The sequence below is a fragment of the Malania oleifera genome, chromosome 10 (genome assembly GCF_029873635.1).
Source record: "Malania oleifera isolate guangnan ecotype guangnan chromosome 10, ASM2987363v1, whole genome shotgun sequence".
In the NCBI taxonomy this organism is placed as follows: domain Eukaryota; kingdom Viridiplantae; phylum Streptophyta; class Magnoliopsida; order Santalales; family Ximeniaceae; genus Malania; species Malania oleifera.
Window position 1 is genome coordinate 45,186,408 of NC_080426.1, and position 72,089 is coordinate 45,258,496.

The window sequence follows — 72,089 nt, forward strand, 5'->3', positions numbered from 1 at the left end:
TTGAAATGAACCTCATAAGATGTCATGCAATGCATCAATAAATTCAACACATGATTCAATAAGAGTTTTAACACAAAATATAACACAAGAATCATGACATGAATTATCTAATAAAGTAGAAGGAGAAAAGATATACCTTTTCACTTTACTCCTTAATCATTTAAGTTCGGAGTGACGTTCTCCTCTCTCTCGGTTTCTATATTCCTCTTATGGTTCCCAAAATCCTTAGCACTTAAAAATGATAAACTTTGTAAAATCATTAGGGACTAAGCCATAAAATAGAATATGCATGGTACTCAAATGATATGCATTAAGAAATCTGTCATGCTTATTCAAAACATTTTCAGGTTTGGGAAACTTTGCATTTCAAAATCATTTTCAAAGGGATATGGTTTCCTTTAGAAAACACTTTCCAAATCCTCCAAACAATTTGATTTTACAAACACATTTTCAATTTTCAAATAGTAAAATCTACATAATAAAAACAAAGGAGGATTTATAAAGGTTTGACCCTCAAAATAGGGAAACACCGAAAAGGAGTCGTTGCAATCTTTATGCAAATGCGGTTAAACTTATTGCAATCGAACTCTAATACCAATTGAGAGTTATGGTGTGATCCCAATAGGAGGGTTGAATTGGGTTTTAAAAACATTTTGCTAATTTAAACATTTGCTGATTCACCATAGATCATATCCCATTTATAATATAAGTGCGTATGTAAAATGAATAAGCAATGAATGCGAACATACACGTGTGCAGCATATATCATTTAAATTAAATATGTGTTTGCAAATAATTATAACAATAAATAAACAAGCATACACATATGGAAATTAAAGTGCAGAAAATAAATGAGAGAGAGAGAGAGAGAGACACACACACACAATTTTTTATCGAGCTTCAATAAAACCAGCCTACATTCTCGCCTTGGGCAAACCCCGGAAGGATTTCACTAACCCTACTCACTTAATGGGTGGAGCAGGAACCGTTTACACTTCTCCTTACGGGGCGAAGACTCTCTAACTCAATTATAGGGCTGAGCCACAACCAGTTCTCCTTACGAGGCAGAGTCACCTTAGCTCAATTACTAGGTTGAGCCAAATTGGATCCTCCTTATGGGGCAGAGTCTCCCCAGATCAATTACAGGGCTGAACCACAACCAGTTCATGCAAAGAAATTGCTTCTAAAAAAGAAGCAGAGATGTACACGATGAAGTACTAAATGCACTCTCATATGATATGAAGTATGCTCAGTAGAGTAAGGATATTTTCCTCAAAAATAATATTTGCAATCATTAAAAAAATGATGTAAATGATAAAATGTTTCAAAGATTTAAACCCAAATATATTATTCTCCAAAAAAATATTTTTCAATAAAAAATAGGAGAACCTAGGGTTTTTCTTTTAAGGCCTTTTTGCAAACAATGACAATGATAATCTTTGGATAAAAAATATATGAATAAGTGCTCAAAGATTTAGATAAAATAAATGATTTCTCCCACAAATATTTTAGAAATAAATGATGTAAGGAGAAATTTTATATTTTTGCTCACAAGAATGTTTGCAACATGAAGAGCTTTTGAATCTTGCAATGGAGGTGCTCAAAGATTCAAAAGCCACAAGAGGTTTCTCTAAAAATATTTATCAAGAAAAATAAGTGGAGAAACCATTTACTCTCTAAAAAATGATTTTTCAAAATAAAGATTTGAGTGAGAGTAAAAACTATGAATGATAAAAATAAAGGCTTAAAAAATAAATGCTCTCTTCCAAAAAGATTTTTCAAATGAATAAAAGGAAAGAGAGTAGGAGAGAGTAAAAAAAAAATTGCCCTAACAAAAGATTTTTGCAATAAAATGAGTTTGGGGGAACTTTGATTAAAATAATTGCCCAAAATATTTGAAAGGAATTTTTGGCTAATCAAAGTTGCTAATCAAGCTTATGAGAGGGGTATTTATAGATTTTCTAAAAAAAATGACCATTGGGGACACAGTTGGTATTTTAAATTTTTTTAATTAAAAATTAAATGTATTTAAGCGCTGAAAATTTAACTTTCTCGAGAGGTTTGATCGACTGACGACTTCGCTGGTCGGCTGTCCTTACTTAAGAATTTGAAATTTTCAAAGGGCTCGATTGACCCATGAAAGCGTCGGTTAGCTAGCTGAAGGCGATTCCAAACCTTCGTAGGTTCGGTCGATCGAGGCTCAAGACCAGTCTACTATGTGAACAGTGTTGGTTGGCTGAGCCTTCTTTGAACTAGTTGGCCGGTCGATTGAGCCTTTGACTTTGGTTAATTTTCTTAGGTTGGTCGGTTGGGGCTTCCCTATTTAAAAGATGGTCGGTCGGCTAGTGGTCGGTTGACTAAGGCATTTTAAACCTGAGAAGGCCGGTCGATCGAGGTTTTTATAAAACCTAAGTTTGACCCTGTTTTTGACCATAAATGATTAAAACCTTTTTGTACGATTTTAACATTTTTTGAAAGAGGTTTTTCTTGAAAGGTTAGGTCCCTTAAGGTCAGTCTACGGTCATTTGAGCTTATGCATCATATCATGCAGATCATGCATTATTACAAGCCAAATATAAAAACTAAATGCAATTACAATTAAAAATATATGTCTTCTTTTTCTTCTTTACTCTTCAATCTTCCATGGAGTACTCTGAACAATATTGGTATTTAAGTCCTTCAGGCTTCCATTTCTCCTGCACCTTATGTGTGTGATGAATCGTAAACCTGTTCACCTACTAAATGCACACATAAGATACTGGTACTTTGTCAGCATCAAAACAGAAGTCAGACTCAAAAATTTAACATGTATTTGATATTTTCTCAATCAAGGAGCATTTTAATTGTAATCATCTTCTTCTTGTAAGGTTCTTTGTGATCCATTGTGAAAGTTCTTGGTGAATCGCTTAGTGAAGGCTCCTGGTGAGCATGGTAGAGATTTGTTCCCGAGTTATAAGTCTTGCTCTGCTGGTGAAGGAGTATTTTAGTGGATTGTGGAATCTTTAGCTTGGTGCTAAGGTGTGGACATAGGCTTGGTGCCGAATCATGTAAAAATACCGGTGTTGATTTTCTCTCCCTATACTCTTTATTATTCATGATTTAAATTTCATATATTGTGATATATATAATTGCTTGCATCTTGTCAAGACTTTTGTTTTGTAGAGAAAATCGTTTATACTCGAAAAGAGCTCATTCACCCCCCCTCTGACTCTATATACTCTCGGGCTAGGACGTTTAACAGTGACAATTTCAAAACGTCACTAATACCTCAAAAACATCGCTAATATTTTTTCAGGATAGTTTGAGTGGGAAAACTGGTTTTTAGTGACGAAAATATTAGTGACGATTTGAATTTCATTACTAAAAGTGTCGTATTAGTCACTGTTGTCAAAACCGTCACTAATAATTATACTATTAATGATGGTTTGTACAAACCGTCACAAATACAACACTTTTAGTAATGAAACTCAAACCATCACTAAACATTCGTCACTAAAAACTAGTTTTTTTTTTGTAATGATCACGTGACAAAATATTCCAATTGGCATTGCAAAAACCTTCAAGTGTTACTAGATACTCAAGAACATTCCAATGTTCTCTACTTGGCTTACTAGAAAGTCTACCTAGTAATCCCGCTACATAGGTAATGTCAGGTCTAGTTAAATTAATTAGTTGCATATTTAAGGCTACCAATAATAATGCTATTATATTCCTTTTGATTAATCACTTCATTTTCATTCTCAATTCTAAATAAGTGATTACTTGAATCAAAAGGAGTATAAACAAGCTTACATTTATCATAGCCAAAATTATTCAAATTTTTCTCAATGTAATGTGACTGATCAAGAAATATACCATCACATAATCTTGTGATTTCATGTCTAAAATAACATTAGCTTCACTTAAATATTTCATTTCAAAAGGTTTTTTAAACATTTTTTTTGTTTTATTTATGACATGCAAATTTGAACAAAAAATTAGCAAGTCATCCACATAAAGACTAATGATATCATGTAAGTCTTCCCAAGATATATAATAGATACATTTGTTAGACTCATTTGTTTTATATTCATTCTTAATTATATAGGGATCAAACTTTTCATACCACTGTTTTGGAGTTTGTTTTAAGTTATAAAGTGACTTATTTAACTTTTACACTTTATTTACTTAGCCAAATTCTATAAAGCCTTCGGGTTAGTCCATATAAATTTCTTCATTTAGGTCACCATATAAAAAAGCAGATTTTACATCCATATAAATTATTTCATCTAGTTCACATGTAAAAAAATAGTTTTTACATCCATTTGATGAATTTGTAGAATATAAATTGCAACAATCGCAATTAGTAGTCTAATGGATGTACTCCTAGATATCAGAGAAATGTATCAAAGACATCAAGGTCTTCTTTTTATTTAAAGCCTTTGGCCACAAGACATGCTTTATACTTGTCTATTGACCCATCTGATTTGAGTTTCCTTTTAAGGACCCATTTGTACCCTATGATTTTACAACTCGATGATAAATCAACCAATTTCCATATTTTATTGGAAACCAGAGATTTCATCTCATCATCCATAGTCTTTTTTTTCGAAAAATTGCATTAGGTGATATTAATGCATGTTATAAGGTAATATGACTTTCCTTTAAAACATAAACAAAATAGTTAGGATCAAAATATTTTTCAACTCTAATCCTTTTGCTCCTTCTAGATTTGATTTCAAAATCTCTTTTATTTTTTAAATCAGAAGTAGATGAGTTAGGTTCTAAAGCAACATTATCACTAATGTTTTGACCCCTACAATTTTTTAATTTTAGAAGGAAATTTCTCTTCATGAAAATTGCATAAAAAATAATATTATTTTCAATATCCAAAAATTTATAGGATGAACTATTAATAGCATATTCAAGAAAAACACGAGTAGACCCTCAACACCTAATTTAGGTATTTTAGGGTCTATAAGCCTTACAAAGGCAAAACGACCCCAAAATCTAAGATAACTTAAATTAGACTTATGCCCTCTCCAAAGTTCAAAAGGTGTAACTTTGTTTGTTTGTTTGTTTTTTTTTTTTAAATTGTGTGACACTCTATTTAAAACATGACAGGCAATTAAAATAACTTTCCCTCAAAGATTAGGAGGTGCACCTGATTTTATAAGCATAACATTAGTCAAATTTATCAAAGTTCGATTCTTCCTTTCATTTATATCATTAGAAGCAGGAGAAGAAGGTGAAAGTAACTCCATGGATTATTCCCAAAGATTGTGTAAAAGATCTAATTCTAAAGATTCATACTCACTAGCTCTATCACTTCTAAATCTCTTATATTTTTTTACCAAATTGATTTTCAACTTCGAGGAAAATTTTAAACTTTTCAAAAGCATTACTTTTATTTTTCAATAAATAAACATGCATATATTTTGAAAAATCATCAATAGAAGTGATAAAATATCTATTTTCTCCACTATTTAAAATTCCTTCAAATTCACACAAATTTATATAAATTAAATCTAACAATTCAATATTTCTCTCAGCACTTTTTGTGAAGCCTTTTTATTATTTCATCTTTACTGCATAACTCACATTTTTCAAAATCCTTTTCAACATTTGAGATTAAGCTCAAATGACTCATGATTCCTACATATCTACCATTAACATGACATAAATGAATCTGCTAAAAATTTAAAGCAGAAAGCAAGTAAACATAACTTGAGAATGCTTTCTGTCATTTTCAATACTTAATTTAAACATCTCATCACAAACATAGCCTTTGTTTACATATATCCTATTTTTAGTAATTATATATTGGTCAGATTCTATGATTTGTTTAAACGTAATCTTATTAAGAAGAAAATCCGACACCAAATTTTTTCTGGTTAAAGGAGCACTATAATACACATCTTTTAATACTAATACCCTTTAAGATGTAAAATTTAATTCAAACTCATCACTACGAAGCACTTGGGTGGTATGAGAATCACCAAACGTAATGGTTTTAGGTTCCTCAAAAAGAGTGTACACCTTGAACCAAATTTTATTATAGTAAAATGTCTATTAGCACCTGAGTCTGTCAACCACCCTTCAATGCTATAGACCATAGTTTTTTCTGTAATCATTGCTACAAACAGTTCTTCAACTATATTGGCTTGAGGATCATGTCCACGTTTTCAAAATTTACAAATTTGAGCAATATGTCACTTTTGCCACAAACGAAACAAACATTATTGGTTGCCTATTTTAATTACAAAAAGGGGGGGGGGGGTGTCCTTGGTTCTGATTCTTTTGATTAAGGTTGCGCCTATTAATTTTGTGAGATCTACCATTATTTTTCATATTTTTCTTCTTAGGCTTTAATGGCAGGTTTTTAGGAAAGTGACCATTAGGCAAAGTAGTATGTACGGTAACAATTAAATTGACCTTTGTAGCATTATCATTATTAATATTACTATTGCTTTCCTGCATAAGCACATCTTGCCCTTTTGCCTCCTCCTTTACACGAATTCGAGTTATCAAAGTCTCAAAAAACATATCCTTCTATTTGTGGTGCATACTCTTTTGGAATTCTCTCCAAGATGGGAATAATTTGTCATTGATTCTAACTACAATAAGATTGTCTCCAATCTTGATGCCTTCGGATCAATGTAAATTCTGCCACTATCATCTAGAAATCTTGTACTTGCTTTACAACTGATTTTCCATCCACCATTTGATAACGAATTAGCCAGCTATATATTTTTTTGCCCCTACCTCCTCGATATCATACTCATTTTGTAAAGCCTTTCATATTTTCTTTACAGAGGAATAAGCAATATCATAATAATTATAAAAATGATTAGCACTTCAGACAATTTAAAATATAAAATTGAAATTTATAGTTACCTTTTCGTATTGTTCCATAACTTTTCATGGTAGTCGACTAACTCATGTTCATTCATGTTATCGGTATTGACTTTGTTAGGACGCTTCTCAGTAAGAACATAGGCAACCTTAAGGAGATTGAGGTAGAAGAGCACCTTACCTTTCCATATCTTGAAGTGAACCCCTTTAAATTGAAAGAGCTCGTTGCGATCACCAACATTTTCATTGAGTTTTTCAACTATAGGTTCCATATTTTTGAATCTCCTTAAAATTGTTACGAATATAATACAAATATAATTAAAAAAACTTAAATAAAAATCAAATACAAACATTATTCACAATCAGACTAAGACATAAATGTTTCACTTTCTTTAAGGAGATTCAAGTCCTTTGTGACTTTTTCGGTTTAGCCCACAAGCTAGTACAGTAGAGTTACACTTTGACTTGTCTCCCTCAAGATACAACACTCCAAATTGACTCGTATGAATTTCTCCAATTTTGCACAAATGTAAGAAATCAAAGTTCCACGCAGATTATATTTCTTAAGTTGTCAAACTCTATATACTTTGATGATAGAATAATATGAGTGACATGACGAGAATTGTGTGCAGAGACTATATTTTAGAGCTAATGCTTTACGATATTTATAGGCACAGAAGACCTAAAACTAGGTACACTTAATATATTGAATTTAAGAAATATAAAAAATCAAAACCTCAATAAATAGATATCTAACTCTAATATATATGTTCTTTTCAAAAACTCAATTAAATAAAATTCTAACCTCAAGGTACATAACCTTTCTAAAGTTCAAATAAACAAAAATCTAATGTCGAGATACATGCCCTTTCCCAGATTCAGATAAATAAAAATTTAACTCCAAGATACACGCTCTTTCTAAGATGATTAATCAACTTGATAATATAATATTGAAAGAAAATAACACTTATATTTAATGAAAGAAAATTTCAAGTATATATCTGCTATTATAAATTACAGAAATTGTACAATTACTTTTTAAATATCACACTTTTATTTATTCATTACTTTGTGAGCATCGTGTATTATTTAAGTAGAAGAATAAGAAAAAATATAATATTAACACTACTATATAAATTATAATTTTATTATAATTTGTGTTTAGATTAACACTGTTCAGTAGATCCCGTGCAACGTGTCGCAACAAGAATGTTCCACGCACTACCTTAAACCAACGGTATTATACTTTCCACGCACTACCGTAACCAACGGTCGTAAGCAAATATAAAAAAAATAATAATAAATTGGAAGAAACCAAAATTAGGGAAAAAATATATTATCCCTTTTCCGGTGACCGCTGAATGCAACTCGTGCGATGGAGAGAGCGCCTGTACACAGGTCCGCACTCTATTCCCGATTTGCCCATACTCCTCCGCTCTATCTACGTATTAATCCCACTCAGTATCCCGTAATTTCGACCCTTGTGCAAGGGCAATTCTCAGTCCTTGTCGTTTTCCTGGGGCGAGCTGGGATGAAGTTTCACGTGTCGCCCTTTCATCCGTCCTCCGCTCTCTGTAGGAACTCCAAAATTAAACAAAATTGTTAGTAGAAATTCGTATGAAGAAAGAAGCAGGTCCAGTAGAACTAGAGAGAGAGAGAGAGAGAGAGAGAGAGAGAGAGAGATGAGGTGGTCTCACTGCTCTGAAATGTCGTGAGAGCTTTGAGCTCTATCAGTTCTCCCAGAGCAATGGCAATTGGAGGTGTAATTTCGAATCGAAATTTTGGTTCTTTTATCGGTTCAGGTACACTCCCGTAAGTTTATCCGCAAGTTTTACTAATTACTAAGCTTAAAATCGCTGTTTTGATGGTGCATTTTTTGCATTTCTTGATTCATCCGTTGATTCACTGTGTGCTTGTTTGTATTGCGAGTCGTCCCTGCGGCTAGTTGGTGTTTGTAGTTGAAATTTTGATTTTACTGGTTTATGTTTTTGTTCTTTTCTTAATTTTTGAATTGTTTTTTTTTTGTTTTTTAGTGATTGCAATTTGCTTTGTAGCGGAAGTGGTGTGAATTGTCTGCTGTGCTGTTTCCGAGCTCTAAAATTTAGTTGCATCATGCATGCAATTTTTATGTTGGTTCTTTTTGCGGAATTTTCTACAAAGAAAAGGGGGTCAGTGCTGAATTTATGAGAGGGAATTTGATTTATTGAAGCTCATATGAGGTTTAGGGTAAGGCTTCATACGCTTTTTCTATTATGATTGCCGTCTGGTGGCTCTGTTCTACCAGAATCGGTCAACCAATTTATTTGAATAGGCTGACTGATCCTACCGAATTATTTTCCATGTTTGTTTAGGTCGACACATGGCTTAGAAGCAGTCGATGGATCCTTGGGAAAAACTACTCTGAACTTCCTATTCTAATTTTATCACATACAATTTGTAAGGGAATTTCTCAGGGAAATTACGAAACTTCTTTCTGAAATTTAGGATTGTTTTTGGTTGTGACAAAACCTTTTGCTGAGTTCCTTTTATGAATTACGGGTGTAATTGGGACAACTGGACCAAAGAGTGTTTTGTAATTTGATCTCCTTTATACTCCCCATTCGTAGTGGATTGTTACATGGTGTGCCACTTGTGGCTGTAGGCTCTATAGCTGAGCCATGAAAATTTTTGTGCTCTCTCTCCCTTACTTTTCTTATTTCTCTACTTCGTTATATTCTTATTTTAACTAGTTAGTTTGTGTCAATTCTTCTGTATCAGAGAACTGGTAATGCAAAACATTTTTTTTTAATCTCTATTGAGTGTAAAAGTGCTCAGAACATTCGCAAATGGAGAAGTTTTATCATCCCATAATTTTCAGTTTATTGCAAGTCAAGACGAAATAACTCTTGCCTGAGCAAGACTTGGTGAAAGATTTGGTTGGAAAGGAGAAACATTACTCAAGATGAAAATGACGAATTAGATAAAGTAGTTCTCACTTCAATTCAGTTGTGTTAGTCAAAAGAAGTCCTATGAGGGATGATGATTCATGAAGATTTGATTGTTAGTTTGTTATAATTGCAGTCTCTCTGATGAGCAAACTCCAGTTCAAGTGGTATTTGTTCATGCTAAGCATTGCTGAAGGCACTCCCATTAAGTCCCTTGATGAATTTAATTCAATAGTTTTGGTTGGAGAAATTGAAATTAAAATAGGAGATGAAGATCAGGCCCTTCTATTGTTAGGTTCATTATCACCATCTTATAAGATTTTTCATGACACTCGTGTATGGGGAGATTCTATTCACATGGAGATTCTTAAATCATCTTTATTTTCGAAGTACTTAATACATAGGGATTGGACAAGGAGGACATCCAACATTCCAACAACAGTCAAGCTGAACAGTTAGCAGCTAGAGTTAGGATAATGGGGAGTCTTTCAAGTCTGTGCAAGAGCAAATCAAAATCTAAATCAATATCTAGAGAAAGGAACTTAATCTACATCAAGTCCAGAGAAAGGAAATAGGCTTGTAATTATTGCAGGAAGATACAGTGCATTAAAACAGAATGCTATAAGCTGAAGAGCAAGCAGAAAGGTGATGAATTAAGAATAAATAACCTGCAGAGACTAGTGCAGCGGAAGGAAATTCTTTAGGAAACAATGCCCTCATAGTCATTCATTGTGGTAGATTGAAGGGTGAATGGATACTTGATTCAGCTTGTTCCTACCATGTGTCCCAATGAGGACTACTACTCCACTTATGAGTCAATTCAAGGTGGAGCTTTGTTGATAGGCAGTATTGCTTCATGCAGCACCACTGGAAAAAAGGAACTGTTTGAATTCAGAAGCATGATGATATGGGAAAGACTGAAAAATGCTAAGACTGGTTCAAGATTTAAAGAAGAATCTTTCTCTTGAGGCACTCTTGGTCCAATAGGACGCAAGTATACACCTCAAGCTGGGTGTTCTTGGAGTGATAAAGGCTAACAGGCACGGAACCTTTAGGTTTTTTAAGGTTCTGTAGTTAGATGTGCTGCAGTTTCTACATTGTTTATTTTTTTTATTTGTACATCACCAAATTTTGGCACGTGGTTGGGACACTTAAGAGTGTTTAGTAAACCGAAAAGACTAATCTCAGCAATAGGTCCCCCTCTCTATTTATAATCTGTCATGTACATCACAATAACCATCATACCCTTGCTAACTCATGCACACTAACTAATAACAGTAGTACTAAATAACTGACACTAAATTAGCAGTAATGGTAACACTCTCCCAGAGCTTGAGCATAAATATCATGTGCTCCTGCTCGTTATAAATGAAATTAAGTTAAGCACCCTCTAAAGATTTAGTGAACAAATCTGAAAGTTGGTATTTGGACTTCACAAGAGTGGTTGAAATGAGCTTCTGCACAACCTTCTCTTGAACAAAATAACAATCAACTTCAAAATGTTTCGTCTACTCATGGAAGATTGGATTGGAGGGAATAAGAACAGTTACTTGATTATGACAAATAAACTCCATAGGCTGAGAATGTGGAAAACAAAGTTCTTCCAACTTGTTTTTGAGCCAAACCAGTTCACATTTAGCATGGTGTTGGGCCACACATATGGTTGCAATGAATGAGAAGATTGTATCTTCCAAGTAAATGCTACACATGCTCAATGAATGAGAAGATTGTATTTTCCAAGTAAATGCTATGCATGCTCAATGAATGAGAAGATTGTATCTTTTAAGTAAATGCTACACATGTTCAATGAATGAGAAGATTGTATCTTCCAAGTGAATGCTACGCATGCTCAATGAATGAGAAGATAGTATCGTCCAAGTAAATGCTACACATGCTCTTGGCTCAAGTAAATGCTACGCATGTTACGCTATCTCCATGGCTCCTCTGCCCCCCCTATAAAATAGGTTGTGTATTGTAGAGAAAGATGTACAAGTGTAATCAGTGGTGTAAACAAGTGAGATGTGCGTTGTAAACTGTGATTGAGAGGCAGAGAGGTTGAGCTGAGAGTTGAGTTTGAGTGTGTTACTCATCCTCCACTGTATTTCCTATTGAGATAGTGCAACTCCCTCTCTCCCGTGGAAGTAGGCCGGGTTTGGATGAACCATGTAACTCCGGTGTTCCTTGTGATTGCTTATCAAATGAAGTTAAATATTTTGTGTTAGATGAATCATCACCTGTTGAGCTATGGAAGAAACTAGAACAAAGTGAATAAAGATACATGTAAAAATCATTGACAAACAAGCTATTTCTGAAGAAAAAACTCTATCAACTAAGAATGGGGGAAGGGGTCAATATTTTTTATCACATAAATAACTTCAACAAGATCTTGACCCAGTTAATGAGTCTTGGTGTAAAAGTTGAAGAAGAAGATAAAGCGCTTCTTCTCCTAGCATCTCTACCACCTTCTTATGATAGTCTTGTCACGGCGTTGCTTGTTGGGAAGGAAATCTTGAAATTAGAAGAAATGATGACTTCACTACAAGATACTAACACCCTGGGAAAGCCAATCATTAACTCCTAAGGGTGCGCCTTGGTCACACAAGGTGAGAAACTGACTAGGGGTAGAAATTAGAAATTTTCTTCACAACCGTGGAAGATCGAGAAGCAGACGGTCCAAATCAAGAGCTCTAGGAAATTACAACAACTCTCAGAGCAAAAGGCAAATTGAGTGTTGGAATTGTGGCAAGATTGGACACTACAAAAATCAATGCCGATCCCAGAAGAAGGAGCTTGAAAATAAGACTAAAGCAAATGTTGCCTCTTTTTTAGGAGAAAAAAATGTATTGCTATGCTCTTTGGAAAGGAAGGGAGAGTCTTGGACTGATGTCAGATATATCCTAGATCTCAAGAAAAATTTAATCTCTATTGGACAACTTGCAAGTGAAGGTTACACTACAACCTTTTGTGGTGACAGTTGGAAAATTTCCAAAGGCGCAATGACATACTTGCGCGGTAAGAAAACAGTTACTCTTTATATGACCACAGATGCTTGTATGTCAATTCCAATTACGGCAGGGAAAGAAGTTTCAAACCTATGGCACCAGAGACTCGGTCACATGAGTGAAAAAGGCTTGAAAATCATGAACTCAAAGGGAAAGATATCAGGTCTCTCGTCAGTTAACACCGATCAATGCAAGAACTGCATCCTCGGCAAACCTAAAAGAGTCAGCTTTTAGATGAGCAGCAGAACCCCAAAGAAAGAAAAATTGGAGTTGGTGCACACCAACGTTTGGGGACCGAGCCCAATCTCATCCATTGGTGGGAAATCCTATTTTTTCACCTTCATTGATGACCATTCCAGGAACGTATAAGTTTATTTCGTGAGACATAAATCTGAAGTGTATGGTATTTTCAAGAAAAGGAAGGCCATGGTGGAAAATGAAACAGGCTTTGAAAATCAAAAAGTTGAGATCAGACAATGGTGGTGAATATGAAGACAAAGAATTCAAGAAGTTTTGCTACGAGCATGGGATCGGACTTGAAAGAACCGTGCCAGGTACACCCCACCACAATGGCATAGCAGAACGAATGAACAGAACTTTGATTGAGAGAGCTAGAAACATGCGATTACAAGCAGGTTTACCAAAGTAGTTTTGGGCAAAAGCGGTCAGCACAGTTGCTTATCTAATTAACTGAACTCCGTCAGTACCATTGCAATTCCAGTTACCAAAGGAGGTAAGGGGCGAAAAAGAGGTAAAACTTCTACATTTAAATGTTTTCGATTGTGTTGCTTATGTGCATATTAGTGATCAGGCTAGGGGCAAGCTTGATCCAATATTTCAAAAATGCACACGCATTGGATATGGTGAAGATGAGTTTGGTTACCGCATTTGGGATGACCAAAACAAGAAAATAATTGGAAGTCGAGATGTTGTATTCAATGAAAAGGTTATGTACAAAGATGCAACATCATCAAGTATTCCCGCACAAAATGATCCTAATACTGTAGAGTTGGATGATAGCACTAAGAGCAACATGGCATAACAGACAATTGATAATTCCCAGACAGAGGAATCTATCATAGAGGGGTGCACTGAAGCACCACAGACTCCAACTCCAACCTCAAATCCAGTACTAAGGAGGTCTTCCCAATCTCATATGCCGAATAGGAGATATTTGGATTACTTGTTACTAATTGATGCAGGTGAACAAGAGTGCAATGATGAAGCATGTCAAGCGGAAGAGGCTAGCAAGTGGGAACTTGTCATGAAAGATGAGATGAAACTCTCACCGAAAACAAGACTTGGGAGCTAGTTAGGTTACCCAAGGGAAAAGAAGCTCTTCAGAACAAATGGGTATACCGCATAAAAGAAGAGCATGATGGTTCGAGAAGATACAAAGCAAGACTCATGGTCAAAGGTTTCCAACAGATAGGAGGCATTGACTACTCATAAATCTTCTCACCGGTTATGAAACACACGACCATTCGATTGATTTTGAGCATTGTTGCAGCAGAGAATCTACACCTCGAGCAGTTAGATGTAAAAACTGCTTTCCACCATAGTGATCTAGAGGAGGAGATATACATGCAACAACCTGAAGGTTTTGCAGAGAAAGACAAAGAAAAACTTGTTGGCAAGTTAAATAAGAGTCTGTATGGTTTGAAACAGGCTCCAAGGTAGTGGTATAAGAAATTTGACGGCTTCATGCAAAAGAATGACTACCGCAAGTGCAATGCTGATCATTGTTGCTATTTGAAGAAGTATAAATCAAGTTACATAATTCTTTTGCTTTATGTTGATGACATGCTAGTTGCAGGACCAGATATGGACGAGATCATAAAATTGAAAAAAGCAGTTGTCCACTGAATTTGAAATGAAAGACTTGGGTTCAGCAAAGTAGATGCTTGGGATGAGAATCACTAGAGATAGAAAGGAGGGAACCATGCAGTTGTCTCAAGTCAAGTACATTAGGCGGATTCTCAGAAGGTTCAACATGAGTGATGCTAAGGCAGTTAGCACACCATTAGCCGGCCATTTCAAATTATCAATGACTCAGTATTCAGAGTTAGAGGAAGAGAAGAAAAAAATGGACAATATCCCATATGCTTTAGCTGTAGGAAGTTTGATGTACGCCATTGTTTGCACGAGACTAGATCTCAGTCATGCTGTGGGAACCGTCAGCAAATTCATGTTGAATCCAAGAAAAATCCATTGGGTAGCGATCAAATGGATATTAAGATATCTCCGAGGTACAATTAACAAATGTTTATACTTTGGCAAAAGTGATCTGACATTGCAAGGATATGTAGATGCAAACTTTGCCGGCGAGATAGATTACCGAAGAAGCACTACTGTGTCTTCACAATAGGTGCTATTGCAGTTATTTGGGTATCAAAAATACAGAAGATCGTTGCATTATCTACTGCAGAGGCATAGTATGTAGCCATGACAGAAGCCAACAAAGATATGATTTGGCTATAGAGTTTGTTGACCGAGTTGGGTTTCAAGCAGGCGAAGAGTTTTTTTGCATAGTGACAATTAGAGCGCCATACACTTGGCGAGGAATTCAGCATTCCACTCAAAGACCAAGCACATCGGACTCTGCTATCACTTCATCAAAACTTCTCTAGATGAAGGGGTGTCAGTAGTTGAGAATATCCTTGGCAGCAAAAATCTGGCAGACATGTTGACAAAGACAGTGACTACAAAGAAACTGGAGCAATGCTCAGATTCAGTGGATCTAGACTAGAAGATATCACTGCACGAGTACCCCAGCAAGGGGGTGCGGTTGCCCAGAGACTAGGGCGAGGACATAGTGTTGCAGCACTAGAGCAGCTGACACTTGGTTGCCCCCACATGTTTGGAGGGGGTGATTTGTTGGGCCACACGTGGTTGCAATGAATGAGAAGATTGTATCTTCCAAGTAAATGCTACGCATGCTTAATGAATGAGAGGATTGCATCTTTCAAGTAAATGCTACACATGCTCAATGAATGCGAAGATTGTATCTTCCAAGTAAATGCTATGCATGCTCGATGAATGAGAAGATTGTATCTTCCAAGTAAATGCTACACATGCTCTTGGCTCAAGTAAATGCTATGCATGTTACGCTATCTCCATGGCTCCTCTCTCCCCTTATAAAATGGGTTATGTGTTGTAGAGGAATTTGTACAAGTGTAATCGGTGGTGTAAGCAAGTGAGCTGTGTGTTGTAAACGGTGATTGAGAGGTAGAGAGGTTGAGTTAAGAGTTGAGTTTGAGTGTGTTACTCCCCTTCCACTGTATTTCCTATTGAGATAGTGAAACTCCCTCTCTCTTGTGGACGTAGGTCGAGTTTGGCTGAACCACGTAACTCCAGTGTTCCTTGTGAGGTGTTTATTGTGATTGCTTGCTTGTGTTTGTGTTCCGGACCATCCCCAATCCCTAATAAGTGGCATAAGAGCCGACGGTTCGTAACTCTGGGTGAGCAACACTATAAAAAGAAAAAAAAAATCGAGATGTGAAGCTAATTCTCCTGAACTGCTAATAGTTGGAGGACCAAGTGTGTGATTGAGGCCAATAAGGATCATCTAGGTTTGGAAGATGGATCTGAATAAAGTCAAGACGTGGGAGGTTGGATTGTTTTGGAGGCACGTGGAATGCAATCCGAGACATGTAAGGCGCAGTGGTAATGCCCACTTGAGCAACTGTTGGAGAATTGGGCTTACTCCCATAAGGGAGGTGGTTTCCGTTCAAGGAGGAGCAGTTGGAATTCACAAGTGAGGGGGAAATTGTTGAGAATTCCACTTGTGGGTTTGTCCCACATTGGAAAATTTGAGTGGATGATGAGTGCTTATATACATGGTTGGGCCTAAGACCCAATAGACTTAAGCTTTTGGGTCAAGTTGTTGCTCACCTATGTGTGTCAAGACTACCCATGGATTCCTCTAGCGTTACCACATGGGTTGGCTTTGTATTCCAATTTAGCATTCAATTTGGCCACCATAGGTTGTTTCTTACTCTTATAGGACTAGGTCACCGCCAAGAAACACAAGTACCTGGCTTACCACTTACATGTTGTAATCTTTTTGTCATATTTTTCTTTTCTTTTCTTTGCTCTTTCTTCCACTTTTGACCTCTCTTTACTACAAGCAAGGCATTCAATTTCTTTCCTTGAATGAGACTTGCTTCTTGATTTATCACAGTTTCCAATGCCAGTGCTTTTGCTTCTTCCCCATATTTTTCGTGACAAGAGATTCTGGCAGAGTGGATGAATAAGCTTCTTTTTACCAAACCCTTTGCTCATAGACACAAGAGACCAAGTTTGTCATGGAAACTCTATCTAATAAATAATTGAGAAGCCATAAAGAACCGAAGAAGAGCTTGCAGTTTTTCTCCTTGTATCTTCATTCAATAAGCTGCTTTTACCAAACTCATTGGCACAAGAGGCTGAGTTTGTGATGGAAACTCTAAATGTTTCTCAACTGTCTAGTAAAGAACCGAGAAGCTTCTTTATCATGTACAATTTATTTCATAGAGGCCAATTGTTCATTCAAATTATGTAATAAGAGTTCTATCCATGTATTTCAAATTTATAAGCTTATCATGTACAATTTCTTTCCCCTATGTTTCTAGCATAAAGCGCAACCAACTTTGTCCAAAGTGAGGTGCATCAAATTCATAGTTATGGACATTATCATCAACCCATTGCCTAATATCACCACACTTGTCTCTTTAAAAATTTTTAATCTTCCTTAGTTTTATCCTTTGGCTGACTTGCAAAAATAGGAGCATGATCTTTTTTGCAATGAAGAAGGTCTTCCATTTTTGCTTTTCGAATGTGATAATTATTCATTCAAACTAATTTTTCTACTAGTGCTCACCTCCACAGCTACACTCTAACCAAGCTCTGAGACCATTGTTAGGGAAGAAAGTATGGAGGTAATGGCCAAAAGAAGATAGACCAAGATAATCCTTCCCCTAGTTCTAATTAACACTAAGTAGAATAATCAATTACTGAAAAACTAGAAGTAGACAGCAGTCAACAGCACAAATCAGGCCCACGCATACAAAGAGGACACCGAGATTTACATGGAAAACCCCTCGATGTGAAGTAAAAATCCACAAGACCAAACTTGATTTCCAGCCATCCACTATATAAAAATAGTAGGTTACAATAAGTTTTCTCTAGTTCAACTAGGGTATTATCTTGGACTATTGTTTTTTGGCTAATACCTCCATACCTCCTTTCCCTAACAAAAGCGCCCAAAGGAGAAGAAGATTGTAGGCTGTAAATGAGTCTTTAGAAGAAAGGATGGAATCCCAGGTACAGAGGATGCTCAATAGGGCTGCAAACGAGTTGAGTTGAGCCAAGCTATGGCGAGCTCGAGCTCAAGTTTGGCTCGTTTATTTATAAGCGAGCTTGAGCCGAGCTCAAGCTCGACTCGAGCTTAAAGTTTTCTATTCGAGCTCAGTTCATTTAGCATATATATAACTTGAGATCAACTCAAGCTCGACCTGATCTCAACTCAACTAAAGCTTAAATGAGCCAAGCTCGAGCTTAAGCTTGAGCTTAATTAAAGCTCGTTTTGAACTAATAAATGAACCAAGCCACTAAGCTAATTAAATATATAATTTGAGAAAAATATGCTTTACAGTAAAAAATTTAAAATCAAATATTTAATGAGATTAATATCGAGTTAGTTCACAAGTTACCAACGAACTAGTAAACGTGCTGATAAAGGAGCCAGCTCACGAGCTAATAAATGAGCTGGCTTGCGAGCCTAACATGCCGAGCATGAACCAGCTTGATCTCAACTCATTTAGTTGACGAGCTCAAAATTTGAGCTCAAGCTCGTCTCATTTAACTTAATTAACGAGTTCAAGCGAGCCATTATCGAGTCGAGCATCGAGTAGCTCACGAGCGGTTCAGCTCATTTGCAACCCTAATGCTTAATAAGTGGACAATGGCAACAATCAAAGTTGAAGGTACATAGACTTGAATGCTGTTCTATTTGTTGCTACAAAGAATTTGGAGTTGGAGAATTAGAGGAGCAGATTCATATGCAACAATCTGAGGCTTTTGTAGAAAATGGTAAGGAACACCATATTTGTTTTCTAAAGAAATGATTGTAATTGTTTAAATAGTCTCCTCAATAGAAGTACAATCAATTCGACTCCTTTGTGGTTAGTCACGAAACTCATGACTACTCTAGAAATTTGCATGATAGCTGTGATGGTTTATTCATCTTTCTTTTGTTATACGTGGTTGATATTTGATTGCAACCAAGAATATGTTTAAGATCTATTGGTTAAAAGTTGAGTTTAATGGTGGGTTTGAGGTTAAAGATTTGGGTGCAATAAAGAAAATTCTTGATATGGAGATCCATAGAGACTGAAGAGTTGTATTTGACATAAATGAAGCAAATTGAGAATGTCTTAGAAGGCTTTGGCATGAAAAATGTTAAGTGCATAGGTACTTCAGTTTTAGCACACTTCAGACTGAGCAATTGAGTTTCAATCACTTATTGTTTGTGTTGAAGCTTGATATACATTGTAGACCCACAACCTAGTAGCTTAAGCTTTTAGGTAAAGTGGTAATATAACATGGTATCAGAGCAGGCTACCAGAAGGCCTTGGGTTCTAGTTTTTGTTGCCCGTATTTATTGTGTGATGTTTAAAATTTTATTATATTCCCTATAATGGGTGTTATCTATTGTGTGTGTATCTCTCGCCATGTTGTTGCACATGTGGGGGAGTGTTAAAGCTTGATATACATTGTTGGACCACAACCTAAGAACTTAAGCTTTCAGGTAAAGTGGTAATCTAATAGTTTGATCAACTTGCTTATCTCAACTTTTGGAAAATTCAAGTTTGTTGTTTGTGGTCTCTTCTGCTCCAACATTTTCAAACTTGACGTCAAATTTTCTCCTTGGGAAATTGATATAATATAGGAACCGAAGCTGGATCTAATTCTTGACATTTTGGGTTTTTGGATAATTTGGAATTTTGGATATTCTGTGAATTTTAATCATTTTAAGGGTTTTGATGTTTGAGCTACTTTTTCGGTTATTTTGATATTTTAGTTATTTTGGAGTTATTATGTTATTCTTTTTTTGGCTATTTTAACTTTAGGGTTTCTTATTTGCCTATGTATATAGGCTTATCAGCTTATGCATGTAATGAAGTGGATTTGAATGAGTAATTAAGAATTTTAGCCCTAATCTCTTGTCAGTCCTACTCTTTTCATGATCACTTCTTCTTACCATCACTTCAGTCTCTTCCCTCTCTTCATATTTCTTCCCTTTTCTTCTCTCGCATACTTCCTCCTTCCTTTTCTATTCTCCTCCTTTTTCTCTACCTTCTCTCTTCTCCTTCTTCTTCTTATCCTCTTGATTTTTTTTTTTTTGAAAAAACAAAAATTGAAATAGGAAAATGCTGTAAGCTTGTCTATAGTTGTGAGCGTGCCAACAATATGATGACTATAGATATGGGACTTGGGAATCATCCTCTGCCTTGCAATTATTTTTTAAGTGTGATGATTTTGAGGTGAAATGCAAATCCACAAATTTTAAAATTTATATTTGGAGATAATCTGATAAGTGGAAAAGATAAGTGGAACAATTTGGGAAATGTTTCTGGTTCATCATGAATGTCACGTTTGAACTTATATAAACTATAGCAACATTTTGAACATTTTCAGGTGGTCTGAAATTATAAATTCTGCATATTTGAGTTATAAAATCAATTTAAGTATAATCCCTTGGGGCAAAGTTGTGAAACTATTGAATTATTAATTTATGAACAAGGGATGATTCATCGCATTTATTGACATATTAAATGCTTGAAGTATATAGTTCTCCTACACTGAATAGTCGGTTCTCTCTGTATTTTAGTACAATGTATCTAAAAACTTTGTGATATGGCAGGAAAAGGATCTCAAACAGGAAAAGCCATTGCATGTTACAGACAAGAGTGCTTGGTTACTGCTCTTGCGCGATCTGGGCATGGCAAAATGTTCTACAGAAATACATATGTTTTAAAGGAAAGTCGTTCTATGTCTAGATATTCATATTGCCCGTTTCTTCGCATTATTGACCCTTCAGGTGGGAAGACTCTGAAACCGATAGCACGTGGTCAGGGGGAGAATTTTCTTTCATTTCCCCAGCAATTTAAGGGGAAGTTTCAGAGCATCTGCCCTAGGAAAAAAACAAATGGAATATGTGAATGCTGTGTTTCTCCAGATATCCATTATCATACTTCGGTTCAAACTCGAACTGTGAATAAGCTTGGTATCAACACTGACCAATGTCTGCAGCCTGAGCGTGTTAAGATAAGGACTCGTGTTGACTATAAATCTGAAGACTATGATGTAACAGAAGTTGACCCATCAAAATCCTCAGAGGGACTCGGTGAAGTTGTTTTAGTAGAAGGTAGTTTGCAGAAAGCGTCTCCTTGGTGGGAGCAGTTTCCGAAGCGCTGGGTGATTGTACTCCTTTGTTTTACAGCATTTCTCTTATGCAATATGGACCGCGTGAGTTGTCCTCTGCTTTTATATACCATGTGTTGTAAACTTGACTGTGAAGTGCTTTGAATTCAACATACTTCTATTCTATGTTGCATAATTGTTGCTGGCAGTTTTACCTTTCATTATGAGCTGTTGATATTCAAGTAGCTGTGAGGTGCTCCAGGCTACATTGAGCAATTCAAAGTCAAGATAGAATATCTCTATTTGCGGACTAACCCAAATTTTTCATTGTAGGTGAATTTGGCATTCTAATAATTTTCAATATACTAAGTCTATCTTCAACTTTATCCAATATGCACCTCACACGCTGAACATCCAAAAATCATGATCAATTCTGTCTAGTCTCTGGGTGTTAGCTAACTCGAATATTTTGTTTTAGGTGAATATGAGTATTGCAATACTTCCAATGTCGAAGCAGTTTAACTGGAACAGTGCAACAGTTGGCCTTATTCAATCTTCTTTTTTCTGGGGCTATTTACTTACTCAGGTAAGAATCAAATGCTCACAATATTTTAGCATTACAAAAGATGGATTCAAGGTTTTTTCTTGAATCTCCAGACAACTAGACAATTGTGTTGAGTGCAGTTGGTCAGGTTTCTACAATTGACCTATATGCTTTGGCAGGATGTGATTTTATCTATTCCTCTTAGCATTGCCATTGATTTTTGCTTAACATAACAACTTTTTTTTCCCCCTGGGTAGTCAAAAGTTGCTTCTTACCCACTCTTTCTAACTGAATTTTCATTATAATACAGATTCTTGGAGGCATATGGGCAGATAAAGTTGGTGGAAAGCTTGTACTTGGTTTTGGTGTAGTCTGGTGGTCGATTGCAACAGTTTTGACACCTATTGCTGCAGGGGTTGGGCTTCCTTTCTTACTTGTCATGCGTGCTTTTATGGGGATTGGTGAGGTTGGTCTCTTCTTGTGTTCCCTTTTGCATTTGTTATGGCTTAGTTCAATGTAATATTTTCCCCAAGGTATCTTTTTTAAATATAATCCATCTTGGAAAGGCAGTGCCAAGTCACCAATTGACCTAAAAGCTTAAGTTATTAGGTTGTGGGTTAATAATGTATTGATATTTTAACACTGCTGGCCTGTGCCCTTTAATAGCACTTGTAGGGGTACAGAAACAACAAATGGATCTATCAGAGGGAATAAGATCATTTAGCAAACAGACACCATGCTTTATGCTTTCATAAAATTAAAGATAATTAAACTGTAATATAACTTTGTTTGTAGGCTAAATAAAAATATATAGATGGAAATCAGAAGCCCGCCTGTGAATCATGACACAGTTTCTATCCTAAAGTCGATTCAGCCTCCCTGCTGAAAGTTCCAACAGTTGTATCATTTTCAAGATAAAACCCAAATCCTCTCGGCATTATCCCACTTTTTGTGCTTGTCCACAGGGAGATCGCTCAAATTGCCCATAATCTGTTAAATATGAAGAGTATATAAAACTAAATATGTAGAAGTATACCATAACTCACAAGAACCTTATATAGCATCAAACATTAGGGAGTTACAGCAGTATGAAAATATCAGAAAAAATTAAATGATTCAAATCTTCAAGCAACCAGATAAATTGGTAAAAATTTAACTATGTAACATATTTTTCACATAAAAACTCTAGCTATCTAGTGTGCAAGGATGGGGTTTCTGAAATTACTGAAGCGGCATGCATGTACGACTAGTGTATGTGCAAATCTATTAAATAACTTTAATATAAAATCCAAAAATTCATGTATTTACTTGTGCATTGTCCATGAGGGACATCTAGTACATGGCCATAAAATTGGCAAGAGGAATATAAAATGTTAAGTATTGATTAAATATAAAACTACGACTAACCAATTGTTTAAATAACCATGCTGTGGTATTATACAGAGACAAATTGTGAATTGTGGGGGTCAATTGCCCTACTTCATGGATGAGATGTGAAAATTTGATGCCTTTTGATTAAGAGGAAAAGACATTTAGGGTATTTGCAGTTTGGCTAATAAACGGAACCTCTGATGCTGATAAATCAACCTATGTGAAGATACTAGGATTTTGGTTTGATGGGTAATAGCTTGACTGCTTATAACAGAATTAGTATTCCTCCCCTTCTATGGTGTTTGTGTGAATGTCACTGACTGCAACAAAAAGCAGATCCATAGCCTTATTGGGTGTTGTTTTTAGTTGCAATACACACATGATGAAATCCATCATATTCAGATGTGTATGGTGTAAACATGCCAACTTGGGAGAACTTCGTCTGAAACTGGAACTTTTCATTGTGACAGGTTTGGATAGACTCACATCAAAGAAATTTGGTTCAAGAATTTACCTGGGTTTTCTTTTATTCTTTAATCCACCACCCCCTCCCCCTTTTTAGGTTCGTTCTTTTGCCTTGGTCCACCACAACCTGGGAGTGCACCCTTATCAGTGTGCTTCAGTTATCGTATTCTAGAGGTTAATCACTATGACCTTGATGTGCCAGACACCTTCTTGCACCAGAATTTAGTCTTGAGGGGGTGAAATCAGTTGTCATACTAACATGCTTCAGCCATCTTTCCATAAATAAGACTTCTATTGCTTTCACTCGTCTATTTATCTTATCTTACACACACACACACACACACTGTTGTTGCCATTAACATTGTGAGATATCTATATATTCTGTTTTGAAATCTGTTTATAAAAATTATTTTTGTTGAATCAGTTTTCCCAACAATGTTTAGCAGTAGGTATTCCTTGAGAAATACTTGACACTGTGTTGTTCAAGGGATCTCTTGCAGCAGGTCTTGAATGGTGCCTATTTTACCAATATTGTCCAGTTAGTGTTGAACTCTAGCATGTTCAACTATTTAGTTTAGTGTCGCACAGATCAGTCTATTGCTTATTTTTATGTTTGTTTCTATTTTCGGTTTTGGACATAATAATTTTTTAGAATTTATACTAATGATAGTTGCCAACTATAATGCGAATCCACACTGAATTTATGGAAGTATAATTGGCATATATCATCTACCATATTTGGTCATAACTTATGGGTCAAATAAGTAGCCTAAGATCATATGCAAGGCTAAGCATAGAATTTATGCTAAAAATCTCATACGGGGATTGATGATGATTCTCTTTTTCAAATACTATTTTGTTAATATCAGATTTGAGAACACTTGCCCGGAAGCACACAGCACATTCCAAGGGACTGTATTTGCAAAACTCAATAAGTTACTGCATCAATGACTAAACTACGACCCTTAGCCAGGTTGGTCGTAATGAGAGACCATGATTGCCTTCCATGAGCAGCCATCCTAATTTTAACAACACAAAATGATCAAATAGTTGCTAAATGATACATTAATGTAATTGCAACATGGACTAAAAAGGAAATGTTGAGGACTTCTATATTCCCAAATACTCTTCTTTGTACACATTATTCCTTGAAGTCACCATCAAACAAATCCTGTTTCTATCTTGTAATGTGTTAAACTGATGATCTTTCCTGGAATTTTTTCGTTATTTTTCGGATGGCATACTCACTGATCAACCACATACAAAGACCACTGTCAAACATACATTGGCAATCCTAATCAATTGACAATAAACACAAGAAGGCTAATTCTTGTCTTATGTCCCCTAACTGAATTTGGAGAAGCTGTCAGTTTCATTTTAATTGATATGTGATCAAATCATCATACCTAACACACTGACTTTTTAAACTCAACAGACAAGTCTGATGGTGTATGTGACAATGTTACTTGTAAATCAGACCTGTGCCCTTGCATATGTGCACAGGGCAAACACATGCTGATACTACACTACATTGTAGTTATGATATGTTCTTCTGCTTATTTAGGTGTCTATTCATTTTTCATAAAAAATTGCTCAGTTAGATTTAGAAGCGATCATTCTTATGCCAGAGAATTTGTGCAAACAATCTAACAAGAAGAAAAGGAGAAGGCAGAAAAGTAAATGACTTGAAACATCATGGTAACATCATTCAAAAGAGATAGGAAATACTGTAATTGATTTTCATATATTATTTTTGACAGATTCTATATTGCTTCTGCGACTCTTATATTCTTTGTTTGTTCAACTCTTTATAAATTGATAAGCACATTATTATCTGCACAAGTTGTATTTTATTGAAGTGTCATAGCTCATCAATACGGATTCTCATTGCTTAAATATTGTTTACTTGTCAGGGTGTTGCCATGCCTGCTATGAATAACATAATCTCTAAGTGGATTCCTGTGTCAGAGAGAAGCAGATCTCTTGCATTAGTTTACAGCGGCATGTATCTTGGCTCTGTCACAGGGTTGGCTTTCTCTCCCATTCTAATCCACAACTTCGGATGGCCATCTGTATTCTACTCATTTGGATCCCTTGGGAGTATTTGGTTTGCATTATGGCTGAGCAAAGTAAGTTCTCGTTTTTGGCACCTCGAATGCGTTGGTTTTTTAGTGCCACATGGTGGGGAGATTTTTTTTAAGCCTTTAGTTTGAAGATATATAAGGAGCTTCCCTCACCATTGGTAGATACACCTCCCATTTTTGTAGAGTTACAAGTAGTATTTGTACTCTAGGGTATTTATAATTACTATTGGTAATTTGAAATTTGCCCAAGTTGTAATTTTCTGGAAATAGTGGATTGATTGTCGGCGCCCGAGAACGTAGGTAATTCTTTACCAAACGTCGTAAATTCTTGTGTTGTTTTTATTGCTGTCTTTGATTATTAGTTTCTACATTGCTTTTGTTTGGTTATATATTCAATAGCAATAGTTGTAGTACTGATGTTTGGCATACGTGGGGTGCTCGGCACAACAATCGGTATCAGAGTTGGGTTGAATAGTGCTGATATGAATATATTTCTATATTAGGATCCTTGATTCCAATTTTTTATGCTTAGAAAGACCCTGTCTAAGCGAATGCTCAGAGACCATTGCGGTTCACTCACTCCTTGGAAGTTGACCTGGTCAAAGTGGGATTTCATAGGATATATGGAGTAGACACGGTTGGGATAAGTGTGGGGTACTCTTCATCCTGGGCCTTCTGTTCTATTGGTTTGCTATTGGATATATAGTTTTGGAAGATGGCAGAAATTATGCTTGCAGCAGTAGAAGAAACTCTGTCCACACGAACTCCAACCCCAACAGCTTCGTCGTCATCTTCAAAGACGATAGCTAATGCTCAGTTTGAGGTGGAGAAATTTGATGGTACCAATAATTGTGGTATGTGACAATGTGAGGTGATGGACATCCTGTACCAACAGAAATTAGATGTTGCTTGGTGATAAACCAGAGGACATGGACGACAAAGATTGGGAAAAAATCAATTGTCAGGCATGTGGTACAATTTGTTTGTATCTCGCCAAAAATTAGAAATATTGTGTTATGAGGGCTACATCTGCAAAGAAATTGTGGAAGACATTGGAAGGTACATTTATGACCAAGAGTCTGGAAAATCGGCTCTATTTGAAAAAGAAATTGTTATGTTTCGAGTATCAACCAGGTCTTTCTATAAATGCTTTCAATAAAATTTTGGTTGATTTGTTGAATTTAGATGAAAAGGTCAAAAATGAGGATAAGGCCTTGTTGTTACTGAATTCTCTCCTTGATGATTATGAACATCTCACCACCAATTTATTGTATGGGAAGGATAAAGTTACTTTTGATGTTGTTTGTACTGTATTGATTAATACTGAATGTAGAAAGAAGGGTCAGAGAGTCCATAAGGAAACAATAGCAGAAGCACTGACAATAAGGGGACGTCCTCAAAGTCGTAAACCTGGAAGTAGGAGTAAATCTCGGGGGAGACTTGCTAAAGATGAATGCACTTTTTGTCATGAGAAAGGATATTGGAAGAAAGATTGCCCTAAATTGTAGCAAAAGAATAAGGGCAAAGTACCTTCTAATGCCTATATAGCCAAGCGTGATGGAAGTGAGTCTGATTTTTCTCTTATTGGAACATCTTCGACACATTACTGTGGTAAGTGAATTTTGGATTCTGGTTGTTTCTATCACATATGTCCCAATAGGGAATGGTTTTCTAATTTTGAAAAATTAGATGGTGGGGTTGTTTTTATGGAAAATGAAATTAACCTGTAAAGCAATTGGAATAGGTTCAATATAGTTGAAATATCAAGATGAAACTGTTAAAACCTTGACCGATGTTGGATATGTTCCAAGCCTAAAGAAAAATCTGATCTCATTGGGTGCCTTAGAATCTAAAAGGTTCACTATTACTTTGAAAGATGAAACCTTAAAGGTTAAATCAGGTGCGCTTGTGATGATGAAAGGTATTAGGAAAAAAAATTTGTATTATTTTCAAGGTGGTACAGTTATTGGCTCAGCAACTGTTGTTTTTAAGAAAGATGCAGGTTCAGATACAATTAGGTTATGGCATATGTGATTGGCACATGCGAGTGAAAAAACTTTGCACTAATTGGTTAAGTAAGGCTTGTTGAAGGGTGCAAAGGTATGTAAGCTTGAATTTTTTGAACATTGTATTCTGGGAAAATAGGCAAAAATGAAATTTGGCACTACAACCCACCGGATTGAAGGTGTTTTAGACTACATCCACACAAATGTATGGGGGCTTACCAAAACTTCTTCATTGGGTGGTATGCATTATTTTGTCACTTTTGTTGATGATTTTTCCAGAAGAGTTTGGGTGTATGCTATGGAAAAAAAATAAAAATGAAGTGTGATATTTTCCTTTAGTGTGAAAAAATGGTTGAAATTGAAACTGGTAGAAAGATCTAACAGCTCATATCAGATAATGGTGGTGAATACATGAGTGATCCGTTTATGAAGGTATGTCAAGATGAAGGTATTGCTTGACACTTTACAGTTAGAAATACACCACAATAGAATAGGGTGGCAGAACGCATGAATCGGACTTTGCTGGAGAAAGTTCGATGTATGTTGTCTAATGTTGGGTTAGACAAAAGGTCTTGGGCTGAGGCTGTTAGATGTGCAAGTCATCTCATCAACCATCTACCGTCATTTGTGATTAGGGAAAAAACACCTTATGATGTATGGTCTGGAAAACATGCTAATGATTATGATTCTTTACATGTAATGGTAGTGTTGCTTATTATCATGTTAAAGAATCTAAGTTGGATCTAAGTAGTCAAGAAAGCAATATTCTTATGGATTAGTGCAGGAGTCAAAGCATACTGTCTTTGGTGCATAGAGACGAAAAAAATGAATCTAAGTAGGGATGTGACTTTTGATGAACTTGCGATGATAAAGAAAACAGTACGTAAGGAGTCACCAGTTGAAGAAAAGACCAGTGGTACTCAACAACAGGTGGAGGTTGAGACAATTTTGGGAGACTCAGTGAGAAATGAGGCTACACAATGTAACTCTCTAGTTACAATGGAAAACAGTATATAAGAAGAGGAGATTTCAATTCAAGAATCTCCACAACAACAAGAATCAATTGCTTCTTAGAGGCCAAGAAGAGAAGTTCGAAAACCTACTCGGTATGCTGACATGGTGGCCTATACACTTCCAGTTGTAGATGATCATGTTGCTTGCACTTTCAAGGAAGCAGTGAGGAATTCTGAATTAGACAAATGGAAAAGAGCGATGAATGAAGAAATGCAGTCTCTTCATTAGAATTAGATTTGGGAGCTAGTCTAATTGCGCAAAGGTAAGAAAGCAATTGGTTGCAAATGAGTTTATGCAAAGAAAGAAGGATTTCTAGATGCAAATAATGTTCGCTTCAAAGCTAGATTGGTAGCTAAGTGCTACGCACAAAAGGAAGGTATTGATTATAATGAGGTATTTTCTCCGGTTGTTAAACATTCTTCCATTCGAATTTTGTTGGCTTTGGTAACAAAATTTGATCTTGAACTAGTTCAGCTCGATGTAAAAATTGGATTTCTATATGGTGATTTGGAAGAGGAAATCTATATGACTTAGCTAGATGGATTTAAGGTTGCTGGAAAAGAAAATTGGGTATGCAAATTGGAAAAATCTTTGTATAGTTTAAAATAGTCTCCAAGACAGTGATACAAACGATTTCATCAGTTTATGATTGGTTATAAGTACATTAGAAATAAACATGATCATTGTGTTTATTTTCATAGACTACAGTATGAATCATTTATATTTAGTCTTGTATGTTGATAATATGTTGATAGTTTCAAAGAATAGGGAAAAAATCAACAAACTGAAAGGTCAGTTAAATTAAGAGTTTGAGATGAAAGATCTTGGTGAAGCAAAGAAGATACTTGGCATGAAGATATGTAGAGATAGAGTGAGAGAGAGAATTAGTTTGACTCAGAAATAGTATTTGAAAAAGATAGTACAAAGTTTTGGCATGTTTGAGCAGTCAAAACCAGTTAGCACTCTGCTTGCTCCTCACTTCAAAGTTAGTGCATCTTTATCTCCTAATTCAGATGATGAACGTAAGTATATGTCGCAAGTTCCTTATGCAAGTGCAGTTGGTAGTCTGATGTATGCAATGGTTTGTACAAGACTTGATATTTCACAAGCTGTTAGTATGGTGAATAGGTATATGCATTATCTGAGTAAAAGATATTGGCAAGCCGCAAAATGGATTTTGCGATATATTATGAAAACTATTAATGTTGGTATAGTATTTAAGAAAAATAATACTATTGATCAACATGTTGTTGAATATGCGGATTCTGATTTTAAAGGTGATATTGTTGTTTTTAGTGTAATCCCAAGAAAGAGGGGGGGGGGGGGGGGTTGAATTGGTGATTTCAAAATTCTATATTCCAGCAAGCAGTATTTCACAAACTTAGAGTCAATCTAAAGCTAATATGAAATAAACAGATAGATGAATTCACAAGTAGTATGCTCCAAATAGATTTAATCAAGTATGCACAAGATAGTAAAGCAAATAAAGAATAAAGTAAAGATGACACCAGATGTGTTATCGAGGTTCGGCAACTGTGCCTATGTCCCCGCCTCTAGCTCACAAGTCCGAGGATTCCACTAATGCTCACTTGCGGGTGGAGCGACACCAATTACAAAGCTTCTACTTATTGGGCGAGGAATACCCTAGGTGAAATTTACAGGGCTTACCCAACCTTTACACAAACTCTCCTTAAAGGGGTGGAGAAGACCCACCTCAGGCTATGCCTGGAATACAACCAATCAATACAAATTTTGTGTACAACACAGATGGTTCTAAGTTAAGCAGATATGTACACCGATAAGCACAATACAATCAATACACTCACAGATGATGATATTTTATGCTCAAGTGAGATTTAGCTAAGCAATATTCCAACTCTCAATAAATGTGTATATATTTTTATATACTTGAGAGAGATAACCTTTGATTCAAGATAATGTAATCAGTATATAATCAAGGGAGATTTGAAACTCTAAGTGAATATCTCAACACAATATTTGTCAAGTATTAAGCACAACTGAGATTAGAGTTCAAGCTTGTAAAAAAGTATTTTATCAAATAGCACAAACAAGCTTTCGAATATTGCAATAAGAATGCCAAGACTCAGAAGCTATAATGAGTTCTTCCCAATTAATATTTATCAATCAAATATAGTGGGAATGACTCTAGCTTACTCTAAAAAAAAAATCCGACAATGCAAGAATGTGAGAGTAATAAGCTTTCAAAATAATATGTGTAAGCACACAACACTAAAAATCACACTCCCTTCAACTTGCAATTAATTTGCAAATGAAGAGCATAATTAAATAACACTCTGTTTTTTAAAAGATTTTTACTAGCAAGAGTATGAGAGAGTATCAAATATGGCTTGAAAATGTGAAGTATGGGAAGTGGTAGCTTAAAAAAATTTAGAGAGAATTTTTGCTAATTGTGTGCTAATTTGGACAAATGAGGGATATATATATATATAGAATTCCCTTAATTTTGGACCGTTAGGGACACGGAGGGAATTTTTGGAAAATATTAATTAAAATTAACCGCTGTTTAACGCGGTAAAAAATGCGCCAACCCGAGAGGTTTGGTCAACCTAAGCTTGGGTCGGTCGACCGTCCAAAGCAAAAATAATATTTTCAGGCATGGCCCGGTTGACTAGGGATTGGGTCGGTCGACCTAACTAAAGGTGAACCGGAGCCCTTCGTGGGTTCAGTCGACCATGACAAAGGAACGTCTGTTGTCAAGGGGATTCGATAGACCGTGGTCATTTTGAACTAAATGACCGGTCGGCTGAGGAAGGTAATGCGAAGGTCGGTCGACCATGAACACCCAGTTTAAAAATGGGTCAGTCGGCTGAGCCGTGGTCAAGGTTTTAACTTTGGTTTGCCAGAGGGGTCGGTCGACAGTTGTGTTTTAAATGGTCAAGGTTTGGTCAACCGAGGCTATTTGAAAGTGCGAGTTTTGCCCTGTATTTGTCCTTGAACTTATTCAACTATGTGTGAATAAGTTTATATCTTTTTGTACCAAAGGTTTTGGGTCCCAATGGTCAGTCTATGGTCTTTTTAGCATACAACCCTTATCATGCATGAGATGCAGTTATTACAGACCATATATAATATATATATATATATATATATATATATATATATATATACACACATATATAATTATGACAGACCCAAAAGTAATAAATACAATTACAATACAAAAAATTTGTCTTAATCCTTGCGTCCTTACCAACCGTGCACGCTAAGAATTAACCCTGCTCATAAGCTCAATGCACAGATAAGAAATAACGTAATTTGTCATTATCAAAACGGGATCGGACTCATAGAATCAACATTCTCTCCCTTTCTGATGATGACAAATACAATGAGCAAAAATGAGTAAGTCTGAAAAGACTCGTCTTAAGAATATGCATCCAAATAAATTTTAACATTTATAGTTCAAGCATATTACAAATATGCTCAGATACAAGTACCCAATTTTGCATACTTCTCCCTCTTTTGGCATTAGCAAAAGGGCTAAAGCCTTTAAAACACATAACTTTGGGAAGAATTTAATGCAATTTCGGTAGCATGCCGTTTGAAAGTAGACTATTTCCCAAAAAAAATGTTCATAAAAAACCTGATTTAGTTGAGTAGGCAATATTCAGTAAGGCATATCATTCAAATCAAGCATGCATACTATCTAGTATAGTCCAAGGCAATCCATGCAACAAAGATAGTACATCCAATATGCATAAACAAGTATAAACATGCAATTCATTATGGATAGAAAATACCTTTCTCACAAAAAGAATGTGAGAAATCTAAGTTTTCAGAGCCGTAGTATTTTAAGTTAAGTGTCCCCCCCTCAGTTTATGAACTCAATTATCTTTAGATTGCTTTTTTACCATGCATTAGACCTAATTCACGTCTAATTTGTATAAATCTGTCCTCTTGAAGAGATTTTGTGAAAATGTCGGCCCATTGTTCATTAGTGCACCCGAATTCAAGTGCCACATCCCCCTTTTGCACATGGTCACAAATAAAATGATGTCTAATTTCTATGTGTTTGGTTCGTGAATGTGAGATGAGATTCTTTGTGATATTAATTGCACTAGTATTATCACATTTGATTGGAACTGTGTCATAGTGCAATCCAAAATTCATAAGTTGTTGCTTTATATAAAGTGTTTGAGCACAACTTCTTCCAGCCGCTATATATTCAACTTCGGCTGTGGATAATGCAACCGAGTTCAGAGATTGTCCTAAAAAGTGACAAGTGCCACTAGTACTCTTTCTATCCACTTTACTACCAGCAAAGTCAGCATCTGAGTAACTGACAATCTTAAATGAGGTGTGCTTAGGGTACCATAATCCTAATTCAACAGTTCCAACAAGGTACCTAAGTATTCTCTTAACTGCTAACAAATGGGACTCCTTAGGTGCAGCTTGAAATCTAGCGCACATACCAACGCTAAACATAATATCAGGCCTGCTCGCAGTAAGATATAAAAGACTACCAATCATACCACGGTAGAGCTTGACATCTACTGGTATACCTTGCTCATCTTTATCAAATTTTATGGAAGAACTCATGGGTGTTCCTAGAATTTTTCTGTCTTCCATGTTGAATTTCTTGAGTAAATCCCTAACATATTTTGATTGACAGATAAATGTCCCATGTTTAGCTTGTTTGATCTGAAGACCTAAAAAGAAATTTAGTTCACCCATCATGCTCATTTCAAATTCGTTTTGCATGCAAGTGGCAAACTCATTACACAATTCATCATTTGTGGCTCCAAAGATAATATCATCAACATATATTTGTACAAGGAGCATGTGATCATTTTTTGACTTAATGAAGAGTGTAGTGTCAATCTTTCCTCTGGTAAATCCATTTTCTAGGAGAAAACCACTAAGCCTCTCATACCAAGCTCTAGGAGCTTGTTTTAATCCATACAAGGTTTTAGACAATCGATATACATGATTAGGATATTTATGGTTTTCAAATCCTGGTGGTTGTTCTACATAGACCTCCTCATTGATGTAGCCATTTAAAAAGGCGTTTTTAACATCCATTTTGATATAATTTGAAGTCCTTAAAAGCTGCATATGCTAACAACATCCGAATGACTTCCATCCTAGCTACGGTGCATATGTCTCATCAAAATCTATCCCCTCTTCCTGGTTGTAACCCTGGGCAACTAGTTTGGCTTTATTTCTGATCACAACTCCATCTTCATCTTTCTTGTTCCTATACACCCATTTAGTTCCAATGGTGGTATGATCGTTAGGTCTAGGAACAAGTGTCCAGACTTTGTTTCTCTCAAATTGATTAAGTTCTTCCTGCATGGACATTACCCATGATTCATCCTCTATGACTTCATTTATGTTTTTGGGTTCTTCCTGGGATAAGAATGCAAAATGACTCATCAAATTCTCAAAGAAGAACGTGTAGCAACTCCACGTGAGGGTTCACGTATGATTTGTTCTAAAGGATATTTCCTAACAAATTTCCAGTCTCTAAGCAGTTCTTGAACCTCACTTTCAACTTTACTGTCCTCAATTGATTTATATTTAATCTTTGAATTCTTATCCACATTGTTCTCAATGGACAACTTCTCTAATTTTGTTATTATTTCAATATCATCTTCATCAGCTCTTCTAGGAAAAGGATTAAACTCATCAAAGACAACATGGATAGACTTAATTACAGTCAATGTTCTTTTTATTAAATACCCTGTAGGCTTTGCCGTCAAGTGAATTACATAGAAAAATTCCTTCATCATATTTCGAGTCAAACTTTCCTAGGTGTTCATTATCTCTAAGAAAAAAGCATTTACAGCCAAAGACATGAAAATAGGAGATGTTTGGTCTATGGCCATTCCATAATTCATAGGGAGTTTTATTAAGAGAGGGCCTGATCAAAATTATGTTCATTACGTAGCAAGTAGTGTTCACTGCTTCGGCCTTGAAATATTTGGGTAATTTATGTTCGTTAAGCATGGTTCTACCAATTTCTTGTAAGGATCTATTCTTTCTTTCAACGACACCGTTTTGCTGAGGAGTCCTAGGTGCTGAGAAATTATGAGATATACCCTTTATATCACAATAGTTCTCTATACCCTCATTTTTAAATTCTGTTCCCCTATCACTTCTAATGTGTGTTATTTTGTATCCCTTTTCATTTTGGATTTTCCTGCAAAGTCTAGTAAATTGTACACAAGTTTCATCTTTATGTGTAAGAAATAATACCCATGTGAACCTAGAATAATCATCCACAATTACAAATGCATATAATTTCCCCTCTAGACTCTGAACTTGATGGAGACCGAATAAATCTAAGTGCAGCATTTGAAGTGGCCTAGTAGTAGAAATGATTTTCTTTTTCTTGAAACTAGATCTCGTTTGCTTACCCATTTGACATGCATCACAAATTTTATCTTTCACAAATGATGTTTTTGGTAAGCCTTTAATTAAGTCTTTTTTCATTAGTTTTGACAATAAATCCATGCTAGCATGCCCTAGTCTTTTATGCCAAAGCCAGCTGGCCTCATTAATCGCAGAAACACATGTCAAATGCTGAGATGCTAAGTTATCAAGGCTAGTGGTGTAAACATTCTCATGACGATTAACAGTAAACAAAATTTTGTTTTTAGATCTATTTTCCATAGTGCATTTGTCATGTTCAAAAGACACCCTATAACCTTTATCACACAATTGACTTATGCCCAACAAGTTATGTTTTAGACCATCTACTAATAACACATTATCAATAACTAGGGAAGGTTCCTTATCAGCCTTACCTACGCCGATGATCTTGCCCTTGGCATTGTCTCCGAAGGTTACAAATCCTCCTTCTTTGGGTGCGATGGAGGCAAACTTAGTCTTGTCACCAGTCATGCACCGTGAGCACTCGCTGTCCATGTACCACTTGTCCTTGGAGGAAGATGATCTCAGGCACACTTGCAATAAATATTTAGGTAACTAATTCTGGCACCCTAATTTTCTTGGGTCCATAGGGGTTAGTACTTGATTCACCTTTGACTCTCCACACTTTCTTAATTTTCACATCTATATTGTTAAATGGACAGTCAAACTATATGTGACCTTTTCTTTTACATTTGAAACATGTTATATGCCGCAATGAGTTTTTAGAAGGGAAGTGCAATTTTGATTCACAAACAAAGTGTCCCAAATAAAGATTTTTTTGCCTCTTGTTTTCAATTTCATTATATCCGAGGCCTTCTTTATCAAGAGAATTTCTTTGGGCCCTGAGAAGTTTTTCAAAATTGTTTTTGCCCTCTGTAAATTTATAGATAATTTTGGAGCTATCCTCCAATTTTCTTTCAAGCTCTGCAATTTTCAAATCTTTTTCTTTCAATGAAGCAGAATGAGAATGCTTTCCAATTTCAGATAGTTTTGACCAATTTTTACATTTATTTTCCAAGATCTCATTATTCTTAGTCATTTTATCAAGTTGTTTACAAACACGAATATATTCAAGTTGCAATTCTTTATATGTAGGCATGATATCGTCATTAGAATCATCATCAGAATAATAGGATGATAAAGAGCAAAATGATTATACCTCATCACTGTGTGCCATCAAGCACAAGTTAGCAACCTCGATGTCGTTGGAGTCGGTGTTTGAATCACTGTTGTTATGTTTATCCCAAGATGTGCCGGCTTTCATTGCTTTCTTTTTCTTTTTCGCATCCTTTTTTCAATAGAGGACATTATGGTCGATTATGGCCGACTTTGTTGCAGTTGTAGCATATAGAGGATCTGATTTTTCCTTTTTCCTGCTTGACTCACCCTTTTCAGATGTTGAGCCCTGGAATTCTCTAGACGGCCTTCCGTTCTTCCTAAAGAACTTGCTGAATTTTCGGGTAAGCATAGCCATATCCTCTCCCGACTCTGGTTCACTGTATTCACTAGAACTATTAGTGGATGTTTTCAAAGCAATTACTTTCCTTACTCTATTATGCTCATTCAATCTCTCATTAATAGTCATCTCATATGTAATGAGTGAGTTTATCAATTCATCTAGGGTCGTGGCCTTTAGGTCTCTACCCTCGGCTATAGCAGTGGCCTTTGCTTCCCAGACTGGTGGTAGTCCCCAAAGAACTTTTCTAATCATCTCGTATGTGGGATAGGTTTTACCGAGTGCATGTAGTGAGTTGATGATGCGCGTGAAACGAGTGTACATGCTCTGTATAGATTCACTAGAGTTCATCCTAAAGGCCTCATACTCACTAGTTAACATGTCAATCCTACCGTCTTTTACATCTCTTGTGCCCTTATAAGTAACTTCTAATTTGTCTCATATTTCCTTGGCAGGGGTGCATGCCATAACTCTGTTAAACTCATTAACATCAAGAGTACAGTGCAAAACATTCATGGCAGTTGCATTAACATTAACAACTTTCATGTCATCATCAATGTATTCATCTTCCGTTTTAGGTACACTATCACCTTTTACAGTTTTAACAGGGATATAATTTTCTCTAGATACCACTTTTCACACCTTCCAATAAATATTTTAAAGGTAAATTCACATCCTTTGTTTCTAGAAGGTATAGTTCATACCATAGAAAATAGGAGGACATGTGGACGAGTGTTCCTCTGCAAATGGGGTTACACTTGTGTGAGCCATTGCGATCTTTCTACAAAAAACATTTAAGTCAATGCAACAAGGCTCTGATACCAAATGTTGTTTTTAGTGTAATCCCAAGAGGGGGGGTGAATTGGTGATTTTAAAATTCTAGGTCAGAAATTTTGGAAAACAGTATTTCACAAACTTAGAGTCAATCCAAAGCTATTATGCAAGAAACAGATAGATGAATTCACAAATAGTATGCTCCAAATAGATTTAATTAAACATGCACAAGACAGTAAAACAGATAAAGTAAAGATGACACCAGATGTGTTATCAAGGTTTGGCTACTGTGTCTATGTCCTCGCCTCTAGCTCGCAAGTCCGAGGATTCTACTAAAGCTCACTTGTGGGTGAAGCAACACCAATCACAAAGCCTCTCCTTATTGGCCGAGGAATACCCAGGTGAAATTTACAGGGCTGACCCCAACTTGCACAAGCAAGCTTTCGAATATGGCAAAAAGAATGCCAAAACTCAGAAGCTATAATGAGTTCTTCCCAATTAATATTTATCAATCAAATATAGTGGGAAAGACTCTAGCTTACTCTCAAGAAAAATCCGACAATGCAAGAATGTGAGAGTAATAAGCTTTCAAAATAATATATGTAAGCACACAACACTAAAAATCATACTCCCTTCAACTTGCAATTAATTTGCAAATGAAGAGCACAATTAAATAATACTCTCTGTTTTTGAAAAGATTTTTACTAGCAAGAGTATGAGAGAGTATCAAATATGGCTTGAAAATTTGAAGTATGGGAAGTGGCAGCTCAAGAAAATTTAGAGAGAATTTTTGCTAATTGTAATGCTAATTGTGTGCTAATCTGGAAAAATGAGGGGTATATATAAAATTCCCTTAATTTTGGACCGTTAGGGACAGAGGGAATTTTTGGAAAAGATTAATTAAAATTAACCGCTGTTTAACGTGGTAAAAAATGCGCCAACCCGAGAGGTTAGGTCGACCTAAGCTTGGGTCGGTCGACCATCCAAAGCAAAAATAATATTTTCAGGCATGGTCCGGTTGACTAGGGATTGGGTTGGTTGACCTAACTAAAGGCGAACCGGAGCCCTTCGTGGGTTTGGTCGACCATGACAAAGGAACATTTGCTGTCAAGGGGATTTGATAGACCGTGGTCATTTTGAACTAAATGACTGGTCGGCTGAGGAAGGTAATGCGAAGGTCGGTCGACCGTGAACACCCAGTTTAAAAATGGGTCGGTCAGCTGAGCTGTGGTCAAGGTTTTAACTTTGGTCTGCTAGAGGGGTCAGTCGACAGTTGTGTTTTAAACGGTCAAGGTTTGGTCGACCGAGGCTATTTGAAAGTGCAAGTTTTGCCCTGTTTTTGTCCTTGAACTTATTCAACTATGTGTGAATAAGTTTATAGCATTTTGTACCAAAGGTTTTGGGTCTCAATGGTCAGTCTATGGTCTTTTGAGCATACAACCCTTATCATGCATGAGATGCAGTTTTTACAGACCATATATATATAATTATTACAGACCCAAAAATAATAAATGCATTTACAATACAGAAAATTTGTCTTCATCCCCCTTTTGCTCTTCAGGTGCCAATATATGTGATATGATCTTTGTGGTCCTTATGGCATCCTTGCGTCCTTACCAACCGTGCGTGCTAAGAATTAATCATGTTCATAAGCTCAGTGCACAGATAAGAAATAACGTGATTTGTAATTATTAAAATGGGATCAGACTCATAGAGTCAACAGATCTGGATAAGCGTCGATCAACTATTGGATATGTATTTACATTTGCTAATGGTCCAGTGAATTGGAGGCCTACCTTACAGTCTACTATTGCTTTGTCTACAACAGAAGCAGAGTACATAGAAGCTTCAGAGGCTGTTAAGGAAGCTATTTGGTTGTAGGGTTTATATGGAAATTTTGGAGTTGTTCAGAAGCACATTACTGTGTTCTGTGATAACCACAATGTTATTCATTTGGTAAAGAATCAAGTCTACCACGTACGAATAAAGCACATCGATGTTCGATTTCACTTTATGCGGGACATAATTGATGATGGCAAATACTTCTTCAGAAGATTGCTGCAGCTGAGAATTTCGCAGATATGTTATCTAAGGTTGTGACAACAATGAAGTTCAAACATTTTTTGGACTTAATCAATATCATGCAATTCTGAATATTTTTGGAAGGCACCGATGATGTGGAACTCCAGAGAATGTTTGTGACTGAAAAATTTGTTGAATTTATCGTCAAGGTGGATATTTGTTGGTTTTTTAATCCCACATCGGTGGGAAGGCTTTTTTTAAGCCTTTAGTTTGAAGGTATATGAGGAGCTTCCCTCACCATTTATATATACATCTCCTATTTTGTAGAGTTACAAATTGTATTTGTACTCTTTAAGGTATTTCTAATTACTATTGGTAATTTGAAACTTGCCTAAGTTGTAATTTTCTAGAAATAGTGGATTAATCGTTGACGCCCGAGGACGTAGGTAGTTCTTTACCGAACCTCATAAATTCTTATGTATTTTTATTGCCATCTTTGATTATTAGTTTCTGCATTACTTTATTTTGGTTATATGTTCAATAACAATAGTTGTAGTATTGGTGTTTGGCACAACTAGGGTGCTCAGCACAACAGAATGGACATATTTCATTTGCATATAAACACTTTCAAACCATAATGCTCTTTTCATGTTTGAGGTTATGATTCTGCAGGAGAGCCCTATACAAGTGCATTAAGTATTCTTTGACTATATTTCAAAATAAAAGATGGATTTTTACAAAATAAGTTAGTAAACCAGCTGCTCCCGCTGCCCCTGGATTTACTATAACTAGATTGATCCTCTTTTCTTGCTCCTCAAAGAAAGAAACACTACATCTATACAAGATTTTCAGATTGGTCATGGATAATGCTGACATAGATGTTTAGATTCTAAGTGCATGAAATATTCTTTGACTCTATTTCAAAAATAAATGAGGGGTTTGTGTCAAAATAAGTTAATAAACCTGCTGCTCCTGCTGCCCCTAGATTTACCATAACTTGATCCTCTTTTCTTGCATCTTGAAAAGAGAGAGATACATTACATCTACACGATTTTCATGCTGTTTATGGATAATAGTAAATCTGTTTAGATTCTTGGCGTGACTGAATTCATGAATTGATGTCCATTGGAGAAATGAATTCATCACAACACAAGAAAACTTGGGAATTCTTCATGCCATTTATTTGTCTTTTCCTTAGGCACATAGCTCACCGAAAGAAGATCCAGAGCTTACTGCAGAAGAAAAGCAGTTAATCTTGGGAAGCAGCATATCAAAGGAACCTGTTTCAGTCATTCCATGGAAACTAATTTTATCTAAACCACCTGTTTGGGCTCTCATAATTTCCCACTTCTGCCATAATTGGGGAACTTTTATTCTTCTCACCTGGATGCCTACATACTATAATCAGGTATCTGAGACATTGAAGATTGGTGATTTGTATGAAATATCCTATTTTTTAAATTATTTATTTATTTTTGTTTCTATAGTTCTTTCCCAGGAAAGTTATGTATATTTATTATGCAGTTTCTAAATACTCATAGCTTTTCATTAATTCCACCAAAAAGAAGACTATATCTATGCATTGATGTCTCTTGACTTAATTAGCATTGCAGTTTCAGTAGGATCTTGTTGTGAAAATTATTCCCATGCCTATTAGAATTTGCTCCATAAGTGGTGATTGGGATATCTCTCCCTTTATCTTTTGCTACTTTTACTAAGATCATGTAGGCCTCAAAACTTTCATCAAGTTGAATATCAGCTCCATAATCTTTGATTTAAATTTAATGCTCTCCTTGCTAGACAAGAAGCAACTAGTGAGCATTGTATAGTCATCTTTTTAGAGTCTCAATTTCCTGACTTCTGTGTCTTGATTCATTTAAGATGTACTATGTTTTGTTTCACTCCCTAAAGCCTATTTGAAGTGATAAAAAATGCTTCAAAATGATATGTGTGTGTGCGTGCGCATGCTCTCTTCACTCTCTTTGCATAGCAATTGCATGAATATTGCAGAAAAGTATTTTCCATACTGAGCAATGCATGGTCATCTGTTAGGTCTGAATATCCTGACTTTTATATGTCTTGATTCATATATGATTTACTATGTCTTATTTACTCCCTTAATTCTATGTGAAGCAGTCAAAACTGCTTCCAAAGGATATACATGCTTTCTTCATTTCATGCTTTTTGCAGTTCTATTGTAAGAATATTGCTGAAAAGTAGATTGGTCCAAACTAAGTTAGAAAATTGTTCTCCCATTTAATTTCTAGTATCTTATCCTCTGTTCTGTTTTGTTTATTTACTTTAGCAAAGGCACCATCAGCTTCTGAGCCGTCATCAGTCACATTTTAGCACTGTTATTTGTCACCATGTAGTTATGACCATTACATTCACATCATATTACCAACTTACTGACATGGGTATGTTAGGGAGCAAGCTGGTGCAAAATATAAGTCAATTATTGAAATCAGATCTGAAATCTCTCTCTCTCTCTCTCTCTCTCTCTAACTAATACAGTTCCATTCTCAGGTGTTGAAGTTCAACCTCACCGAATCTGGACTTCTTTGTGTCTTACCGTGGTTGACTATGGCTGTTTTTGCAAACATTGGAGGGTGGATTGCAGATACACTTGTGAGCAAAGGACTTTCCATAACAGCAGTTCGGAAGGCAAGGATTGTTATCGCTCTAACTGCTGACCATTGATCATGTACCATTAAGTGTTGGTCAATGCCAATAATTATTTTCATCATAGGATTCTACAGGCAATACATCCTATGTGTTCTTGGAATTTGGGCATGCCATACGTTGGTGTTACAGTTTCCCAAAACTCCTGCATTTCCTTAGCTTCTTCCTTTTTAGAGTTACTTTTATAGGAATTTTTCTTGTTGGGAGAATGATTTGCAATCTTTAGGCCTTAGGGGACTAGGCTTTTAGGAAATTTATGTGTAGCTTTACGTTAAGGACCTCTTGGATATATGTAAAGGTGTGTACAAGAAAAAAGGACCTGGGGATCTTTTCTCGCATGCGTGATTGATCTTATTTTTTGTTTTATTATTATTATTAAATCTCAGTATTGAATCACTCTTCAGGCTGTATGCACCAACCAGGGTATTTTAGCCTGGAAAAATTATCAGTGACAACCATATGGGTATTTATCACTTACCAGCTATACCATGGTTGATATTGATAAGCTGCAAGATAAACTGTTTAAAGTTATGTTTAATTGTTTCAAAATTGAATAAATTATGATAAACATTTGATGCTTTTTGTTACTTCTAATAACTATTCATCAAAAGATTTCTAGTTTTGCAGATCATGCAATCAATTGGGTTTTTGGGCCCAGCCTTCTTTCTTACGCAGCTGAGCCGTGTCAGGACACCTGCCTTAGCAGTGCTGTGTATGGCATGTAGCCAGGTACGTGCTATTTTTTTGGATTGAACTATGCTTCAATATCCTGATCTGTGTTGTTTGCTTGCTAGTACTTTGTGGACAACACTCAAATAACACATAGAGCACAATGGACTTAATATCCATGGGATGAACCTGACACAAAAAAAAAAAAAAAAAGAAAAAAAAAGCCTATTTAGTTTTGTCAAATTTCTCCAGATTTAGCCACCTTTGGGATACTTGGATTTGGATAAGGAACTTTGGGGAAACTGTGCTTCCAAATAACATCTTTAGAAGGGGCCAGGTGAGGAAATTGCCTCCTTGGAAGTTCTCCTGACAGTGTCACAAACAGGTGTGGATGTTTGTGCAACAAGAACTGCAGCAACCAAATCTTCAGTTTCAGTAGCTGGGATAAACTAGATGGATCCTTTTTCACCTTTTTGCACAGTCCAGGGCAACATCTTCTGCAAGTTGTAAATGATGTTAAATGTAGTCTTTCTACCTCAATCCGAAGTCATCCTATAGTTACACCCCTACCCTCTTGCGCCTTCTAATGTCAACTAAATCACTCTCTCTATAGCCTTATCTAGTTGACATTGCAAGTGGCTGAACCATCTTGTCTTCTGCAAGTTTACTCCTAATTCATTTCAATATGTTCATTCCTTCATCTATTAGAGTTATGCTGCATGCCCATCTTGACATTCCCCATAAAACAAACATGTGAGAGTGGATATATTAAGTGCATTCTACAGAATGTCATATGTAGTAGACCCAATAATCCCTGTGGGTTCAGCCTTTTAATGCATCTTAATTTTTAAGTATATAGATGTAGGTCTCTGGTGAAATGTCTAGTGCCTATGAGGCATTCACATGTAAATAGTCAAATAACTACAAGCAAGCAATGCTTATAGTTATTGATTTTATGCTGTTTTATTTTAATAGCTAGTAGATAGCAATGCCTTAAAATAACTACAAGCAAGCAATGCCTTCATGGAGAAGGGCTCTTCTACTAGTTGTAAAACTAGATGCAAGATTCTTTCTTCTCAAACATTTGGTCTTTATTTTACTTATGACAAAAGGTTGGATTTTTATTTAATCAAAATTGTGTAATGATATTGATTTATTTGCTCTCACTTCCTGACAGGGATCAGATGCATTCTCACAGTCTGGTCTCTACTCTAATCACCAAGACATTGGGCCAAGATATGCTGTGAGTTCTTGATATGTTTTTTTGTTTTTTTTTTTGTCCTATTGGCAAAGTAATTAGTGTATTTGGACTAGAGGAAATAATTTTATGCTGCTTGCAATGGTGCTTTCTGAAATAGTTTTGCCCTTGACGCTTGCCTTGTTTTCTTTTGTTTTGTATTTTTTTTTTTCTGATTTTTGTGTTTTTTGTTTTGGGGGGGGGGGGGGGGGGGGGGGGGTGGGGGGGGGGGGTGTTTGAACAAAGAAGTTATTTCTAAAAATCAGAGAGATAAATTGCTTTTGGTGCCAAAAAGTGATATCATTGATTCATAAACCCCTTTCTCAAGCTCATTTTCATTGTTCTCTCTTCAATGTCTTCATTGAGTATTTGTTTAATGGGGAAAAGTAACAAACAAACTTGTGTCATAGGGTGTACTACTGGGATTGTCAAACACAGCTGGGGTGCTTGCTGGTGTACTTGGGACAGCTGCAACTGGATACATACTCCAACGAGGTACATCGGAATGCTTGTCATATTCTTAAGGCATTTTCTTTTTAAATTTCCATTTGCTGCCTGAATATATATTTCTTTTTCTTTTTTTTTTTTCTTTTTTCTTTTTCCTTCTGGGCAGGTTCTTGGGATGATGTGTTTAAGGTGGCTGTTGCATTGTACATCATTGGCACATTAGTTTGGAACTTCTTTTCAACTGGAGAGAAAATTATCGAGTAGAGAAAATGCAGGAAGCAGGGAATTAAACCTGTAAGCTACATAACCATAGATGATCAAGTATAAAGAAGGGGAAGCAAACTGCAACCGGTTATGCGAATCAATGTGAGCAGCACACACAAGGGTAAAACCCCTCTCAATGAAAAAAGCTAAAATGCCTACATTTCAAAGCCTGTTTTACCACGCTTTGCATCCTACAGAGTTGCACCAATTACCTGGCAGGTTGGCCTGAGTGGCCTTTTTAAATGTTATCAATTTTCTCTTTTCTTTTGAATTGCATGCTATAATAAATTAGATAATTTGTGGGTAATTTGCATCCACATGAACATTTTTTGGGCAATACAATTCTTGTAGCGATGTGGAAATCTATTGAAAAATCTCTGTAAAATATGTACCTGCTTAGCAATTTGTACAAGCAAAAGACATTTCAATGGTGTGTCCTTGTCGTAGGATTCATCCATGGTGGTGTAGGAGGTCTGTGGTAGCTGGACTAGCCACTGGATTATCAGCTCCAGTAAAGGCCGTTTGCAAACAATACAGAACAATACTTTCTAATGAGTTCAAAGTTGGTGGTGATATTGGTAAACTGATTTTAGGACTTGCTGGTGCAACCACTTGGAGTCTTTCTTGGTTTTGCTAGAGGCACACAGAAATGCAAATGATGGATCACGTTTTTTCCAGGGTTAGAATTCTAATTGGAGGGGTTCATTTTAAATGCAAGAACCAGACCTATTTGACCTCCTTTCTTGGGTTTGGCTAGTTCACAATCTTAACCTACCTTACCCTTCATCTAATCCATAGTGGATAAAAAGAATATTGTAATGAATTTGTTCGGCAGGCAAGAAAAGAGAGACAAAATAGAATTTGTTTTTATAATTTTATGTGTTTAACGGATAGTTTTTCATTCTATTCCACACCGAATACATTCCATTTTAGCATACTAAACATTTGGTAAGAGTTAATTTTAGGATGTAAAACAAGTAGTTTTTACTGAGTATTTATGTGCATCCATAGTTGGTTTATCCGCATCCTTTTATGCAGATATAAGATTGTATTTGGGAGAATAGATTTTAACGAATTAGATTTATGTGAATTTGTATAAAGTTGAATATAATTTTATATTATATTATATTTAGGTTGGTACAAATCTAAATTTGATGTTCCTACTCCACGCTCCTAAACACAAATTAAGAGAAATTGTAAGGCCAAACCATGACCCGGGGGCGCGGGGGGGGGGGGGGGGGGGGGGGGGGGGGGGGGGGTGGAGGATTTTTATCCAAAACAACCCCCCCACATCTCTCCCCCTCGCCCCCCTTTTTTTTTTAACAACCCCCCCACATCTCTCCCCCTCGCCCCCCTTTTTTTTTTCTAGTGAGAGTTACCTTGCCTTCTCATAGATCAATTACTAGATCAGATGTTTGTCATGCACATCCCCTGAGACCAAACGATTCTGCTATTCTTTTCCCATCTATTGCCATTATGTGCTAAGCAATGCATCAACTCTCTTCTTGTTAATTTTTCATGGGGAGAGGTGAAAGGTAAAAGGAATATTTATTGGCACTCTTGGGGGAAAATTTATAATGCGACGATCCGATTTACTACCACTGTTTTTTTTTCAACACAATATTAAACAACAATCTATCAACACCAAATAAATATCTTTGATACCATATCAACATGATTCGATCCGAAATAGGGTACAGTGTGATTAGTCCATCCCATAAAAGTATACCAAATAGCAGAAGTCAAAATATACACCATCCCAAATACAAATACCAGAGTTCTATACATCCATACATAAACAAATCTATATACCTCTCCAAAAATCCACAAAATACTCTCGGAGTCATACAACCACATCCCCAGCTCAAAAATACTCACCCTGATTACTAGGATACTATGGGTCTCCTCTCACTCGAAACTCTCTCTGACTGTCTGTCTTGGTTTCCTAAAATATTTAAATTTTGGGTGAGATACTTTTCAGTAAGACGGAATAAATTATTTACAGTGTGTGGTAACATGAGTTTGATATATCATATCACATTCATCATAAATAATTATATCAATTGGGAGAAAAATATACAGATATGTACTCATAGTCATATATATACCTTAGGTTCATAAGCTTTCAAATCATTTCTCATATTCATATGTCAAACTGTTTTCATAAGCTTTCATTTCTCAAAATCATATATCAACATCTTTTTATAAGCTTTCATTTCTAATAATCAAATTCTAACTCATAAGCATCCACCAACATATAGCACCACACATTTGTAGCTCATAGCTGTTCATTTTATCATTTCATTTTTCATATTCATATTTTAGCACATGAGTATCCACCAGCATATAACACAATGCGTCTGTAACTTATGGCTGTTCATTTATCATTTCATTTCTCATGTTCATATTCTAGCACATGAATGTCCACCAGCATATAGCACAACGTGTTTGCAACTCATGGTTGTTCAATTATCACATCAGTAATGAGGAACCACCTCAGGATATTCATGTTACATCGTCATGTATTCACCCCATATGATTGGGTTGCGCGGCCTATAGGCGGGACCTAACCGTGGTTGGCCTACCAAGTTAGATCGAAAGGAAATGTGTATATAGTACAATTGGCCTACCCAATCCTGGACCGAACCCCAGGGGGTAACACAACCCTTCACTAGCCCAATCGACTATCTCGCCACACTCTATACAAGACGTGTGGTTGCACTAACACATATCTAGCAACGGTACCGTACTCTCAATAATTCTATAGTCCATTAGGGTTCTCATTTCCACATTTCTGTATTCACATTTCATCTTGTATGTATATCTCATCATATTTGTACATTTTTCATCATTTCAATACACGTTTCATTTCATGTTTGTATATCATATATATCATCATTTCTGTATAAACACATTTGTATATTTGATGTTTCATCATTTCCATAGAAAACATAGCTGTACATCGCGTTTCATCATTACTGTGTAAAACATATCTGTATATTTCATATATCATCATTTTATCAGTTCTCATTGAAAACATATCTATATAACACATTTTCATCATTTCCTAGTAAAAGCATATCTGTGTATCTCATTTCATCATTACTAAATAAAACAAATATCATTCTTTCTATAAAAACGTATCTATATTTCTCATATCTTTATATCTGTATCAAACATATCAATATATCTCATATTTTCATTTCTGTATAAAACATCTATATAACTCATGTCATTACTTCTCAATGTAAATCATATATATCAGTATAAAGCATATTCCTAGTATAAAACGGTTATTTCATATTTCTCACGCCACACAAATTTTAATTGTTATTCACAATATAATAATCACAGGAAAAATATTCATTTCATAATTTTCCAAAACTATATGCCATATTCTCATTTTCGCATACTTTAAATCAACCAGTTCATTTCCCAAAAATACGTGTTATAATTTATTACCCTTACCTGCTTGCTAAGAGGGTGTTGGCTAATATCTCTAACCCACGCCCGCAGCGTTTCTGAGCTCAAAATCCTGAAATCATATTTTTTCCAATTTAATCAACTTAATCCCAGAATAATTATCACATTCACATTCCTAAGGCCCATATACTCTGAATAACCAGTTAAACTGTAAAACAATGATAATCCATCTCCCTTACCTTAGCCTTGGAGTGGTGCTTAGAAATTCCAAAACTCAAAATTGCTCCGATTAACTTGTTAAGGGTCGCTCCTAGGATCCCATAGCGAAGAATGATCGTCAATTTGGGCTAAGATCGGGGAGAAATCGAAAAGAGAATGGAGAGGGTGGCTATCCGTGGGTTTAGAGAGAGAGAGAGAGAGAAAAAAAAATTATTTTTTTCGTTTAAATGAAATAAGCTCGCATGATCCCTTTAATTTAGCACTGTCAGTCGCAACCATCGACAGTTTGGGTTTTTAACTCTTCTATTTTCACCATTTTACCTTTATCTGAGCTGTAGTAATTACAAAATCGTCGACGGTTTTTTGGCCTCCCACCAAAACCCTCAACGGTTTGGTCTATACCAAACCAAATTCCTTCATTTCTCTGTTTTTCTTATTATTTCAATTTTTCAAATCTTTACATCCTCCTATCCTTACAAAAATTTCATTCTCAAAATTTTCCATCTATCACCTCTACCAACCTTAAGGAAAAACATCGCAATTTTATTCATTACTCTCACTTATGGCGGAGGAATACCGTGGTTACAAAGGAGGGTTCTAGGAGATAACAATCATATACATAAAAAGAAAAACTCCCCCAAAACCTTTCATAGCCAAAACCAAAATGCTACCTACTATACAATGTACAAGTCAATAAACATATATGATCATTTACTTTTACTCTTACTAGCTCATCTCTGGGCTCCACTAAATAAGTTTGGATATTGCTGGCGCATCTTATCCTCTAATTCCCATGAAGCCTTCTCAACTGCATGATTGCGACATAACACTTTGACCAATGAAATTCTTTTTGTGCGTATAACGCCCCAACCTGGGTCTGCCAAAGAGCAATGCGTCTCTCCTCCTTCACCTGGACCAGACAACAGGGGGCGGACCTTATTAGACTAATGACTAGCCCCACAGACCAACACATTTTCTTTTCAGTGTGTTATGTCCTCACTCACACACTTCCTGAGAAAACTTCCCAAAATGTCACCCATCCCAAGATTACTCCAAGCCAAGCACGCTTAATTGTGGAGTTCTTATGGGACGGCTCCCGAAAAGAAAGGTGCACCTTGTTGACATGGGTAGTAACATATAATCCTTTTTAAATCTCTCTTCCACGGGGTATCACATTCTCCCCCACTTATAGAATGCAACGTTCTCGTTGCAAACCCGCATTTCCAAACCCAGGCGATGTGAATCTCATCACACTTCCAATTGGGTAATTGCTCTGATACCATTTTGTAACGCCCCAACCTGGGTCTGTTAGGGAGCACTGCGTCTCTCCTCCTCCACCTAGACCAGACAACACGAGGTAGACCTTATCGGACTAATGACTGGCCCCACAAACCAACATGTGTCCTTTTTAGTGTGTTTTGTCCTCACTACACACTTCCTAAGAAAACTTCCCAAAAGGTCACCCATTCCAAGATTACTATAAGTCAAGCATGCTTAACCGTGGAGTTCTTATAGGAAGGCTCCCGAAAAGAAATGTGCACCTTGTTGATATGGGTAGAAACATCTAATTCTTTTTAAGTCTCTCTTCCACGGGGTATCACAGTGCATAACTCCTGTTCTTTTCGATCTAGAATCCGTACAGACACTTCTTCATGTGACAGAGTATCCTTAAGCTTCAGTGTCTCATAACTAATTACATGGGAGGGATCTGGGATGTATTTCCTCAACATGGATACATGGAATACGTCATGAATTCTGGATAGCACCGGTGGTAATGCCAACATGTAGGCAATTTGACCCACTTTTTCCAATATCTCAAATGGTCCAATAAACCTAAGGCTCAACTTACTCTTCTTACCAAATCTCATAATCCTTTTCATCGGTGAAACTTTCAAAAATACATGATCCCCCACACCAAACTCTAACTCTTGCCAGCGAGTATTTGCATAACTTTTTTGCCAACTCTGAGCTATTCTAATTCTGTCTCTGATGAGTTTGACTTTATTATAAGTTTGCTGGACTAACTCTAGCCCCAAAATCTATCTTTCACCAATTTCATCCCAGTATAATGGAGATTGACACCTCCTACCATATAACGCCTCATATGGTGTCATCCCAATGTTAATCTGGTAGCTGTTATTATATGCAAATTCAACCAATGGCAAAAACTATATCCAACTACCCCCAAAGTCCAGCACACATGCTCACAGTATATCTTCCAGTATTTGTATGGTTCTCTTAGTCTGTCCATCAGTCTAAGGATGAAATTTTGTGCTGAACATCAACTGAGAACCCATGGATCCTTACAAACTCCTCTAGAAATGAGATGTGAACCGTGGGTCTCAATCCAAAACTATGAACACTGGCACGCCATGCAGTCTAACTATATCTTGTATGTATAACTCTGCTAGTCTGCTTACGGAGTAGTTAACTCTGATAAGAAGAAAGTGGACAGTCTTCGTTAATCGGTCAACGACCACCTAGATTGTAACAACCCGAATCAAATGGTAGTTAAATAATAAAAGAAAAGGGATATGGAAACCAAAAACAGAAGGAGGCCATCGACTTCATTGACGACATTGAACTTTGGGAGGGAAAATGGAAAAAGGGATCAGCAGGACTTGGTCGACGAATACAGGGGGTTCGTCGACGAAGGCTTAAGAGAATTCATCGACAAACACAGGGTTTCGTTGATGAGAAAATACCGAGAGGGGTTCTGAGATAGCCTGAATTTCGTCGACGAGATTCGTCAACGAATACAGGGTCTCGTCGACGAAATTTGTGAAGGACTCGTCGACGAAGAACGGGCTCATCGACGAAATCCTCTGTTTTATATATACGAAAATCCGGATAATTTAAGCTTCTCAAAGAAGCTAACACACACACACTCTCTCTCTCTCTCTCTCTCTCTCTTCGATTTTGGGCTATTTTTACGTCGGATCGACAATCCGAAGTCACCACGACGCTCCTGGCGGAGTTCTCTTCAAATCTGCTGGAGCGGATTGTGGGAGAAAGCTAGTTGGAAATCATCTCAGAGTTGAGGTAAGACTTTTTAAGCTATATTTGGTCTTGCGCTAGTTATAAGAAATGTTGTGTGCATGAAAATACTGAAGTTTAATACTGTAGGTTTGTTTCAGGGTATTGGTCTGGGAACCCCTCATGTGTTAAACTTGAATGCTTTTGGGTAAAAAATTTCTACTCAATATTTGGGTTTTTGGCAATTGAGGAAAATATTGTATGCTTTGAAATACTGAACTTTAATTCTGGGATCTTTCATTTTCAGGGTGTTGAGTTAGGAACCCTGCGGGTGTGGAGCAGTTTTATTAGGGACTTTCCAGGAATCAAGTAAGGGGATAAACTAAGCTAATTTTGTTTTGAAAAAATGCTTATATACATATTTATCATTTGATTTATGGAAAATGTATAAGTTTATATATATGTTCTATATTTGTAAAATACTGTGAAAATGATCGTATGTTGAATATGTGGAAAATATGTTGTCTGATATGAGTAAAATGTTGGGAAATACTGTTTTCTGGGAATGTGGATGGTATGAATTTTTGTGATGGAAAACCGACGTACGGGCCGGGATATATATATATATATATATATAATTTGCTAACGTACGGGCCGTGCTATGTGGATGGGATTTGCCGGCGTACGGGCCGAGCCATGTGATTTGCCAGCGTATGGGCTGGGCTATGAGATTTGCCAGCGTACGGGCTGGGCTATGTGATTTGCCGGCGTACAGGCCGTGCTATGTTAAAATGTGTAATACCGGCGTACGGGCTGTTTATTTTCATGATACACGTATATATGTGAAATGATATGATTGATGTGAAAATAAATGATATGAGATATCTATGTATCACAGTTTTATATATATTATATGATATCAGAACCTGGTTGGCTTGGTCTAGGCTAGTACTTGCACGGTACCGTTGCTATGTGTTCATGGTCCTCGTAATCATGATATCTGTGTTAATGCCGCTGTACGGAGTGGTGTGAGATTGGATGGTCGATGTGGTTATTTTCAAGAAGTGTGTTGTTATCGCCCCTGGTGTACGGACCAGTTTGGGTAGACCCATCGGACCTACAGACTAGACTATTGATTTGGCAGTGGTCGGCCAACCATTGTCAGGTCCCGCCTTCGGGCCACACAACCCAGTCATGTGGGGGTGATACATGACAACAGATAGCTAACCTACCAGGATTGTTTTATGTTATTATTATTATGATATGAGATGGGAAATGTTTATGAGAATACAGTATGTTCTGTCATGTTTTGATATACTTATGTTTTCCCAGATTTGATAAACAATACTGATTATGTTATGTGTGATATATGTAGAATAAGAAATACTCATGTTGCCACACACTAGTATTAGTTTATTTCCCTTACTGAGAGGTGTCTCACCCCTATATTTCATTAACTTTTCAGGAGCCTAGATAAGAGAGCGGGAAAAGCCCCACTAATATAGTGTGGATTATCAGCTCTTTTTGGAAGGGTAAGTTTTTGGTAGGGACAGTTGGGTTTTTGTGGGAATTGTCCCTAGATTCCATTTTTGGAATGTATATACGGAGAGATAGTGATTGTAGTACTCTGGTATGTTGTATTGCACATTATGATGAGATGTATATGATTTTATACTTTCTGCTGCGTAGGCTTCTGCTATATGTTCTGATGTATCCTTGGTACCCACGGGTTCAGGTAGATTGTGACCTGCTAAGTTGGAATGTGAGATGTGTGATGTTGATTTTTATTAAAAAAAAAAAAATGAAATAAGCAGGTCATGACATAGATGGTGTCCTGTCCATGCAATGTCGACGGTAACCCGGTGACAAGGTCCATCGAAATATGTTCCCACTTCCATTCGGGAATGTGAAGTGGTTGCAACGTTCTCGCCAGTCTTTGATGCTCAGCTTTCACCTGCTGGTATGTCAAACACTACTTTACAAACTTAGCAATTTCTTTCTTTATATTACTCCACCATAAAGTCTCCTTATGCATCTTAGTACTTGCAGGATGCACTATATAAAAGGATCGGTGTGCTTCCTCTAGGATAGTTTTCTTAATCTTTATATCAGGAGATACACACAACCTGATGCGAAACCTCAAAACTCCATCATCTGAAATATTAAACTCTGCTCCTTAACCATTCTGCACTTTATCCATAATCTTCACTAATTTTGCATCTTTCATTTAGGCAACTTTAATTCTTTCCCGTAGGGTGGGCTAAATTACCAGATTAGCAATGAGTGTCTGGTGATTTCCCTCTACTAGCTCCACACCAAGTCTCTTTAAATCCATCCTGATCGGATGCTGAGTCACCATTGGTAATACTGATGAACCCATAGATTTTCGGCTCAAAGCATCAGCTACTACATTAGTTTTACCTGGGTGGTAGCTAATAGAGCAATTATAATCTTTAATCAGCTCCAACCATCTCCTCTGTATCATGTTTAATTCTTTTTGTGTGAAAAAATACTTCAGATTTTTATGGTTAGTAAAGATCTCAAACCTACCCCTATATAAATAATGCATCCAAATCTTCAATGCATAAATGAATGCTACTAACTCCAGATCATGGGTAGGGTAATTCTTTTCATACTCTTTGAGCTGTCGTGAAGCATATGCTACAACTCTCCTCTGCTGCATTAGAACACAGCCCAGTCTTTTATGTGACGCATTACTGTAAATTACAAAACCTTCTTTTCCTGAAGGAATCATCAGAACCAATGTAGTGATGAGTCACTGCTTCAACTCCTGAAAACTCTGTTCACATTCATTTGTCCATTCAAATCTTGCATTCTTCCTGGTTAATCTGGTTAAAGGGTCTGACAATTTAGAGAATCCTTCTACAAATCGGCGATAGTATCCTACCAGTCCCAAGAAGCTTCTGATCTCCTACACATTTTTCAGTTGTGTCCAGTCCACTATCACCTCAATCTTGCTTGGATCTACATATATGCTACCCTTGGATATCTCATGTCTGAGGAAAGTAACTTGCTTCAACCAGGACTCACACTTCTTAAACTTAGTGTACAACCTCTTTTCCCTCAGCACCTATAAAACTATCCTCAAATGTTCCTCATGCTCCTCAGAGTTCTTTGAATACACCAGAATATCATCTATAAATACTACAACAAGCTGATCCAGGTCGTGATGGAAGACCCTGTTCATCAGGTCCATAAACATAGCAGGAGCGTTGGTCAGTCCAAACGGCATAATCAAGAATTCAGAATGGCCATACTGATTTCTAAATGTTGTATTTGGAACATCCTCTGCCTTAACCTTCACTTGATGGTACCTGGATCGTAAATCAATATTTGAGAAAGTCTGTGTCCCCTGAAACTGGTCAAATAAATCATCAATGCAGGGAAGCGAGTATTTATTCTTGATAGTCACTTTATTAATTTCTCTGTAGTCGATGTACATTATCATCGACCCATTTTTCTTTTTCACAAACAATATCAGCACTCCCTAGGGTGACACACTGGGTCTGATAAATCTTTTATCTAATAATTCATGTAGCGGTTCCTTCAACTCTTTTAATTTCGTTGGTGCCATTCTATATGACACTTTAGAAATCGGCATTATACCCGGAGACAAGTCGATAGTAAACTCTACCTCTCGATTAGGAGGCAATCCTAGCAAATCCTCCAAAAAAACATTAGGATAGTCTCTCACTGTGGGGATATCCTCTAACCTCAACTCCCCTTCGGATGTTTCCTTTACATAGGCCAAGTATCCCTTACATCCCTCCAATAACAACCTTCTTACCTATAAGGCTGATAATATTTGCAGTAGGGTGCGCACACATGTCCCCACAAATCTGTACTCTTGCTCTCCTAGAGGTCTAAATATTACTTCTCTCTTATGGCAGTCAATACTGGCATAGTGGGTAGTTAGCTAGTCCATCCCCAGAATTATCTCAGAACCATGCATATCTAAGACTACCAAATTAGCTGGTAAGGACCTCCCTTGAATACAGTTTGGATAGTTTTTGAATACCTTTGTACACAATACTATGGTCCCGATCAGCGTAGTCACTGATAAGCTGACATCTAATGGCTGAGTTTCAATCCCACAAACTTAATAAACTCTCGATCTATAAAGGAGTGAGTTACCCCTGAATCAAATAAGACAATAGTTTTATATGACAAAATTGAAACAATACCTATCACTATGTTTCCTGCCGCCTCAGCGTATCCTAGTGTCAGAGCGTAGACCCATGCTGGGGCGGTATTCCTCTGCTGACCGTGTCGGGGTGCTTGATGATCTCCTTGGTACGGTCTAGGAGTAGGCACATTGCCTAATGGTGCACGAAAGTCTTATGCTATATGTCCGAGTCGACCACATCAATAATAGATCACCTTCTGACCTAACAGTCTCCTGGATGACTCCTTTGCAACCTAGGACAAGGAGGGTACAATGGTCTGCCTTGTACAACTCAGTCTCCCATCCCCTATCTTTGACCTCCTCTATCACCATGCCTCCTCCAAGGGCCCCAACTAGTACCTTCTTGAAACTCGGGAGGCGTGGGCCTCTTCCTATGGCTCTGTGTTAAGGCACCTCTCTGTAGGCTGGACTCAATAGCTGTAGCTTTATCTACCAGCTTTGAGAAACAATTTATGGGCAGGTTTTTTCAGGGCTAAATATTAGAGAAATAATCATTGATTAATAAGGAAGGGGAGACCAAATGACTCTCGGTTCTGGAGATTTATGATGGCCACCATTCCAGAAGTTATGGATAATGTTAAAATTTTGGTTAGAGGTGGGAACTCTTCTTTTTGGTTCGATAGGTGGCTGACATCAGGCCCGTTATATATTAGCACTGAGGATATTTCGAACAAGAAGCTGTGTATTAAGGATTGCTGGCTGAATAACAACTGAAACTCTAATTTATTACTGGAATTGGTTAGTGCTGATAGAACAATGGAAAATTTGCATAATGTGTCGGCTGGTAAAAGTTGGCAGGATATATTCATTTGGAAGCCTGCCTCTAACAGTAATTTCTCTACAAAAATGGTATGGGAGGCAGTGAGGAGCAGAAGTGATAATTTTGTGTGGAATGATTGGTTTTAGCATTCTTTATTTCCCAAAAGAATTTCAATGTGTTTATGGGAAGCGTGGTTCAGATGCTTGACAGTAGATGATAGAATTTAGGTCAAAGGAATTTCGATGGCTTCGACATGTGATTGCTGTGTGTAGATAATTCAGGAAAATATTGATCATATTGTTTCTTTAGGCAAGGTAGTTTTAGAGGTTTGGCGTCGGGCTAGTGTGGTATTGGGGATTCCTTTCCAGCGGTTCCCCCTGGAAAAGCATAATTGCAAATTGGTTCCACTATGTTAAAAAATTGTCTATTAAAGGTATTTTAATCGGGTTGATTCTGTATTTGATTACATGGTGCCTCTGTAATTGAAGATGCAAAGTAAGAATGGAAGGAGTATATTAAAGTGCAGATCAGATGTGGAGAAGTATTCAATATTAGGTTAGTTCTATAGATGAGAGCACTAATTCTTTTTAAAAATTGAAGATGTCGGACATTACGATTTTGAAGGAGTTTCAAATTAAGCATCAGAGAGTTTGTGCCAGGCTTGGAAAAATTATTTCGTGGGTTAAACCTCTAGTAGGGTGGATAAAATTTAATTGTGATGAAAGTTGTAGGGGCAATCTGGGTACTTCAGGAGGTGAAGAAATTATTCAAAATTGTCATGGCATGGTGAAAGCGGCTTTTTCAAACTATTTTGGTAATAGTACGAACAATAGTGCAGAATTAAAAGCAATATTGGAAGGAATTCGTTTGTGCAAACGACTTCATTATTTTAATGTGATTATTGAAAGTGACTCGCGAATTGTTAGTGATTGGTTACGGGAAGGTAGATGTACCTTGTGGTATCTTTGAGATTTTTTAGAGGAGCTTGTGGCGGAATTAGAAGAAGTGAATTTCATGGTGATCCATTAATATAGGGAAAACAATAGTGCGACTGATTTTTTCACTAGAGAAGAAGAAATGAGAAATAGTATCATCTATAAAGAGTAACATCTTTTACCATGTTCTTTGAAAGGTATACTTCAGTGGGATATGTTGGGTCTCACTTCCTTTCGTCATTAGTTCAACTCTCGAATTTTGTTTGGTGGATTTAGGTTTATTTAAAGTTTTTTATTTTATCTAAGTTTGTTTAGATTCGTTTCTTATTCAGCATTGTTTGGTTTTCTTATCCTAGTTTGGTTGGTTATTGGTGTTATTTTTTAGAAGATTTTAATTTCATTATCTGTAATCTCACAAATGCTTATTTTGTAACCACATTATGGTCCTGCCAAAAGTGAGGGTACATATTAATAAAGATTTTTAATTTTGTAAAAAAAAAAAAAAAAAAAGTGTAGTAAGAGCCTCCTTTGCACACTTACTATTTTCTTCCTTGTACAAATTTTACTCTTTGTGGTAACAACTAGTAGTTACTTTCTTGTAATAGACTAATACTCAAATTCTTTGAATCAATCATGGACTTGGGCAGATTGGTTTTATGGATGAATAGGGCCAATATTAACTGCCCACCACCACACGTTATTATTTATTTTGCTGTCTTCTTAAAAGAATGAAGCATGAGTTGACAGAAGCATTTATAGGGAAAGGAAAATGAAATAAAGGATGCTCCTGACCTGCCAAAGCACAAAAGAGAGCTGGCTGGTGGGTCAACTGCTTTGCTCCCTTTCACTTTTTAGCTCATCCAACTCATCCTCAAAGGACTGAAATGTGACCTTGTCATACCAATTTCATAATTGTGTACATCTGAGCTTAAAAAAATGAAAGTGACATTCCAATCCCTGCAGCTCACAAACTTGTGCTTCCCCGTCGTTTCCAAGAGCAGTTCCTCGAGCCACTTTTTTCAGGGTTAGAAGGCACTTTTTCAGGGTTCCATTTGGAAATCAGAAATATTATATTTTATATATATGTATACACATAAATTTTATTTTTTCATGCTTAATTATAAAAAAATTAAAAAAATACACCGAGTCAATGAATAAGAGACGTCTGTAATAGAAGATAGTTATATAGCCCTTGTTGTGCAATTAAACTTGTAATCGATTCAAAAATGTTTATAATAGTAGTACTCAAAGGACCCATTTGATAAATTAAATATTGAATATTAAATAGTGTTCTAACTTGAGAAAAGAATCATTAAATATTGAAAATTTTAAGTTGCCGGTAAATTTAAACATACCAATGAACAATTTTTTTGAGAAAAGAAATATAAAAATTAAAAATTACATTTAAGAAAAGAAAATTATCCAAATTACACAGAAAAATGTACAAGCAACAAAAAAAATTGTGTGCATTCAACATTCAGAAAAAACTCTTGTCTGCAACAAATGAAAATAAAAACATCTACAATCAATTTCAATTGAGTAAAAAAAAAAAAAAAAAAAGTCCCATCTCTTTAGTTTGCATCAAATCTGAGGTGTGAGTTAATATATAGATCATTTGCCAGTGGTGATGGAAGGCATAGATGGTGAGAATGTTGGGAATGCTGGTATTGTAGATATTGAGTTCCTTAATTTGTCCATGGTGGGGGTGACCCAGGGAGGAAGTGGTGAAAGGCAACGGTGGGAGAGGATATATAGCTGGAGGAGCTAGCTAGCTAGCTAGGTGGTGATGGTGGGAGGAAGCGGTGGCAGCATGGTTATGGGGAGGATAATGGGCTTGCAAAGGATTGAGAGAGGTAGGCATGGCCCTTTGACCAAATAAATGAAGGGGTAAGAGAGTGCGCGCAAAGATACAAATAAATAAAGTCAAATCTCTTATTTTGTAACATATTCAGTGAATTGGTCTATTAATAGAAGACCAGCATACCTCTTATTTCAAACAAAGAAAGGGAATTACTTATTTTGTAACTCATTCAATGATTCATTGGTGTATCAGGTCACTCTATATATATATATATATATATATATATATATATATATATGTACTTGTGTGTGTGTGTTTTAAGAAAGTCATAGATCCTAACTACAAGTAATTTTTTTGAAGCCTTTTTTTCTTCTTTTATGGAATTAGTATCATTCTTTAAAAAAAAAAAAAGAACATAATTCTATGCAATCCTTTGGAAAAAAAGTCTAAATTCTAAGTGATATGTAGTATATATGATGCCATGCATTAAGTTCAAAAAACGAACAAGAAGCACAAAATTGATGGAAGTAGAAACAACAAACACACATGCACACAAATTCATATGCATAAATAGTGAGCTTTTTATATGATCATTATTGTGAATGTGAGCACTTACAATTTATTCAAAGCAAAATAAAATACAAACTGAAAGATGGAGAGATCAGCTGGAATTAATAACATAGGAGTTTTATGTAGGGTTTCCTAATTCCAAAGCATATATGTATATATGAATATGCAAGGGCAAGAAGGTTTCGACATTTATCAATCTTCACCCCAAGCACAGGGGATATACATGCCATCTATTCCACCAGATAGCTCTATAGCTGGCTAGCAAGCTTCCTTCCTTCACCCCCAACCCCACACAAAGTAATACTGATACAATAAACCTCTCTCTCTCTCTCTCTCTCTCTCTACCACCCCCCCCATTTTCCTCTGCCCCCATTTCCTCTGCCCAGTTATTTACTCTCTCTGTCTTAAATAATGAAAATTTAAAGTGAATCCCCCACATCCCCATACATACATATATATGGTGCGTTTAACTTCCCCTCCCTAAAATTAAAATTTGACTTTTTAGCAAGCGCATACATAAAAATAAAAAATAAAATAAAATTAAAATTTAAAAAACATACCCAACTCACAAATTTAAAATTCCCCTATATAACTTTAAATTTTTGTATAAATTTTAATTTTAAAATAAATAAACTCACCCCTTCCCATGAATTCCATCGGTTCGCTTTTATGCGCGCGCATATGCAGATCCATCAATTTGAATATATATATATATATATATATATAGATAGCAGCATGCACCATTTAATGTATATACCAACAAAGCCCACTGCAACCACCAACCGCCCTTATGCAACCCCAACCACCATTTCTACCCCAATACCGCCGTCACTGACGCCGTTGCAATTGCCATTGCATTTGATGCTCACAGCCTCCACCTGCTTCCCATGCATTAACTCATCATCTCTCTCCTTTCTCATACCAGCCACTATTCCATTTAGGTCTCTGTGCTGCAAGTTCACCTTTAGCCCGTACTTCATGAACAGTGTCAGCGACATCTTCTGCTCGACCCTGTGTCCCGGCGCCACCGCCAGTCGGTGCCTGAGCAACACCGCCGCCGCTATGGACTTCATCTGCAGATAAGCCAAGTCCCTCCCCAAACACATCCTGGGCCCCGCGTTAAACGACACGAACTTGAACGGGTCGTGAGCGATGAATCGCCGTCCGTTCGCCGAGAACCACCGCTCCGGCCGGAACTCCAGGCAGTCCTCCCCCCACGTCGACTTCATCCTCCCCGTCGAGTATATCGAATAGGTCACCGACGACCCAGCCGGGACGAACGTCCCGTCCGGCAACACGTCGTCGGCGACCACGTGCTTCGAGTCCTCCGGCACCGACGGGTATAGCCGCAGGGTTTCGGAGAGCGCGGCTTTCAGGTACATCAGACGGTCAACCTCGTCGAACGCCAACGGCTCGTCAACCCACTTCGCCGGGTCTTCGCCACGTGTCTCCATGAGAACGGTGCAGATTTCACTTACGATTTTCTCTTCCACCGGCGGGTTTTGAAGGACTAGCCAGAAGAACCAGCTCAACGCAACCGATGACGTGTCGCGTCCAGCTAGGATAAAGTTGAGTGCCACGTGTTGGAGAAAGGAGTCCGAGTAGGACTCTTTTTTCTTCATGAACCGGGACAGCAAGTCGTCATGGGTGGGCCCGTCTTTCTGCTGACTAAGCAACTCGACCTTGCGCGCGTTAATTACACCCGATAAATACTCGTCGATGTGAGTTAAGCTTCGGCTCAAGCTGACTTCCAGGCCGAGCCGGAGCCATTTCTTGAGCTTCCAAATGATCTCGGGCAGGATGAACCGCTGGAGCGAGGCCTCGGTGGCCCGGTCGAAGGACGAAGCGAAGCCGTTTTCCGGGTTCCCCGGCGCTAGGGTCTGTGGGTCCTTTCCGAAAGCCAAACCGCATATGTTGTCGAAGGTGATCCGGAGCATGAGGTCCTGGAGGTCGACCGGCTCGGTTCGGAGCTGAGCCGCTTTGAGAATCGGGCAGAGGCGGTTCTTGATGGCTCGATTCACCCAACGGGCCATGGCTTGGCGGAGGGTGCGGGTGGTGAATTCCAGTGCGGCGGTCTTACGCTGGAAGAGCCAGGTGTCGCCGTCGGAGTTGAAGATGCCTTCGCCGAGGAGTTCGTGGAAGACGGCCTGCCACGTGGGACCTTTAGGATAGTTGTCGAAGCGGGTCTTGAGTATGTGCTCGAGGTTCTTGGGGTCGCACGTGACGGTGACGAGGCCCTGCTTTCTGGCGAGGAAGGGGACGGCGCAGATGCAGGTCTGGTACGTGCCGCCGCACGCGCGGAGGTTCTCGGCGATCCACTCATGCATGCGGTCGCAGTTCTCAATGAGGCCGGGGAGGCTGCCCAATAGGGGCCAGACGCGTGGACCCCTCAGGGACCGCGAGATGAAGGTGAACCAGAGGAGATATGCGGTGATTGCACCGAGCAACAGGAGAGCCGTGGATATATCCATGTGTATGTATATATGTGTGTTGTGCTGCACCCTGGCGAAAGTATGAGGTTTTTCCGGGAAAATTTTCTTTCCCGAGAAACCAATTTCCTGCAAGAAAAAATTTAAAGTACCTTAATTAGGAATGGGTGCAGGAGCAGAATCAGTAGATGAAGAAGAGGTGGAGATGGATGACCCACCCCCCAGGTGGTTGTCTGTTTTATGCTGCTGAAGGATATGGATCAAGAGAATTGGATGATGAGCATTGCAGCTTTGAAGCTAGTTTTCCTGTTTTGGGTTTGTGCAGGAGAGTCGTACGGGCGGCAAGCTAGGTTGTGAAATGGAAGAGGAAGCGGTCGAAGCAGGGAGAGAGAGAGAGAGGAGGAGGAGGAGGATAGGAGTGAGGGAAAAAAAGAGGGATAAAGGGGAGGAGCTAGGGAGGGTGATCAGAGAAGTGTACGTACGATGGGAGTAATCAAGAAGTATATAAAGAGGGGGATTTATAGGCGGATCTGATAAATATTAAGGTCAAGTATGCCAGTCTGTTCAATTCCTTTCACAGAACCACTCATCGCCATCTCTCTCTCTCTCTCTCTCTCTCTCTCTCTCTCTCTCTCTCTCTCTCTCTCCGTGTGATAACAAATATGTTGGGTTCTAGCTTGCTAGCTTTCTAACAATGCATTTAATTAAGCAGCACCCCCATTAATGCCCGCAGAGGCCGTTGAAATTTTACCTCGAACCGGAAAACTCTTCAACCCCTCTACCTCATTTCTCAAACCCAGACCACCCCTCTCCCCCCCCCAACCTCCTCTCTCTCTCTCTCTCCCCAAACCTAATTCTGCAGGAAAAGGAGGTCGCCTTTAATTCCCAGCATTCAATGAAAAGAAGTAAATGAAATTAGTTGAGAAACTGGCTAAGAGAGAGAGAAGAAATGTATAGAAAGAAAAATTTAGCTAGGATGAGGAAAGGTGACAGAGATTAATGTTTGGATCCTGGCACTTCTTTGAGTTAGCTAGGTATAGCTTTAACTAGATATAGCAATGAGGTCATTGTGGATACTTACGCCAGGCTTCATATCGCAGGACCATTTCAATGATCTCTCTTGTATGTATATATATGTTAAAATGGAAAATGGGTTTATCATGTGTGGCATGCATGTAGCTGGTTAGAGTTGGGTGAGCCACCCCCCATCCCCCCCTCCACACCCACAATTTAATTATATGAATACATAGTAGATGTTAATTGTGTATTACTTACGTTAACTTATGTAATTGGAACAAACTAATTTTCAATATACCATTTCTTCTCCGTCCAAAACTCCATGCATCACCCACAGACACAGTTGATGGAGCACAGACAAAGGAAATGCACATGGTCCTTCTTCACATGCATATATCCATCGTACTGACTCCACTAGCTTAATTTTTGTACATCCACTTTGTGAAGAAAGTCGCAAACTTTCTACGTCTTGTTATGTAAAAAGTTAGCATGCATCCACATCCATATATAATATGACTTTTTATCATCACAAAATGTATTATTAAAAAAGAGAATTTCGATTTTCAACTCCTCGATTGGAAAAAGGAAAAAAAAAAGCCTAATTTAATAAAATATATATACATGCAGATTGATTGCAGAATCATATTAAATATATATCTCGGTATTGAAAAAACAAAAAGGAAAAAGGTATATACTTTTCAATGTACCCACATTTTTTTTTTTCCAATATCAAATACTATTAAAGATTAATTAAATTTACTTTAATGTAATTTTTAAAACTAAGAAAAAGTCAAATGTAAAATTAACTTTTTGTTCATTAATTTATTATTATTATTATTTTTTTTTTCTTTCTTCCCTCAAGAACCAAAATGCATGTGTCATAGGTCAAAATGAATTGAGTCATTTATGACTCATTTACCCATTTATTGTAACGACCCCAAAAATAATATGCATGAAAGTATATAAAAAAAATATATTATTAATTAATTAATTAATTAAATATTATTAAATTGAATTAATTAAATGAATAATAAAATAAGATATATATACTATTGGCTCGGATAAGCATCTAGAGGGGGGGGGGGTGAATAGATGTTTTTCGTGGATGTACAAATTTTCTACAAATACAAATATCTTGCCAAGAACAAGAGTATTATATCACAGTATAAAAATAAAATAAATGGAAATGGATGAGCAACACAAGAGAGAAGAGAGAAGAGAGAAGAGAGAAGAGAAGCTTAATGTGGCGATGTTATTGTGGTTCGGTACCCTGCTTACGTCCACGCCTTGAGACCAACTCAAGGATTCCCCAAATCCATTATATGATCCTCCTTCCGGCGGAGAAGCCTATATAAACAGCTGCTCACAAAGAGTTCTTACAATGGTACTCACCTAGAGACACCTTACAATGAAGAGCCTTACAATACAAGTAGTTGGCAGAGAGGTAGATACAATGTTAAATGATCCTCTTGAGCTCAATTTCACAATGTCATCCTCACACGATATCCTCTTTTTCAATTGAGTGTAAAACAAAGGCAAAAGCAAGAGGGCAAGTGGATGCACAATGAAACCCTAGAGCAAATGCACAATGAATGATTTCAACAACTAATGAGCTTCACTACTTTGAAGTTAATGCAAAAGACTTATTTTAAACACCAAAGGGGCGAGCTGGGCACTAGAGAGCCGTTGGACATTTATTGATATGAGACAAGAAGAAAACTAGTCATTCTACCGCATTAAATGAAGCCTGCAGCTCGACATTTGTCGACGAGGTCTCACCTTCGTCAACAAACCCTTCAGTTATTTCGTCGACGAAACCCTGTGTTTGTCGAAGAGTTACTGGTTCTGAATTTAGGTAGGTTTCGATTTCTTTTCGTCGACGAAATGTGCACAAACTTCGTCGCCGAAACCCCTGTATTTGTCGACGAAGGTGCTTTGAACTTTTTGGTACTCTCAGTATATTCTCATCGACGAGTACCCTATTTACGTCGACGAGGGTCTATATTATTCTCGTCGATGAGACCCTGTGTTCGTCGAGGAGGCCCCTTTTAGTTTTTCAACCATTCATTTCAACCATGTTTGTGTTGAAGTAAAAAAGGTCCTTATCTTTTTAGAAATGATCTTTGATCTATTTCAAGTTGTATTAGATTTAATAAAATACTTTTGAGGGTTTTTAGACATCTTGTGCATTTTTAATTGACTTGTTATATATGTGGGATTGTGCTTGTATTCTAGTGATATGTATGTGATTTGCCCATTCCTTGCTTATTCTTTTGAGTCACACCATACACAAAAGATCACAGAAACAATCTCTCTAACTCTTACACTCAACTTAGAACATATGCTTGTTATGTAGAATCCATGAGTGCTCTGGTTTGAGTGGTCGAGTTCTGGTCATGTCACATGTTGCTTTTGGCTGGTTTGAAACTTGCTTGCTTTGGAGTCGTTTTGTGCAACTGAGCTAGACTAGAGAAAAATGTTAGTAACCTTAAAGAACTGCTAATGGGTTGTTGTCATCAAAACACAGTTGGAATGAAAGACCCTTAACCACTTAGTCTACATTCTCCCCCTTGTTGATGATGGCAATCCATTAGTGGTTTTTTTGAAAATATGCTCCCCCTTACTATATGTAAATGTTTAGAATTTAAACAGTTCCTCCCCCTTAATGTATGTAGTATTTAAACAGAGATTCAATTAAATTTTCGGCATCATGCCGTCTATAAATAAAGCATTTTCCATGTTTTTTAAACCTGCATGAAACCTATTCTTAACAGTTCAGTATATCAACATTTTAGTATTCAAACATATTAGTACTTTGCATTTATTTTCAATTCATTCATGTTCCTCAATCATGTTCATCAATCAAAATACATGCGAAGTAATTAGTACATTAATTGCAAGTACATGCAGAGTTATCACTAGGACTACTACTATCTTATCGATAAACTACTACATCTGCAACTATAACATTTGAAGGCCTATATCTCTCAGTACTGCTATATCCAAAAAACATCCAAACCGATTACATCCGAAGGCCTATATCTATATTTGGTATCACTTCTCCCCCTTTGCCATTATCAAAAGTTGGGGGAAAAAGAGCGACGATGGATTACTCCCGCGAGCAACCAAGTTTATCAAAGAGAGTGGCTAAGGAAGCGTCAAGAGAATCAAAGCGAGCACGATTATTATTTTCCTGGAGAGCAAGTTCCGCATCGATAGAGTCAAAGTGAGCATGGTTATGCATATCAGACTGCGTCATAGCATGCTGGATGCCGTCTAGGCGCTCCAAGACAGGGTCAGTGGAGGGATCCTCAGCTTCTTCATCCTCCTCCATGGCGGCCTCGACTTCATCAATAGGGGTCTGACCCTGCTTGAGGGTTTTGACCCACGTGTTGGTGTCGTCGTCCTTCTCGAAATGCATGTGATGAAGGGTAGCCTCGATGTACATATCCTCTGGTGCCGATTGAATGCAGGGCATCCCGACACGAATAAGCTCAAAATGATAAAAAAGGTTGTGAGGAGACGACCATAGGGAAGGCAACCTCGCTATCATTTCAGGATCTCTTCCATATTTTGAACTATTATAGAGGGCAAGTAGATACCGCGCCCAACCTAGAGACAATACATACTGGAGATGTAGCCCAGAGTCACCCAATCCTGCCCACCGGTCTAAGGGCAAAGATTATAAGTAATCATATGGTGGAGGACCCGAAATTCAACTATGAGGTCCTTGGATTTAAGGCGGGTGATGGAAGGGATATGGGGGCTATCAGTGATCAACTTGAGCGCTGTGTGAGAGTCGAACCACTCGAAGTGGGTGGGCCAGGAGGCCTTGGGGAGGCCTCGGATAGGATAGAGGCTGCATCCGAGCACCTGAGAGAAGGTGTCTTCGGAGAGACGAATTACAGTGCCTCGTACAGTGGAGTAGGCGGCAATGCCACGATGTGATGGAATGAAGTTGGTGTAGAATTCTCGAACAAGGTCTCGTATACAAGCTCTCCTAGGTCAAAGAGAGCATTCCACCCGACTGCCTTGATCTTAGAGAGCAATGTGGGAAAATGGAGCTGGAGAAAGTCGGACGGCATGATCTTCCCGTGAACGATGTGCCGCTTGACGATATTGTTGTGATATCGATAGAAAGCTTCCGCAGATACAAAGCGGGGATTAGAGTTTATGGGGGCCTGCTGAGGTGGAGTGGTGGGAGGACGATGAGATGATCCCTCGTTGGCCTCAGTTTGAAGGATCTGTCGCTTAGGTCGGGGAGCCATTGATGGTGGGAGGCAAGCTAGTGAGTCGGAAGGTAGAGAAGAGATGGGATGTTGGTGGTTGCAGGCGCACCCACTAGCGGAGTGGCAATCTTCGAGAGTGAGGGGAGGAAGAGATCTTGGAGGGTGTATAGGTGTGATGAGGGTTTTGAGGTGCACGAGAGAATATAGGACGAGGGAAGGAGGTAAGAGAGCTTCAAAGGGTCGAGAGGAAGGAGAGGAGTCGAGGTGTGAAGGTTAGGGTTTGAAAATAAGCGAGGTGTGCGAGCTGGAATATGAGGTATCCCGACAGATTTCATCGACGAGGACCCTATGTTCGTCAACAAAATTAAGGAAAATTTGGCTACAAAAACCCTGTGTTTGTCAACGAGGATGACGGATGCCTCAGCGATGAATACCCTGTGTTCGTCGATGAGGGCAGGAAGAAAAATGGAGTTTTACTTGGTTTGAGCTTTAGAATGAAGGAGGAGAGGCAATAAGAAGATCCTAAGATAGATCTGAGGGAGTACACATGCCTAGTCAAGATGTCACCTAGTCAAGATGTCAGCTAGTTAATTTTCAGTAGGAACATAAACTAACTCAACATCTCCCTTTTGGACATGATCTCGAATAAAATATGTTCTTATCTCGATATGTTTGGTTCTAGAGTGTAGACACGGGTTTTTTGAGATGTTGATGGTACTAGTGTTGTCTCAATAAATTGGAGTACCCTTAACTAAGATTCGGAAATCCTTAAGTTGTTGCTTCATGTATAAGGCTTGAGCACAGCAACTACCGGTTGCAATGTATTCAGCCTCTTTGGTTGAGAGAGCCATGGAGGTTTTCTTTTTGCAAAACCATGACACAAGTGAGTGTCCTAGGAAGTGGCATGTTCCACTAGTGCTTTTTCGATCGGTTTTGCAACCTCCATAGTCGGCATCTGAGTAGCAGGTGAGATTAAAGGGAGCATTCTTAGCGTAAAAGAGGCCTAAGTCATGTGTTCCTGCTAAATACCTAAAGATTCTTTTGACGACATGAAGATGAGATTCTTTGGGACATGATTGGAATCTAGCACATAAACAAACACTAAACATTATATCGGGTCTGCTAGAAGTGAGATATAACAAGCCACCAATCATTTCGCAATAAAGTTTTTGGTCTACATTCTTCCCTTTTTCATCAGTGTCAAGTTTTGTTGTGATGCTCATAGGAGTTACTTTAGATTTGCCCATTTTAAGACCGAACTTCTTAAGCATGTCCTTAACGTATTTGGCTTGATTTATAAAAATTCCATGTTTCATTTGTTTTATTTGTAACCCTAAAAAGAAAGTTAATTCACCCATCATACTCATCTCAAATGTTTTCTGCATGGTTTGAGCAAATTCTTGACACAATTTCATTTGTAGCACCAAAATTGATATCATCTACATCAATATGTATAACTAGCATATCTTTTTCTTTATATTTTCAGAATAATGTAGTGTCAAACTTACCTCTTGTGAACCCATCATCTAGGAGAAATTTGCTTAAATGTTCATACCATGCTCTTGGTGCTTGCTTAAGTCCGTAAAGGGCTTTTGAGAGTTTATATACATATTCGGGATGTGTGTGGCTCTCAAATCCTGGAGGTTGCTTGACATAGATTTCTTCATTTATGTATCCATTTAAAAATGCACTTTTTACATCCATTTGAAATAGTTTAAAGTTTTTGTAGCAAGCGAAAGCAAATAGCATCCTAATAGCTTCTAGTCTTGCCACTGGGGCATAAGTTTCATCATAGTCAATACCCTATTGTTGGTTATACCCTTAAGCCACTAATCTATCTTTGTTTCTAATAATATTGTCATTTTCATCTTTCTTATTCCTAAACACCCATTTTGTGCCTATTATTGTAGTATTTTTGGGTTTAGGAACTAGGTCCCATACTTTGTTTCTTTCAAATTGGTCTAGTTCTTCTTGCATGGCATTTATCTAGTTTTCATCATTTTCAGCTTCGTCAAAGTTCTTTGGTTCTAGATGGGATACGAAAGCTATATGATTACATCCACTTCTTAAGTGAGATCTAGTGCTAACTCTTTGGAATGGACTACCTATGATAAGGTCAGTTGGGTGATTCTTGACAAATTTCCAAGCCCTAGGTAGTTCATAATTTTCTTCTTCTGGTTCACTAGAATTTTGAGGAGATGGTTCTTGATGATCAATTTTTTTGTCTTTACAGTTTCTATCTTGATCATTATTTATCTTAAGTTGCTCAAGTTCTTTTTCAATTCTAAAGGTAGTGACTTGATTATCTTCTTCCATGTCAATAGTTGTTTTGGATGTGTGAGGGTCATATTCATAAAAAAACAACATGGGTTGATTCTTGAACAGTTTGAGTTCTTTTGTTGAACACCATATACGCTTTGCTATTCATGGCATATCCTATAAAGATGCCCTCATCAGATTTTGAATCAAATTTTTCCAAATGATCTCTATCATTTAATATGAAACATTTGCATCCAAAAACCTTTAAAATGTGAAATGTTAGGTTTTCTACCCTTTCATATCTCATAAGGGGTTTTTCCTAACTTGGATCTAATGATGACACGATTACTAACATAGCAAGCTGTGCTAACGGCTTCAGTCCAGAAATATTTTAGCAAATTATGTTCGTTGAGCAGTGTCCTAGCCATTTCTTGGAGTGTTTGATTTTTTCTTTCAACTACTTTGTTTTGTTGTGGAGTTTTTGGTGTGGAGAAGTTGTGTGAGTAGCCATTTTCGTTACAAAAGTCTTCTAGTTCTTTGTTTCTAAATTCTCTTCCTTTATCACTCCTAATGTGAACAATTGACATTCCCTTTTCATTTTGAATTTTTCCACAAAAAATGGATGAAGGCATTACAGGTGTCACTTTTGTTTGCAAGAAAAATTACCCAAGAGAATCTAGAGAAGTCATCAACTATAACAAAGGCTTACAATTTTCCACTAATACTAGCAATATCATTAGGGTCGAACAAATCAAGATGGATTAACTCTAAAGGTCTTGAGGTGGATATCATTTTTTTGGTTTTGAAATAAGATTTAACATATTTTCCATATTGACATGCATCACAAACTTTGTATTTTACATAATTATCCTTTAGTAGGTCATTTACTAGTTCCTTAGATGATAGCCTATGCAGTAAATCCATGCTAGCATGACCTAGTCTTTTATGCCATAACCAACAATTTTCATTAGTAGTTGTTAAACATCTAACGTCACAAGTTTTAACGTCATCAAACTTAATCGTGTAAATGTTGGTTTCACGTTTTCCTACAAGTATGATTTTTCCATTTAAATCATTTATTAAACATTGGGTGGATTGGAATGTAATGTTTAACCCTTTATCACATAGCTGACTAACACTTAATAGGTTGTGTTTGAGTGTGTCTACAAGAGCAACATTTTCAATAGCCAAGGATGAATTACCTATTTTACCTTTACCGATGATTCTTCCTTTGGCATTGTCTCCAAAAGTGACAAATCCTTCCTTCTTGTAGGAAAGTGAGAGGAATTTGCTTGCATCTCCCGTCATGTGTCTTAAGTAGCCGCTATCAAGAAACCATTTATTTCTTGTGGAGTTGGTCTTTAAGCATACCTGCACACAACTTTAAGTGATTTATTTTGGTACCCATATTGTCTTGGATCCTATGGGGTTAGTGTTCTTAATCACCCATTTGTATTTCATGTTCTTTCCTCTATTTCCTCTGAAGGGGCAAGTGTACATGACCTTTTCTTTCTCAATATAAGCAAACTTTATTAGCATGTGAGGGATTTGGTTTAGGTACAGGGATTTTCTTTGACACGGAGCTTCTTTTAGCACAAAGATTTGCAAAACCTATTGATTCAGATGACAATAAGTCGTATCCTAATCCTTCTTTGAAAATTCCAAATCTTTGGACTCCAAGTAGCCTATCAAAAATTTTTTTACCATTTGTAAATTTGTAAATTGTATTATTTTGATCTTCCACCTTCTTTTTCAATTTTGAATTTTCTTAAAGAATTCCAATAATTTGCTTTTTTAAGCTTCCAACTTGTTTTTGAAAAGACTCCTTGTAATTTTTACACTCTTTAGCAAGCTTTTTCGTTTTCTAAACTAAGAGACGCATTTTCTTCTTTCAAGGTATCACATGAGCAGATTTGTTTTTGCTTGCATCTTGTATGAGTTTCTTCTAAAAGTTTGTTTTTCTTTTTAGCAGCTATCAATTCAATGTAGAGTTTCCTACAGTTTTCTTCTAATTCTTCATAAGATGGAAGATATTCGTCATCAGAATTTACCTCACTTTGTTCATCCGCCATAAGGCAGAAGTTGGCAACTTCTTCTTCGACTTCTTCGTCGGTTGAGGTTCCATCTAATTCATCGCATTCGGTTGCGTTCATGGCTTTGAACTTCTTTTTGTCTCCTTGTTGATTGTTGCCTTTTTGTTTTTTTTAAGAGAGGACAGTTGACCATGCGGTGCCCGATCTTTTGGCAATTGTAGCACCTTATGCTAGATTCTCCTTTCTCCTTTTGTTAGCTGCTTCGTTTATTCATCAAAAGATTTCTGAATCTTATTGTAAGGAGAGCGACTTCATCATTGTCTTCATTTTCTTCCTCTTCTACGTGCTCTTTTTGCTTTCTAGCTTTTAGAGCAATTTCGGCAGCCTTCTTGGGTGCTTCAGCTTTTGCGGTAGCATTTTTCTTTTTGATTTCATAGGTCATGAAAGACCCAATCAGCTCGTCAAGAGTGACCTTTGATAGGTCCTTTGCTTCCTTAATTGCTGTGGACTTGTCGTGCCAGGATGCTGGTAGAGAGCGAAGGACTTTCTACACATTATCGTACATAGAGTATTCTCTACCAAGAGCTTTTAGTCCATTTGTGATATGTGTAAAATG

General features: G+C 37.1%; 2 protein-coding genes across 7 annotated transcripts; one reads left to right on the forward strand and one right to left on the reverse strand.

Moving 5' to 3' along the window:
• Window positions 1-8,199: 8,199 nt before the first annotated feature.
• On the forward strand, window positions 8,200-45,002 carry LOC131166858 (ascorbate transporter, chloroplastic). 5 transcript variants are annotated; one of them, XM_058125462.1, is made up of 11 exons: window positions 8,200-8,636; window positions 20,667-21,271; window positions 21,645-21,752; window positions 22,021-22,176; window positions 25,460-25,675; window positions 40,515-40,724; window positions 41,843-41,980; window positions 42,626-42,727; window positions 43,845-43,910; window positions 44,315-44,399; window positions 44,518-45,002. In XM_058125462.1, exons 1-11 carry the CDS (start codon window positions 8,582-8,584, stop codon window positions 44,613-44,615), a joined length of 1,839 nt encoding a protein of 612 aa, XP_057981445.1. In that variant the 5' UTR covers window positions 8,200-8,581; the 3' UTR covers window positions 44,616-45,002. The 5 variants fall into 5 exon arrangements, with proteins under 5 accessions (XP_057981445.1, XP_057981448.1, XP_057981446.1 ...); XM_058125463.1 differs by having other exon boundaries at window positions 8,424-8,636; window positions 20,667-21,220; XM_058125464.1 differs by lacking the exon at window positions 8,200-8,636 and adding an exon at window positions 9,226-9,270.
• A 14,497-nt stretch (window positions 45,003-59,499) lies between these two features.
• On the reverse strand, window positions 59,500-63,138 carry LOC131166859 (cytochrome P450 86A8-like). 2 transcript variants are annotated; one of them, XM_058125468.1, is made up of 2 exons: window positions 63,017-63,138; window positions 59,500-62,064 (listed from the first exon to the last, which is right to left on the reverse strand). In XM_058125468.1, exons 1-2 carry the CDS (start codon window positions 63,104-63,106, stop codon window positions 60,295-60,297), a joined length of 1,860 nt encoding a protein of 619 aa, XP_057981451.1. In that variant the 5' UTR covers window positions 63,107-63,138; the 3' UTR covers window positions 59,500-60,294. The 2 variants fall into 2 exon arrangements, with proteins under 2 accessions (XP_057981451.1, XP_057981452.1); XM_058125469.1 differs by lacking the exon at window positions 63,017-63,138 and adding an exon at window positions 62,154-62,981.
• Window positions 63,139-72,089: the final 8,951 nt, after the last annotated feature.

Coding starts and splice junctions, on each gene's coding strand:
- LOC131166858 (XM_058125462.1), top strand. CDS start 8,582: ATGGCAATTGGAGGTGTAATTTCGAATCGAAATTTTGGTTCTTTTATC. Junction 21,753..22,020: donor GGGGCTATTTACTTACTCAG/GTAAGAATCAAA, acceptor ATTATAATACAG/ATTCTTGGAGGCATATGGGC. Junction 22,177..25,459: donor CTTTTATGGGGATTGGTGAG/GTTGGTCTCTTC, acceptor TTTACTTGTCAG/GGTGTTGCCATGCCTGCTAT.
- LOC131166859 (XM_058125468.1), bottom strand. CDS start 63,106: ATGCCACACATGATAAACCCATTTTCCATTTTAACATATATATACATA. Junction 62,065..63,016: donor CCTGCGATATGAAGCCTGGC/GTAAGTATCCAC, acceptor TTTTTCTTGCAG/GAAATTGGTTTCTCGGGAAA.